Source organism: Olea europaea, chromosome 11 (assembly GCF_002742605.1).
Source record: "Olea europaea var. sylvestris chromosome 11, O_europaea_v1, whole genome shotgun sequence".
In the NCBI taxonomy this organism is placed as follows: Eukaryota; Viridiplantae; Streptophyta; class Magnoliopsida; order Lamiales; family Oleaceae; genus Olea; species Olea europaea.
Window position 1 is genome coordinate 35,524,506 of NC_036247.1, and position 72,089 is coordinate 35,596,594.

The 72,089-nt window shown below is 37.2% G+C and overlaps 1 protein-coding gene across 1 annotated transcript; it reads right to left on the reverse strand.

Annotated features, from left to right (window-relative positions):
• Positions 1 to 44,286: 44,286 nt before the first annotated feature.
• Positions 44,287 to 45,683, reverse strand: LOC111404806. Its single transcript, XM_023033559.1, has 3 exons — positions 45,020 to 45,683; positions 44,697 to 44,764; positions 44,287 to 44,361 (listed from the first exon to the last, which is right to left on the reverse strand). The coding sequence occupies exons 1-3, from the start codon at positions 45,681 to 45,683 to the stop codon at positions 44,287 to 44,289; spliced, it is 807 nt and encodes a 268-aa protein (XP_022889327.1).
• Between the last annotated feature and the right edge of the window lie 26,406 nt (positions 45,684 to 72,089).

Here is a 72,089-nt window from a genome sequence, read left to right on the forward strand (position 1 = left end):
AATTTGGGCAAAGAAATTAGACAATGCACTTTGGGCATACAGAGTAACAATTAAGACTCCAATTGGCACGTCTCCATATAGGCTCGTAGGCTTGTCATTTTTCGGCTGAGCCAAAGCATAAGGCATATTGGGCGACACACTTGCTCAATTTCAATACGAGGACAACAGGAGTAAAAAAGGGTTCTACAACTTCACGAGCTTGATGAGTTTCGATTAGGTTCATCTGAAAATGCAAAGATTTACAAGGAAAAGACCAAGAGATTGCCATGATAAGTATGTAAGGGATAAGGAGTTTGAGGTTGGCGAGCGAGTGTTGATTTTCAATTTACGCCTTAATTTTGGTAAAGCTAAAGTCTAGGTGGTTGGATCCCTTCACAATGGTATCCTTGTTTTTATATGAATGAAAGAGGTAAGAGTAAGGGAAATAAGTGAGAAAAGGGGCTCAATTGCATCAAATACAAAGTTTGGCAACTAAAATATAATAATTCAAACTTTGGGTAAGATTACAAAATGAAGATTCGAGATTGCAAGAACTTATTTGGACAAAAAAAATAAGCGAAAGAGCAAAAAACAATGAAGAAGGACGAAACGAAGATCTTGAAGAAAGTTTAAAGGCCAAGTTAAGGCAAGCCAAGGCGCACCTCAAACACAAAACGGGGTGCTCCAAGGTAGTAAGGCCAAACTGTAAACTAGGGCGTGAACCTCAGTGTAAAACAGGAAAAAAATCTCTCTTTCTTTATTCTATTTTGGTAAGCAATCTCTTTGGCATTCTATAAATAATAGAGCAAGTCCAGAACAAAGGTAGGCAAATTTTGAGAAACATCAAAGAACGAAATATTCATCGTTGGATCTTGATATGAAGGCTTTAATTGAAGAATTCTAGATTTTCTTCATAATTTAATGATTCGAGTGATGGCTTCTTCTTTTTTTGTGTAATTCTTGCATTAATATGTTAGGCTAAATTTCTTTGTATTGGATATGTTAGATTTTGTGTTGGCTATTCTGTGAACAAAAGGGTAAAATTGTAAATGTTCAAAAGTTTGGGGTCAATGTGTCAATGTTTAAAGGTTAGGGGTCAATTTGTACATGTGTAAAAGATGAGGAACTAAGTTGTAATTTTGTCAAAATATGTTAGGGTTCGAGCTATGAAGTAGGGCAATATGTGTCCTTAAACTTTTGCTAGCTGTTTGCCAAGTGGTCGCTTGAGCGACAAAAACAGAAAGGTCGTCGCTCGCTTCTCGCCCCTACTTCGCTCGAGCGAAACAGCGTCGCTCACTTTTCGCTTGAGCGACGGTGTTATCTAGAAAGCCCTAATTTTCATTTTTCGACATTTTGGCCTGACCCAAATGTCCCAATACACTTCATATAAATTAAATTGTGCCAGTTTTCATACGTCTCTCTTAAGGATTGAAATCAAAGAAAAACTCTCTACACTTGATTCATTCATTCAATCCCACATTTGATTTGCGCAATCACCTAAAAATATCAAATCTACATTCATCAAACACCACAACACAACCTTTCAGTACTTTTGTTGATTCTTGGAGATCAAGGAAGGAGATCGGAGTCCCGATCATTAGAGAATAGGCGGTTCTCTTGAATCCACAAGAGATAGATGTAATTAAGAGTCAGGAATTGGTGTAGCACGCAATCTAAAAGGGCTAGGATCCGGGAGTTGGTACAGGATCACACATTCTAGGAAGGCTTTGAGGAAATTACAGTCAGGAGGTCAGAAAAACTAGTGTAGGTTGAGTCTAACAGATTGTAAGTTGTATTTTCGTTTATAGTGGATTCCTACTGGCTTGGGCCCGGAGTTTTACCCACCTTGGGATTTCTCTGTCAACAAACAATTACGTTATTTACTTTTCTGCTATTAATTTATTAATGATATTCAAACATAGGATAGTAAAGGATGTGAACTGATCTAGACAAATTAATATTTGTGATGTGTTGCAATTATTAATTGATTGAAAAGAAAAATTTCGCATAAACACCTATTCATCCCCTCTAGATATTGATTGGGTCGAACTACGATATTTCAAGTGGTATCAGAGCTAAATCTCGAGTCCTAACCCAAGTTGTCTAGATGAGTTAATCACTGTCTGTGTCCCCGTATTTTGACGGAAGCAACTATGCCTATTGGAAGGTTAGAATGCGTGCTTTTCTTAAGTCCCTATTTGAACGTGTCTGGGTGAGTGTACAAAATGGTTGGAAACCTCCTTCCACAACTATTTCTGGCGTTGTAACCCCAACTGACATTTCCCTTTGAACTAATGATGAATTGGCTGATTGCAACTGGAATAGTAAAGGTCTCCATGCATTATTTATGTCTATGTCTCCTGAAAAGTTTAGGAGAGTGTTAATGTGCGAAACTACTAAAGAGGTACGGGACATTCTAGAGACAACGCATGAGGGAACTAAAATTGTGAAAAATTCTAAGTTGCAAATGTTGGCCTCAAGGTTTGAAAAAATTAGGATGAAGGATGATGAGTCTTTTGATGAGTTCTATGCCAAATTGAATGACATTGTTAACTCTAGTTTCAATCTAGGTGAGAGGATTCACGAGTCCAAAATTGTGAGAAAGGTTCTTAGGTCCTTGCCCGATATATTTAGACCTAAAGTTACAGCTATTGAAGAAAGTAAGGACCTTGACACAGTTAAGGTAGAAGAACTCGTATGATCCCTTCAAACCTATGAGCTCACCATTTCACAACCGAAGAAAAACAAGTCCATAGCCTTGAACACAGTTAGGGAAGAGGAGTTTGAGTCATCTGACGTGGAAACTCTTAGAGATGAGGAAATTGCCTATTTTGTAAAGAAATTTCAGGAAGCCTTAAAGGGCAAGAAATGGCCCCAAGACAAAAAGAGAGGAGCCACTAGTAAATTCCTAAGAGAGAAGAATAATAAATCAACTGCTAGGAACCCTAATAAGAAATCTCAAGTGGTTAGGTGTCATGAGTGTCAGGGATTTGGGTACTATAGGAATGAATGTTCTAGCTTTAAGAAAAATCTAAAGAAAGGAAAGAGCAAGGCATTAGCTGTGTCCTTGATTGATGATAATTCTAACTCAAGTGATCAAAGTGATTCCTCAAGCAGTGAAGAGGAAAAGGGCTATATGGCTTTTATATCTACTGTCAAGAGTGAGTCAGATAAGGAGAGTGAGAAGGTTGAGGAGGAGTAGAGAGTAACAAGTCCCGTGATGATTTTGAGGATGAGACAGATACACATGAGGCTTATCAACTTCTATTTAAGGAAAGTCTCGAGATCAAAAATGTAAATAAAGCCCTATTTAAGAAGGTAGACGAGCTTGAGAGAGAAGGGAAAAATCAGTAATAATCTTCAAGTCTCATCTAAAAATCTCAGTGAGTTGAAGTGTGTTAATGAGAAATTGGAGGACAGGGTTAAGACATTGACTTATGAGTTAAAGAAATCCAGTACTCAATTGCAGTCGTTCATGAGTGTAACAAAGAAACTAGATGATCTATTAGGAATGAACAAACCAGCTGGAAATAGGCAAGGTCTGGGATTTGTGAAGAGTAATGGCAATATGTCTAGTTTGTCCAAGACCACATTTGTCCCCGCTTCTAACGGGTCTAATGTTTCAACCAATCAAGAATTCAAAGGCAAGAATGTCACTGAACTGAAGGCCACTAGAGCCCGTAAGATTTCACCTAAATTTCAGGATCAACACTCACGTTCATCTAAACCCACTTGTCATCATTGCGGTGCTTTAGGTCATACGAGACCTAGGTGTCGAAAGCCAGCAAATAGGAATAGAAGTCAGGATATTCCTAGTCAAGTAAACTTCCTTTCAAATCAGGTTAGTCACTTAACTGAGATGGTAACAATGTTAACTAGGATCACCTCAACCTCTAGAAAAGTTTGGGTAAAGAAATATGATGTGGGTGAGTATGGTGAGAATCTAAAATGTTTTGTTGCTCATGTAGCGTATAAGGCTCAAATACATGCATGTGGTATCTTGATAGTGATTGTTCTAGACACATGTGTGGTAACAAGGTCTTATTCTCTACCTTTGATTACTGCAACGGTGGTGTAATTACCTTTGGGGACAAAGCTAGGGCACCCATCCGAGGTAAAGGCTCCATCACCATTTTTGGACTTCCTACAATATTTAATGTGCTTTATGTAGAGGGTCTTAAGTCCAACTTGTTGAGCATTAGTCAAATCTATAATGCTGACTATAAAGTGAGTTTTGTCCAAAAGAGATGCACTGTTTATGACCATTCAGGCGGTGGTGTTCTTGAAGATATTAGAACATCTGATAACTGTTATGAAGTTCTCCGAAACTTGAAATATGTGTGCATTAGTGCTAAAATTGATATGTCTGAACTTTGGCATCAAAGGCTTGGTCATTTAATTATAGAAGTCTGTCTAATTTGGTCAAAAAGAAGATTGTCGATGGTCTACCTAAAATTGATCAAAGTGAAAATGTTGTGTGCAGGCAGTGTCAACAAGGAAAGTAACTCAGGATAAATCATAAGCAAACCTCGAAAATCTTGACAAATAGATCCTTAGGCTTCTCTATATGGATATAATGGGACCATCTAGAGTGGAGAGCTTAGGAGGCAAACGGTATATTCTGATTGTGGTAGATGACTTTTCCAGATACACCTGGATTGAACTGTTAAGAGAAAAATCTGAGACGGGTGATCTGGTTAATTCCTTATGTAAAAGACTCAAAATTGAACAAAATCTTTCCATTTCTAGGATTCGAAGTGATCATGGGAAAGAATTTGAAAACTTCAATCTTGAAAACTTTTGCTTGGAGGAGGGGATTAAGCATGAGTTCTTCTCACCAATCACTCCAAAGCAAAATGGAGTTGTTGAGAGAAAGAATATAGTGCTTCAAGTTCACGACCAGGATCTAGCAATGCATTTTTGGGGTGAAGCCATTAACACTGCTTGCCACATAGTAAATAGGGCATACTGAGATCGAAAATAGACAAGATTCCCTAAGAGATCTGGAAGGGCAAGAAGCCTACTGTTAAATACTTTCGTATGTTTGGCAGCAAGTGTTACACTCTGAGGGATAGAGAAAATCTAGGCAAGTTTGATTCCAAAAGTGATGATGGGGTTTTTCTAGGATATTCTGAGAACAGTAGAGCCTACCGAGTTGACAACTTGCGTACTCAAAGTGTCATGGAATCTGTAAATGTTGTTGTTGATGATGCTTTCATTGAGGGGGAGAGTGCTGAAAATGGGCTAGATGTAGAAGATCTAAGTGATGATCAAAGAGCCACTGCCAAAAATAAAGAGCAATCAATTCCAAAATCTCCATGCTCCCCTGAAGGTGTAGACATCTCTGATCAGGGTCTACCAAATTGTGATCAATCTAAGCTTCATAGAGAACCATCTTCTAGGGTCAAATCTAATCATCATAAGGTTAACATCATTGAGGCTTATAAAGGTATGAGGTTACGAAAAAGAGTTCTAAATAACCTAACATATACTAGCTATGCATCCCAAATTGAACCCAAGAAAGTAGAGGAAGCCCTTAGAGATGAATGTTGGGTGAATGCCATGCATGATGAGCTTAATAAATTTGTTCAAAGTAATGTTTGGTATCTAGTTCCTAGGTTTGATGATTGTAATGTGATAGGTAATAAGTGGATTTTAAAGAACAAAACTGATGACCAAGGTACCATAACTAGAAATAAGGCTACACTAGTTGCCCAGGGGTACACTCAGGTTGAAAGGGTAGATTTTGATGAGACATTTGCCCCTGTTGCTCATCTTGAGTCCATTCACATTCGTCTTGCGATTGCTTGTACTTTAAGGTTCAAGTTATATCAAATGAATGTCAAGAGTGCATTCTTAAATGGAGTATTGCAAGAAGAGGCGTATGTTGAACAGCAGAAAGGATTCATTGACCCTAAGTTTCCTCATTATGTCTACAAACTCAATAAAGCATTGTATGGTCTGACAGACTCACCACTTACCTAGTTGAGCATGGGTTTCACGAGGTGGTGCTGATAGAACTTTATTCATTAGACATATTAAAGAAACTATAACTATAGCACAGATCTATGTCGATGACATCATCTTTGGCTCTCCCATTGACTCCGTTGCTCTTGAATTTGCTGAATGCATGAAATAAAAATTTGAAATGAGCATGGTTGGAGAGCTAAGTTACTTCCTTCGTCTTCAAGTGAAGCAAACTGATTGTGGGCTGTTTATCTATCAATCAAAATATGCCAAAGACCTTGTGAAGAGATTTGGCTTGGACAGTAAGAAACTAATGCGAACCCCGTAGCAACGTTGACTACGAAACCCACAACGAGATTGACGAACCCAAGAAAGCCAAATTAATCCAAGAGTTTAGGATTAACCCAAAAGAAAGTCGAACCAAAAAACTCAACAAGAACGATGCTTGAATGACCCTTTGATCACGTAATCCAAGAATTAAATCTGGTCGTTTGAACGCCAAAAGTTAACACTTGATAAGTTCGAAGTTGTTTAATGAAGAACGATGAAGAGAAGACAATACGCCTCACTTTAATTCAATATCAATAATGTCAAAAGTTTTTTTTAACAATTGAATGGAAACTCCTATTTATACTAAACCTAAAAACTAGGTAAAAATCGTGCAAAAGTCAATCATAATCCCCAAAATATGGAAAAGAATAAAAAACTAACAAAATATGGAAAATTGCCAAAATTAGGAAATTCGCCAAAAAAATGGTCTATGCGACCGCATAGTGTATTTCCATGCGGTCGCATGATTCAGTCCGGATAGCTCCTTTGAGTTTCGGTAAGTACCTATGCGGTCCCATGGTGTTTTAGCCTATGCGGTTGTATAGGCTTGTTTTCAGCCTTCGATTTCGTCACTTGATAATAAATTAATCCAAGTTGATTCGGCATTCGACCCGAACATGAAAGTTGCCCCATTTTAAGTCCTGAACATGGTTCCATCAATGGTTTCTTGAACGAGCAATTCCATCGCTTGTTTCACTTGCTTTGCCCTTGATCACGTCATTGGTCCGCCATCGACTATCAATAGATCTTGTCTCGCACTCGCCTTCGTTGGGCCCGACTCCTAGATCATATCATCCCCTCCCTCTTCAAAAGAATTCGTCCTCGAATCTGACCCTGCATCAAACAGAGAGAGATCAAATACATTGAAAGTAGCCGAAACATTATACTCACCTGGAAGGTCCAACTTGTATGCATTATGGCTTATCTTTTCGATAACTTGAAATGGACCATCGCCCATCGATTGCAACTTGGACTTCCCTTGCTCCGAAAATAGCTCCTTCCTAAAGTGCACCCAAACCCAATCTCCTGGCTCAAATGTCAAGCGTTTCCTACCTTTGTTCGCCTGCGACGCAACTAACTTACTTTTGTTTTCAATTTACGCTTTTACCTTTTCATGGAGTGACTTAACCAATTCCGCCTTCTTTTTGCCATCTAAACTACCACGTTCATTCACAAGTAAAGGAATTAAATCCAAAGTAGTTAGTGGATTAAAATCATATACAATTTCAAATGGAGAATATGACGTAGTAGAGTGTACAGCTCGATTGTACGCAAATTCAACAAATAGTAGACACTTCTCCCAACTCTTCAAATTTTTATTGATTACTATGCGTAACAATTGTGTCATAGTCCTATTCACTACCTGGGTTTGTCCATTCGTTTGTGGGTGACAAGTTGTGAAAAATAGTAACTTAGTGCCTAACTTACCCCACAAAACTCTCCAAAAGTGACTCAAACATTTGACATCCCGATCCAACACTATGCTTGTAGGAACCCCATGTAAACGCACAATCTCTTTAAAGAATAAATCAGCAATGTTCGTGGCATCATCAGTTTTGTGACATGGTATAAAATGTGCCATTTTGTTGAACCTATCTACAACCACAAAAATAGAATCCCGACCTCTCTTAGTCCTAGGTAAACCCAAAACAAAGTCCATCGAGATATCTACCCAAGGCTTACTATGTGTAGGTAAAGGTATGTACAAACCTTGAGATAAAATCTTAGACTTAGCCCTTTTACAACCTATGCATCGACTACAAATTCGCTCGACATCACTTTTCATCTTAGGCTAGTAAAAATACTCCTTCAATACATCTAAAGTCTTTCGAACCCCAAAGTGTCCCATCAATCCACAACTATGTGCTTTCCTTACTAACAACTCCCGAATAGAACAATTAGAAACACATAACCTATTTTCCCAAAATAAATACCCCTCATGCCTAAAGAACCTATCAACCGCCCCTTTTATGCATGACAAATAAATATCCAAAAATTCAACATCTTTTTCATACAATTCCTTAATATGTTCAAACCCAAATAGCTTAGAATCAAGAGTAGTTAGCAATACGTACCTTCGCGACAACGCATCCGCCACTACATTTCCTTACCTTGTTTATACTGAATGACGTATGGAAAGGTCTCAATGAATTCCATCCACCGTGCATGCCTCTTGTTCAATTTACCTTGTCCCTGTAAGTGCTTTAGTGACTCATGATCGGTGTGTATTACAAACTCCTTTGGCGTGTATTACAAACTCCTTCGGTCATAGATAATGTTGCCAAGTCTCCAAATCTCGAACAAGTGCATAAAGTTCGTTGTCATATGTAGGATAATTTAAAGCAGTTCCACTCAATTTCTCACTAAAGTATGCAATAGGCCTCCGATCCTGCATTAAAACTGCTCCAATCCCTATTCCTCATGTATCACACTCAATCTCGAATGTTTTATCAAAGTTAGGTAATGCCAAAACAGGTGTTTCACACAATCGCCAAAACAGGTGTTTCACACAATCTACCTTTAATAGTATTAAATGCAAGTTCCTATTCATCACCCCAATGAAAACCGTTTCACACAATCTACCTTTAATAGTATTAAATGCAAGTTCCTATTCATCACCCCAATGAAAACCTACACTCTTTTTAACTACTTCCGTGAGTGGTGCCGTAATAGTGCTAAAATCCTTCACAAAACGCCTATAAAAACTAGCCAAATCATGAAAACTCCTAACTTCCGTTATGCTTTTAGGTATCGGCCAATCTCTAATAGCTTTTATCTTTTCATCGTTTACTTCTACCCCATTAGCACTAACCACAAAACCAAGAAAAATAACTCTATCCATACAAAACGTGCATTTCTTAAGATTAGCATAGAGTTGTTCTTTCCTTAAAACAATTAACACACACTTTAAATGTTCCAAATGCTCTCCTAGGTCTTTACTATAGATTAAGATATCGTCAAAATAAACTACAACAAATTATCCTATAAAAGCACGTAAAACATGATTCATTAAATGCATAAAAGTGCTAGGTGCATTTGTGAGTCCAAACAGCATAACCAACCATTCATATAAACCATATTTAGTTTTAAAGGCCATTTTCCATTCATCACCCTCCCGCATACGAATTTGATGATACCCATTTTTTAAATCAATTTTAGAAAATATGCAAGTACCATGTAATTCATCAAGCATGTCATCTAATCTAGGTATAGGGCGACGATACTTTACCGTTATGTTGTTGATAGCCCTACAATCCACGCACATTCGCCATGTTCCATCTTTTTTTGGTACAAGAATAACCGATACTGGACAAGGATTCATGCTTTCCCTCACATATCCTTTGCTCATTAACTCCTCCACTTGCCTTTGAAGTTCCTTAGTCTCCTCGGGATTACTTCTATAAGCCGGTTGATTTGGAATGACAGCTCCGGGTATGAAGTCAATTTGATGTTCAATGCCTCGAATAGGCGGCAATCCACTTGGTGCATCCTCCGAAAATACATCGTCGAATTCCTGCAACAAAGACTTAGCCAAACTAGGGAGGGGTGGGATAGTTTCCTCAAAATTGAGGAGTGATTCCTTATAAATGAACAAGATCATCTCTTTTCTCTCAACTATCGCCCTCCTCAAATCACTCTCTTTTGCAAAGAATTTCGCTCGTGTTTTCTCTCTTCTCTCGAAACACTCCCTTTCTTTTCTTTCTTGTGCTTGCTCTCTCTTTTTTTTCTCTAGTGGCTATCTTAACATTTTCTCTCTTCTTCTCTAACTCACCACTTTCTCTCTTTTTTTTCTAACTCCTTGACTCTCCTCTTTTCCTCACTTCTCAATTTTAATTGGTCTGCATAGACTTGCGCCGGTGTTAATGGCACAAGAGTAATTGTCCTTCCATCCTTAATGAAACTATATCGATTTTTGTACCCATCATGCATAGCCTTCCTATCCTATTGCCATGGTCACCCCAATAAAATATGTTCCGCTTGCATTGGCACCACATCACATACTAACTCGTCCTTATAACTCCTAATTGACAAATTAAGTAACACCCTTCGATTCACCCTCACCTCGCCACTCTCATTCAACCATTGCAATTTATAAGGTCTCGGGTGTCTCAACAATGTTAAACCCAATTTTTCTACAAGAGATACACTAGCAACATTAGTGCAACTACCACCATCAATTATAACAATACATACCGTATTGTTGACGTGGCATTGAGTGTGGAAAATGTTCTCCTGTTGCAATTCCAAGTCATCCGTTTTGACGTGAGTAGCGAGAGCTCGCCTTGTGACTAGTTGATCCCCAACCGGCCCTTCAACTTTTTCTTCTTCACTAACATCCTCCAACGCCGGCATGTCATCAAACTCGCCATCACTATCGCTCACAATCTCTTCATTATCCCGCAACACCATCGCCCATTTGTTTGGGCATTGAGAAGCAATATGCCCCATTCCCAAACACCTAAAACATTTGATGTCCCAATTGCGCGACGGTTGTGCCTTCGATTTTGATATTGGTTTGCTAGCGTTTTTATCCTTGCCCTTTTGCCAATCATTTTTACCTCTGGGTGCAACCCCATTTTTTGTTGTTGTCAGCCCCAATAAAATATGTTCCGCTTGCATTGGCACCACATCACATACTAACTCGTCCTTATAACTCCCAATTGACAAATTAAGTAACACCCTTCGATTCACCCTCACCTCGCCACTCTCATTCAACCATTGCAATTTATAAGGTCTCGGGTGTCTCAACAATGTTAAACCCAATTTTTCTACAAGAGATATGCTATCAACATTAGTGCAACTACCACCATCAATTATAACAATACATACCGTATTGTTGACGTGGCATCGAGTGTGAAAATGTTCTCCTGTTGCAATTCCAAGTCATCCGCTTTGACGTGAGTAGTGAGAGCTCGCCTTGTGACTAGTTGATCCCCAACCGGCCCTTCAACTTTTTCTTCTTCACTAACATCCTCCAACTCCGGCATGTCATCAAACTCGTCATCACTATCGCTCACAATCTCTCCATTATCCCGCAACACCATCGCCCATTTGTTTGGGCATTGAGAAGCAATATGCCCCGTTCCTAAACACCTAAAACATTTGATGTCCCGATTGCGCGACGGTTGTGCCTCCGATTTTGATATTGGTTTGCTAGCGTTTTTATCCTTGCCCTTTTTGCCAATCATTTTTACCTCTAGGTGCAGCCCCATTTTTGTTGTTGTCATGCCACTTCGATTTCCATGTTGGATTAACGGTTGCCTAGACGTCCCCTTCCTCTTCAATTGTCTCTCGACCTTCATTGCCACATGTAACATGTCCTCGATTTCCACATAGTGTTGCAACTCTACAACGTTTGCAATATCTCGATTTAACCCATTCAAGAACCATGCCATGGTAGCTTCCCGATCTTCCTCCACGTTAGCCCGAATCATAAGAATTTCCATCTCCTTGTGATAATCCTCTACGCTTTTCGATCCTTGGTACAAACCTTGCAATTTTTGATGAATTTCCCTATAATAGTGACTTGGAACAAACCTCCTCCTCATCAACACCTTCAATTCATCCCAAGTGCTAATTGCTCTTTCCCGACCCCTACGCCGTGATGTAAGTACTTGATCCCACCAAGATAACGCGTAATCCACAAATTCAAGCGCAGCCAATTTTACCTTTTTCTCCTCCGAATAATTATAGCACTAAAAAATCATCTCAACCTTCTTTCTCACTCTAAATATGCTTCCGGATCGCGTCTCCCCTTAAATTGCGGAATAGTCATTTTAATACTCCCCAAATTTTCATCTACTTCATTTCCCAAGTTATTTCTATCCCGTCTTTCCATCCTATCGCCCTTATGCCTCGCTCGACCCATATCAAAGTCATTTTAATCAAAATCATCCTCATCACTACGATACTCATCTCGCCTTCCTTTCCTATATTCACGCCTACCCGGCCCCCTAGCATTAGACATCTCCACTTGTCCCCAACTAAGATCAGCAATTGTAGTACCTATTTACACCATCCATTTTCCTTGCCTATCCACCTTCTTCCTAACATCAATAAGTACTCGTTCAAACCTCTATATCATGTCCTCCGAAGCATTGTTTTCATTACCGTTTCGGTTTGAGTTGGAACCTTCTCTTTCCGACATCATAGCACACAATTTTTTTATGCCTCACAAATATTTCACTCGGAAAACACTCATTATGGCTTTTTCCCTCTATTAAACTCACCATTCAGCCTTTTACCACTCAAGTCTCTTTCCAAGCACTTCAAAGAACCAAGTGAACTAAATCAATTGTTTTATCTGGAATTCAAACAAATCGAATATTAATCAAAGACCATGAGACTCAAAGGACTTGAATAGGTGGAATAGATGAATGTTTTGATAAGAATATGTGAATAGACTCAATGGAAGATTGAAGGAATTGAACCCAATTGAATATCCCAAAGTCAAACACAATGTAGGAATTGTTGTTGGTAGAAAAACAAAATCGAACAATAATAATATCAAATTTTTTTTTTATATATACATTTTTGTTTGTGAACAGTATTTCGAGATGAACAGTACCTCGAATGTACAGTAACTTTTTTGTACTCTTTTTTTTTTTTTTTTTACTCCTTGATGAAAGAAGATGATTAAACTATCAACAACTCAACAAAACGACGAAAGAAAAACAAGAATGAAGAAGAACTAAGAAAGAACAATTAAAATTGAGGAAGAAACTAAGAAAATAAAATTAAAGACTCAAACAAATAAAGAAAAGATATAACCTTCAATTAATTTGGAGCCAAAGCTCTGATACCAGCTGATGCGAACCCGTAGCAACGTTGACTACGAAACCCACAACAAGATTGACGAACCTAAGAAAGCCAAATTAATCCAAGAGTTTAGGATTAACCCAAAAGAAAGTCGAACCAAAAAAATCCAACAAGAACGACGCTTGAAAGACCCCTTGATCACGTAATCTAAGAATTCAATCCGGTTGTTTGAACGCCACAAGTTAACACTTGATAAGTTCGAAGTTGCTCAATGAAGAACGATGAAGAGAAGACAATACGCCTCACTTTAATTCGATATCAATAATGTCAAAAGTTTTTTTAGCAATTGAATGGAAACTTCTATTTATACTAAACCTAAAAACTACGTAAAAATCGTGCAGAAGTCGATCATAATCCCCAAAATATGAAAAAGAATAAAAAACTAACAAAATACGGAAAATTGTCAAAATTAGGAAATTCGCCAAAAAATGGTCTACGCGACTGCATAGTGTATTTCCATGCGGTCGCATGGTTCAATCCGATTGGCTCCTTTGAGTTTCGATGAGCTCCTATGCGGTTGCATGGTGTTTTAGCCTATGTGACAGCTTGTTTTTAGCCTCTGATTTCGTCAGTTGATAATAAATTGATCCAAGTTGATTCGACCTTTGACCCGAACATGAAAGTTGCTCCATTTTGAGTCCCGAACATGGTTTCATCAATGGTTTCTTGAACGAGCAATCCCATCACTTGTTTCACTTTCTTTGCCCTTGATCGCGTCATTGGTCTGCCATCGACTATCAACGGGTCTCGTCTCGCACTCGCCTTCATCGTGTCCGACTCTTGGATCATATCAGAAACACACAAGGACACCCATGAGTCCAAGTGTTAAGTTAGGACTTGACCCTATAGGGAAGAGTGTTGATCAGACTGTGTATAGGAGCATGATAGGGAGTCTACTATACCTTACAGCCAGTAGACCTGACATAACATTCAGTGTTGGAGTATGTGCTAGATTTCAAGCTGATCTTAAAGAGTACCATCTAAGTGCTGCAAGGCATATTATTAGATATGTCAATGGGACAATAAATCAAGGGATTTTATATTCCAGAGAGTCCAATCTTGAACTAGCCGGCTATTCTAATGTCGATTGGGCTAGAAATGCTGACGATAGAAAGAGTACCTCGGGTGGATTTTTTATGTTGCTTCTAATCTTGTCTTATGGATAAGTAAAAAACAAAACTCAGTCTCCTTGTCTACAGTCGAGGTAGTATACATTGCAGCTGGTAGCTGTTGCACTCAACTACTTTGGATGAAGCAAATGCTGAGTAACTATGGGATAAATCAGGGTACTATGACTGTTTTCTATGACAATACCAGCATTATCAGCATATAAAAAAATCCTATTTAGCATTCTAGGACCAAACATATTGACATTCGTCGTCACTTTATTCGAGAGCTAGTTGAGTCCAATGTGGTGTCTCTTGAACATATCTCGACTGAAAATCAACTTGTTGATCTATTCACTAAACCTCTAGATGGGTTAAGGTTCGAGTCACTTAGGGAGGCTGTTGGCACCTATATTTCTCCTTGATCGTCTTCATAGATGCATGCATTTTTAGTTTATTTCAGTAATCCATTTCTGCATTCATAGCATTGCTTGTTTGTTTTCACTTGCATCTGTCTTTCTTTTTGGTTTTTAAAATAAAATATACATTTTTTTTTTTTTTGGGACTAGTCATCTCGTGTCATTTTTGCATTGTAGTTGTTCAGTCGGATTTGCAATTTGGGATCAAAAATACATTCAATACATGATTAGTTTCTAATTCCCAACACTTATATTGAGTCTATGTGGAGTACTCAATATATGTCACTTCATATTCTATCTGTACAGCACACACTAGGACTGTGTGAGTGAGTCTTGACTGCATGTGTGAGACTTGGGATGGCTATCATCTGTCATTGAGTTGACATTGGGTCTGAATTGATCTTAGACTAGATGATCTAACTTCTGGTGTACCCCCAAGTGATCCAAAAGAATATTATTTATTGTATTACATCTTATACCTATTTTCGAAGCCTAGTTGACTTGATCAATTAAGTCTGAGGGACTTCTCATAACCTGCTACCCTAAAGCCAACTGGTTTCGGAGTCACCGACCCAACTCTCGTTACACGGGTCTTCTTAGTAGCTTAATGGAGATGGGATTGCACATAAGATTTAAAAATATATATAAAAAAATTTAAAAAAAATTTAAAAATTTTGAAGGTCCATGATGACAGGGAGAGAGAACAGTTTTACACCATGTTTCAGTGAATTATAGGTCCTACTGGCATTGGATTTGACCTTCAAACATATGAAGGTTGACCCATACGTCGATGATTTGGTTGTCTCTTCTCACAAATTTAAGGTTTTGAGTCTTACTCGTATGGAATGAGTGGCACGTTTCACATGGGGTCACATATACAATTTACTCCATCTATACTTGATTCCAGTGGGTGGAGAAACATTTTCTAATCATTGAGCATGCCGTATTTGTGATCTATTGCATTTTGATTGGACTTATTACATTTGTATATTTCCTATTACATAAAAATAAAAATAAAAATTGGGGTCAAAATTCAAATTTTTGTAAATGGTGCTAATTTTGAAAGTTTCTACAGTGGTGCTACATTTCAAAGTTCCAAACTTGGTGCTGGATTTTTCAATTTTCAAAACTTGGTGCTATTTTTGACAATTTACCCATCGGTCGCTTGCCGTGGCAGCTCACTCGAGTGATAGAAGCAGATTGCTTGTCGCTGGATGTTCGCTTGAGTCTTGCTCACGCGACAGCGAGCCTTTTTATTTTCTCGCGATTGGGTTAAACTTCATTTTTTTAAAATTTCTTCCATTTCTTTCTTAAATTTCCCCTCACTAACGGCGTTCTTCGTGGTTTTCCTCCTCATTACCTACATTTGGGTTCTCATTCCATCACCTTAGTGTAGGTTTTACTTCGTGTCAATCTCGGGTAAGAGCCTCTCGTGCCCTAGTTTCAGTTCAATTGGGGATTTGAATTTTAAGTTTCCTTTTGCATCAATTACTTCATTCTTTGTGCATGGTGTAGGTTTTATTTCACGTCAATCTCGGGTAAGAGCCTCTCGTGCCCTAGTTTCAGTTCAAGAGTGAATAGCCCAAATGGTCACTAAACTTTGCATCAGGTCCGCAAAAGGTCACTAAACTTTCAAAATTGTCTAACTCATCACTGAACTTTTTGAAAAGTCCACCAAAGGTCACTGAACTTTCAAAATCGCCTCACTCATCACTGAACTTTGCATTTTGTAATCTCATTAGTCACTCAGCTAACGGTCCATCCAAAAACTAACCGAATACTCACGTGGCTGGCTAATGTGGATGCCAAGTCAAACAAAAGAAGTACACGTGAATTTTTATTTAAATTAAAACATGTTTTATTAAAAAAATAATAATAATAAAAATAAAAATAAATAAAACATGTTTACGGTGGTGACTGTTGCTACAACAGTTTATGGAATTTTCAATTTTCTTATTTTTATAAAATATGTTTTAATTCAAATAAAAATCCACCTGTACTTCTTTTGTTTGACCTGGCATCCACATCAGCCAGTCACGTGAGTATTCAGTTAGTTTTTGGATGGACCGTTAGCTGAGTGACTAATGAGATTACAAAATGCAAAGTTCAGTGATGAGTGAGGCGATTTTGAAAGTTCAGTGACCTTTGGTGGACTTTTCGCAAAGTTCAGTGATGAGTTAGAGAATTTTGAAAGTTCAGTGACCTTTTGCGGACCTGGTGCAAAGTTTAGTGACCATTTGGGCTATTCACTCTTCAGTTCAATTGGGGATTTTAAATTTTAAGTTTCGTTTTGCATCAATTACTTCATTCTTTGTGCATGTTGGAGTGTGAATTGAGACTTCCTTGCTTTAAGCTTGATTTTGTGCATTTGAATTTCTTTGTTTGTACTCATTGACTGCCTTATTTGTGCACCATTCATTTTGGTTATTGCTGTACGTGGTTGGGAGTTTTTCTAGATGTTGGGTCATTAGGTTGGTTGGGGATGCTCGTTGTGTTTTTTAATTGACTTGAATTGAGCAAAAATTATATGCATTCTTCATGCCCATCATGTGTTCGATGTTTGGCTTCAACCACATTATGCGTGACTATGTGGTACTGGTTACACATGTAAGTGATGTTTTGGCCATTTTGGTGTTCTCATGTCACTGCTATATTGTTTTTGTTCTTGGTCTCATGCCCTGTAGTGTGTCTCCCTTCATCCTGCGGTCATTATCCCTTATGTCTAGGTTACGTCACCTATATTTATATATTGTCTTACGGCTGCTGTGTCATGATATTAGCTGGTCTTATATGCTTTCTACTATTGCACTTCCTTTGCATCATTCTACGTGCCTGCATATGTTTGAGCATTGGATCACGAACGTTCATGCATTCCCATTTCTTGGCAACTATGGGTCTTGATGTCCATTCCACATATCCTTTTTCAGATGGCACCTAAGAGGGCTCGCACTACAGCTCCGCCAGCTAGTGGTTCAACATCGTTTAGTCAATCAAAGTTTATTTCTTCTACTATATAGAAAGCGTTTGGGAGTCAGTTTTCACTGCGACCTGTCTTAATTGAGCATGAGGTCACCCTATCTGACTTAGCACCTAATTTAGCTGCCATTTTCACCTCACGGGATTGGGAATCTTTACTGATAGGTTTAAATTCCCCACCTAGTCTCCTTGTTCAGGAGTTCTATGCGAACATTCATGACATTAATGGGTCGTCCTTTAGGGTGTTCCTTTTGGGTCAGGCACTTAGGATTTCACCAGATGTTATTTCCAATTCCATACGTGTTCCCTAGGTCATTCACCCCGTTTATCCATATCTCTCAACTGATTATATTCCTGTCGACTCTCTTGTTCGGTCTTTTTGTCCCATAGGGCACACTACCATATCTCAGAGTAGGTCACATGTCACCTCTTCTACTTCTGCATCTGCTCTAGCTGAGCCTGTCGACCCGATAGTGCCTACTGATCCTTTAACTGATTTACTCGCTGATCTCTTCGCTATTCTTCCACCTTCTTCAGATGTTACTCCGTCTACTTCCGATATTCCCTCTACTTCCACTTGTGTTCCACCACCCGCCCCTCCTGCTTCGGCTACTGCTCCTATTGACCCCACTGTCGTGCTTATGGGTCAGATTTCGATTCTCATTGAGCAGCAAGCCCGCATGATGGTCGACATTACTCAGTTATGAGCTACTTCTGAGCGTCATACTGTGGAGTTTGCTACATTGCAGGGGGCTATTGCTCTTGTTCAGCGCGGTATTCGGTAGATGCACAAGCACTGGGATTTTGACTCTGAGGTTGACGATTCTGAGGACATGGATGACGGAGATGATGGTCATGCTTAGTTGCTTATGGTTCCCTTTGCCATTTGTGATAAAAAAAAGGAGTAGCATTGGGAATTGTAATGATTGATACTGCAATTTTGCTATTGTAATGATCAATACTGCAATTTTGCTATTTTTGCTAGATTAAGTTTTGATGTTTTTGCAATATGATGTATGTTTTTGGCAATTTGACTTACATTGATATTGTATCTTAATCTAGCATATTGGTATAATATTATGGCTATTCATGACTGTTTGTCTTTATTATGATAACTTATATTATTATTTTCCGTGCTTTTACACTGGGTATGTGAGTTGTGATTTCAAGAAACAGGTTGAAAAAAGACAAGGCAATAGTTAGTTGAGTCAGTGTGTTGGGCTGTCATTGTAGTTCATGCTATTGTAATTTAGTTTTGTCACAGAATGTCAAAAGGGGAGTTTGTTAGATTTTGTGTTGGCTATTCTGTGAACAAAAGAGTAAAATTGTAAATGTTCAAAAGTTTTGGGTCAATTTGTCAATGTTTAAAGGTTAGGGGTCAATTTTTAAATGTGTAAAAGATGAGGGACAAAGTTACAATTTTGTCATTGTATGTTAGGGTTCGAGCTATGAAGTAGGGCAAGAAGTGTCGTTGAAGTTTCGCTAGCTGCTCGCCAAGTGGTTGCTCAAGCGACAAAAACAGAAAGGTTGTCGCTCCCTTCTCGCCCCCACTTCGCTCAACCAAAACAGCATCGCTCGCTTTTCACTCAAGCAATGATGTTACCTAGAAAACCCTATTTCCCTTTTTTCGACATTTTGACCCTACCCAAATGTCCCAATACACTTCATATAAATTAAATTACGTCGGTTTTCATACGTCTCTCTTTAGGATTGAAATAAAAGAAAAACTCTCTACACTTGATTCATTCATTCAATCCCACATTTGATTTGTGCACCTAAAAACATCAAATTTGCATTCATCAAACACCATAACACAACCTTTCAGTGCTTTTGTTGATTCTTGGAGATCAAGGACGGTGATCAGAGTCCGGATCGTTAGAGAACAAGAGGTTCTCTTGAATCCACAGGAGATAGAAAAATCAAGAGTTGGGAATTGGTGTAGCATGCAATCTAGGAGGGCTAGGAGCCGGGAGTTGGTGCAGGATCACGCATTCCAGAAAGGTTTTGAGGAAATTACAGTCAGGAAGTCATAAAAACCAATGTGGGTTGAGTCTGGCAGATTGTAAGTTGTATTATCGTTTATAGTGGATTTCTACTGGCTTGAGCCCGGAGTTTTACCCACCTTGGGGTTTCTCCGTCAACAAATAATTGCGTTATTTACTTTTCTGCTATTAATTTATTATCTGTATTCAAACATATGATAATAAAGCGTGTGAACTAATCTGAACAAATTAATATTTGTGACGTGTTGCAATTATTAATTGATTGAAAAAGAAAATTCTGCATAAACACCTATTCACCCCCCTCTAGGTATTGATTAGGTCGAACTACGGTATTTCAGGATAGATGACAAAACTCCTCGATTCTTAATTTTTAATTCGGGACTTTGTATTTGTAGCTTAATTCTTACATTGTGATTCTATAATTACGCATAATTACATTGTATTAATGTTTGCGCATAATTAGGACAATAACCTACTTATTCATAATGTAAAAAACTCACATTAGGTAAAAATATGTTTATGGAAAACACGAATAATAAGTACCAGAAATAATATTGATGGCGTGTGCAATTATATGTGATAATCCTAAACATCAATGCATATTTGTCATATGAATTCGGGTTGGGAATATGATCGTCTCGCGGTAATCATAAGGTTATTATATCTTCGAAAAAATAGTAAATAAAAGAAAAAATTATCGATCGTCACAATTGCATGAATTGAGTTAACAATCACTGGTTGAGATTTGATCAATGGAGTCGAAAATCCAATACATCTACCTATAATTTATTTTTAAAACCAAATTTTATTGCTTTCATAGTTATATAGTTAGATACCAATCAATCGTCTTTAGTTAAAATTAAAAGTTTAAATATATCAAATGCATTAGAATTGAACCTTACTACCTGTAGGATGATAACTTTTTCATCACGATTATTATTTGTACAACAAACTCGTAAGCTTACGGGAATTTAACGAACCTTATGCTAAAAGCAACCTCGTAAACAAGGGAATATTCAAGGGTGGTTACTAGGATGAAGTTTACTTGGGCTAGACACCTTTAACATAGATGATCGAGTTTGTAAAAGTTAATCGATTGAAACCAGTGGTAGCATAAGAGATGAGTGCACTTGGGTGGAAATATCAAAGCCTCAAGTTAGGGCTAAAAATATGGGGAAATGGATCTTTGTAATTGTGTTTGAACAGGGTAGGATCTTGAACTTTAATCGTGTAAACTATAAAAATATTGTGTATTTTGAATAGAGGCGGTATGTAAGAGAAAGACGTCATGGCGTCCAATTCAATTCAAGGTTTTTATCTGGATCAAAATTTGTAGACGTTCCTCTTATTTTGCTTCTCAAGTATAGTTAGAATATATAGCCTTTGCCTAAAAGATGAATTCATGAATTAGATGGTCATGTACGTAGGTTCAAATATTTGTTTTTTTGTCTTTAAATTTCATTTTAACATTCAGAATTCAGATAACTTCTGAAAATACGAGAAATGAAATGGCAATCATATTCCAAACTCAAATGAAAATTCATTTTGGTCCTCAAGTATGCTTCTTTTTCATTTTTTTTAATTTAAAAAGAGTATAGATAATATACTAGAAATGAAATGGCAATTGTTGTTTCTAAATGGAAAATATCTCTCCTTTTTCCATCTTAGAAAGAAGTTATATCACTACTAAAAAATAGCTTTTTACCTACGAAGATGCAATCCATTGTTAATTAGAAACAAATTATCCATTGGTAAAAGTTATTCGCTCTCAGTTACGATAATCAGCAACGGATTTTTCGTTGGTAGCGATGATATCTCTTTACCAATGGATATTCCGTGCCTCATGTAACCGTTTAACATTTAGATCTTTGACCTATGGAATATCCGTAGATGACGTACCGAATATTACCAATGGGTACAATCTGCTGGTAATTAGAAACGAATTATCCGTTCGTAAAAATAATTCACTTTCTACTACGATAATCAGCAATGGATTTTCCATTGGTAACGATGATATCTCTTTACTAAAGGATATTCCGTACCTCATGTAATCGTTCAACATTTCGATCTTTCACCTATGTATATTCAGTTGGTAATTAGAAACAGATTGTCCGTTTGTAAAAGTAATTCACTTATCCCACATCGAAAGTTCACAACAAAGTCTTTCGAGTTGCCCTCGATAAATTAATTTGTGGTCCAATAAGTGGTTAAACAATATTTTGGTCTTTCAATTCAAATGGCTAAAAGTTAAAAAAATTATAATTATTAAATAAATAATAATAACAATAATAAATAAATAAATAATTTTTTTTACCATGTTTTACACCTATGCGGCTATTTACAACATTGATTTTTACCAATTGTAATGATAGACATTTACCAACAGAAAGTCGGTTGGTATTGGTTAAGATTTTCATCAACGAAAATTTCGTTGGTAAAAGATTCTCCCTTTACCAACGAAAAATTTGTTGGTAAAATTTTTACTCTTTATCTACGGCAGAATCCGTTGGTAACTATCAGCGACTCTCAAATTAGCAACGAATTTGCGGTTGCAAATATTCCGCTAGTAAAGAATAATAGAAACAGATATCGAGGTTTCAAGAACGAAAAATCTGTGCCTAAAACCATGTTTTTTAGTAGTGATATGCTCATACAATCTTATAATTTTTATTTCTCTGATTATTCAAATATGTTGTATCGTGCTTATATTCTATTTCAGAGAGTAGAATGATGGTACTAGATTAGTAATGTAAGATGCATAAAAAGAAACAAATTACTGGATGCTAAATGTGGCAACGGGAGTGTTCTATTTATCAAATAGAACCATATTTGACCAATACTAAATAGCATACCAATTTTGACAAATTACACTTAAAAATGTTGTAATAAGTTAATTTGCAATGTTCAGAAAATGTTGTAAAAATGTTATTAGCAATGTTTAAAAAACGTTGTTGTGTCCTACTCTACGACAACATCTAATTTTGTAGTGTATGTCCGAATGTTGCAAAAGGCCTTCGGCAATGTTTTTTGAACGTTGTAAAAGGTTATTTTTGTTATAATGAGCATTTCCCTTCAGAGCAGTACCCTGGAGTTTAGGCCAAATTTTCTATTGCATAAAAAATCATTAGCTCTCAACATATAAACTTTAAAAAAACTGAAGGCAAGTACAACTAACGCATGAAGTAGAAATATATATACATTTGAATACAAAAAATCTAAGATAAACACATCGTTTAGATATCTAAAGGATTTTACCTAATTAAACAACATAAAAAAGATCTGTGAACTCTTGAACAACGTAGATTATCGATGTTAACAATCTATTCCATTTAGAAATAGTAAAATAAAAAATACCCATTCTGAATGCTGGACTGATCATTTTTTGAATAAACCACTGTGGTTTCTTTTCCATCTAGTGCAAAACATGTGTTTTTGTCGAACTTAGCTCATCTTGCCATTTGTCAAAACACCTACCAATTTGCTTATATAGGATCAGCAACATACTAAACCTGCATTGATTGTGATGCCATTGCTCTCAAGATTCTCTATGTACGTACAATGATTAAATTTCGCCAATGTGAAACCATAATCATCATATTTTAGTCACATCTGAACAACATAAATTTTATTCTGTGGTATCGCTAAACACTCCATAGTTTATGACATGTCATCCCAAGCAATAGGGTTTTTGGCTTTTGCAATAGAATAACTCATAGTTTCAACTCACTGGTTTTAGTACATCTCGAACTCTTATAGCTCTGCTTGTGAATCGAAAACCATTAACAATATATCCATTAAATCTCCATGCCTCAAAATCAAGACAATGAGCTAGTGCTTTGATTTCTTCTGAAAAATATTAGTACAACGAATCCAAGAACCCCTATCCAACATGACATAAAGTAAAAAATGTTTACTTACTCGAAAAAAGGCTTAAAAGCATAATTATTTAATAGTACATAATGATGAGCATGGAGCTTATTCCCATGAAATTTTATCAAGATTTTGTAGGATAATTTATTATCTTCAATCATCGGATCTTTCATGTCAAATCATCAAAAAATACATAAATTATAGTGGAAGCGTACCTAAATCAGACATGGTTATGAATCCTGCAGTACAGTCTTCCAAATTTACACGCAGCCCGTAATTCTCTCTGGCGATGAGAGACTGAATAGAATGAGCAAAGATCGTGTGATTTAGGGACCATAACCTATTTATATAGCGATACCCTTTGACCTAATTTGGCCCATCATTGGATTAGGACTTGGGTTCGATCTCTACACATATAGAATCCACACTTTAATTGGATACATTAAAGCCAAAAAATTGAAACTTTATTAGATCAAAGTGATTGAGCTCAACCAAATTCGATAGCCTTTAATTTAATACACAATTATTCACACATATCAGCCAACATGATCGATCAAAAAATTCCTTACAATCTGCTACTTGGGCTATATGTGTCATCTTATTATTACGAATTAAATATAACCTTATGAGTACTCAGAATTTTGCTATCATTACCGAATGCATCCCCAAATAATCCCGTCCATCAATCATATCAACATAGGATCAAAGCGGCTTTCGCTACTTTCATGTAGCTAAACCTATCAATAGTCACGTATATCGATATAACCGAATGACATGAATCAAGCATGGATGTGTAGCATGAAAATTACATGTGTTGTAATCTGTAACATGCCTATTTCCAATGGGTCCACCTTAATACTTTAGTGAGATCATTTTAAACAAGTTTAGAGATAATAAACCAAATAAACTTTAAAGCCGAAAATAACTTTTACCTTAAACCGTATCCAAAATGACAGTATATGTGTCTAGCACAAAAATGCAAACTCCCACTGAAATTAAATATCCTCAAGAGACATTACACCCATATGAGCAGTGTGCTCATGAAAGATCTTGGGTATCAATTCGTTTGTAAGCGGATCCGCAACCATGGAGTTTGTCCCAATATGCTCTATTGACACTGGTCCACTCTAAACTCTTTCTTTAATAGCCAGGAGCTTGACTTTATATGTTTTGACTTTGTCGAGCTTCTATTGCTATTGGAATACAGACTGTCGATTTAATATCACAAAATATCTTAAGCGGTCTTTCTATACTGTCCACAATGCACAGCCCAGTAACAAAATTACGCAGCCATATTTCACCATGATTTAAAGCCTCATAACATGCTATAAACTCCGCTGCTATGGTGGAAGTAGCTATGATGTTTGCTTAGCACTCTTTCAGGAAATAGCACCTCCAGCAAGCAAGCAAGCAAATATAGCCTGAAGTTGATCTCCTACTATCTTGACATCTCGCGAAATTGAAATCAGAATAACAAACGATCTCCAACTGATCTGATCTCAGTATGTGAACATGTAGTCTTTTATTTTCTGTAAATACCACATGATCCATTTGGCTGCATTCTGATGATCCATTCCCGGGTTACTTAAATATCTCCCTAGCATTCCAACAATGTTCTATATCCGAACGCGTACAAACCAGAGCATACATTAGACTCCCTATAACTCAGGAATAAGGAATTTTCTGCATTTCTTTAATTTCCAAGTCACTTTTAGAGCATTGACTTAAACGGAACTTGTCTTCTTTAGCCACAAAGGTGTCACCTAGTTTACAATTTTGCATGCCATATCGTTTAAGTACCTTTTCGATATAGCTCTTTTGTGATAATCTGAGAATACTCCAAGAACGATCTCGGTGTATGTAAATTCCCAATATAAAAGAGGCATCACCAAGATCTTTCATCTCAAAATTCTTTGCAAGAAATCTTTTGATTTCATGCAATAAGCCTATATCGTTGCTGGCAAGCAATATGTCATCGACATATAAAACTAGGAAAATATACTTGCTCACACTGAACTTGTGGTAAATACAATCATCGACCAAATTCATCTCAAAACCAAATGAGATGATCACTTGAAGAAACTTGTAATACCATTGATGAGACACCTATTTGAGTCCATAGATGGATTTCTTTAATTTACAAATCATTTGCTTTGCATCATCTGATACAAAGTTTTCTGGTTGTACCATATAAATTGTTTCATCAATGTCACCATTGAGAAATGTTGTCTTAACATCCATCTGATGTAACTCAATATCGAAATGCACTACCGATGCCATTATTGTTCTGAAAAAGTTTTTCAAAGAAATCGAAAGTCTCTTTATAATCAACGCATTCTTTCTGTATAAAGCCCTTTGCGACAAGATAAGCCTTATACCTCTCTGCATCACCTTTAGAATCCCTCTTGGTCTCAAATATCCAGTTGCAACCAATGAGTTTCTCACCTTCAGGTAATGGAACGAAGCCTCATACGTCATTGTCCTTCATGGACTTTATCTCTTCATTCATAGCATCGAGTTAGAACTTTTCATGGCTTGACAGAAGTTAATCGGATCATCTTCCACCATTCCAATGTCAACTTCATGTTCTTGGAAAAATATGATGTAATCGTCCAAAACCGCACTTATTTTCTCTCTAGTGGATCTTCTTAATGGCATTAGTTTTTGAGGCTGTAGAGTTTGTTCTTCTGGAATAATTTGTTGATTTTGTGGCAGAGATATAACATTGTCTTGATCCAAAGTTGCTTCTTGAACAATGTCAGGGATAGAAACCTGATCATTGTCAATGGCAATGGGAGGAATTTCAACATATTCCTCCTCAAAGACAAAGCCTGTAACCCTTTCTCCCCCCGCAAACTCAACATCCTCAAAGATCCGAGCATTTCCTGTCTCGAAAATTCCCTTAGTTGTGGGTTCATAAAACTTGTAACCGTTGGACCTTTCAGAATATCCAATAAAATAGTATCTGATGGTCCTTACATCTAGTTTCTTCTCATTTGGCTTATAGGGTCTTGCCTCAGCTAGACACCCCCCAAATATGTATATGCTTCAAACTAGGCTTCTTTCCCATCTAAAGATCATTTGGGGTTTTGTTAGTGTCCTTAGTTGGAACTTTGTTGAGTATATGCTGCGGTCTCTAATGCTTCATCCCAAAGAGATTCTGGTAAGGTAGAATGACTAATCATACTCTTCACCATGTCCTTAAGTGTTCTGTTTCGTCTCTCAGCAACACCATTCGCAGTGGACGAACCTGGTATAGTGTGTTGTGGGACGATACCACATTCCTCTAGGAATTTAGCAAATGGTCCTAGACGTTGTTCAATTGAACCATCATATCTGTTATAGTATTCACCCCCACGGTCAGATTTGAAGTTTTTTATCCTTTTACCAAGTTAGTTCTTAATTTCGGCTTTATAGTTTTTTGAACATATCCAGTGACTGTGATTTTCATGAATTAGATATATGTAGCAATATCTAGAAAAGTCGTCTATGAATGTTATAAAATATTGTTGACCATCCCAAGAACTCGTAAGGAATGGTCCATAAATATTCGTATGTATAAGTTCTAAAATGTCTGAAGTCCTATTGGCTTGAAATCTCCTTTTATTAGTTTGTTTTCCCTTTATACAGTTGACACACAAATCATAATCTGTGAAATCAAGAGAGTCCAGAATCCCGTCAGACACAAGTCTCTCAATTCTCATTTTGGAGATGTGACCTAATCTCTTGTGCCACAACGAGGCAGAATTTGCGTCGATTAAGTTTTGCTTTACACCTCGAGTACTTACATACAAGGATTCATTATAAGAAGCAATCGTATGAAATGAATAAAGATTATCGTAACCTAATAAAGAACCGAGACCAACCAATTTTGAATCATGAAACAACCTAAATTTTTCATTTGCAAATGAACAAGAATAACCAAATTCGTCCAAAACAGAAACAGAAATCAAATTCTATCTAAAAGACGGTACAATAAATGTCTCAACAAGATCCAAATAAAATCCAATTTTTAACAATAATCTAAATTTTCCTATTACCTCTACTTCCACCTTCTTATCGTCTCCAGCATAGATGTATCTTTCACCATCACTTGATTTTCGGCAACCCTGCATGGACATACTGATGTAAGTTGTTGCACCAGAATCTATCCACCATGTATGTCGAGATACTGAACTTAAATTAACCTCATAACAACCCAAATGAAGAAGAATACCTATCTTTACACGCCATGCATGGTAATTAGTGTAATTCTTCTTTTTATGACCGGCAGCTCCACAGAAGAAACAATCACCTTATGTTAGTTCCTTATGTTATTTCTTTTGTGGTGCTGTACCCACAGCTTCCTTATTAATCTTCTTTTTCTTATTCTTTTTGTCCTTAGAGGTGGTGGCCAAATGAGCACTTTTTGTCTTCTCATGCTTCAATTTTCCTCTTCCTAGACATAGTATGAGATGAGCTCCTTTTGACAGTTGTAGCTCACCTTAAATTGATAGAAATGTGCCAGAAGGGATATCAGAACCAAGTGCACTAACAAGTTTTCTGATAAATCCAACTTGAGTGCTTTTAGTTGTGAAGCAACGTGAGACATTTCCATAATGTACTCCTGAATGTTTTCTTTCCCTTTATACCTCATTGAGACAAGGTTTGCCAAAAGTGTACTTGTTTCAGCATTTTCATTCTTGGCAAACCTCTTCTCAAGATCCTTAAGAAAACCCTTAGTCGTAGTCACTTTATCGGATATAGTCCCTCAGAATGCTTCTGGAATAGCACGCGTCAAGATCATTAAGCTTATGCAATTCAATTGTTCCCACTTTTCCATCTCTCTCCTGTCATCAGAAGTACTCTTATCAGTAAGTGCAGTAGGTTGATCGACCCGTAAAGCAAAGTCCAGGTCCATGACTTCGAGAACAATCATCACGTTCTCTTGCCATACCCAGAAGTTTGTGCCATTTAGCATTGAAATTGAATTGATACTAGCAAAGATATTAGCAGCAAAACCTGAAACTGAATTAGAGAACAATTATCACTAATAGCTCTCATGGATATCTTTAATATGCAAATAATAATATTCTCAAATGGTGGTAGGGCCCATCACAAGATACCTAGCACAACATCAACATCTAGTCTTTAGACAGAAATATTGAATTGTAAGTGATACTCTTGGCGTAGTGATCAAACATTGATAATAAAATAATGTATCAATCAATAAACCTTTCTTTGGACCGATTTATTGATCACACATTAAACCAAATAATTGTCACATGTTTATCACCACAGATGCACGTGTATTCGGTAAAATATTGATCTTCCTTTGGGCCGACCAATATTCCAATAAATAACAGGTGCACAAAATACATTTTAATATTCTAAGTTAATTAATTTCCACAAAAGAGGTTTGTTTGGCAACATGTTGCTTCAATTAACTAACTTTCGAACATTATATCTTTTAAAAGAGTCCTTAGTACCAAAATTTGAGAAAGAGAATCATCAATTTTGCATATTTGATTTAGTTTTAAACTTTAGAGGCCTTAGGACTAATAATTCAAAAAATCAGGGGCGGACCCAAACACTTCGACTTGTGGGGTCAAAAATAAATTTTTTTTCGAATAACGTATTATGAACAAAAACGAGAAATTGGTGGTTTGCTATTCATGTCCGGTGTTTGCACTTTGGAAAGAAATTGGTGGATTATAAGCAAATAATACCTGTAGAAAAAAGAAGCTATAGAAGCAATGCAGACTATATGTAACTCGAGTATGGTTCTTATCACTGATCACTCAGGCATGACCACTGTCAATTTAGAGTATATCATTAGAAAGTGCAAAACTAAAAGGCTGACTAACTGACTGACTTTCAACAAGAAAACAAATTCCGAAAAACTGTGAGGTCATTTGACCTCATGTGGATCCACCCTTGGGCAAAATTAATTAATTCCAAACTTTAGGTGTTGAAATTAATAAACTTGAAACTTTAGGGACCACAATAAATTAATTCAAAACTTTAAAGGATCAATTAGAACAATTTAAAATTTTATGGGCCAAAAATTGACCAATTCAAAACTTTAAGGATCAAAATTTGAAAATTTGAAACTTTGGGGGTCAATTTGAATTAATTATAAACTTTGGGGGCCAATTAGAATTAATAATTAAAGTTTGAGGGTTTTAATTACAAAATTCAAAACTTTAATGGCCTGAATTAATTAATTTTTAAACCTTAGGGACTGAATTATTAAATCCAAAACTTAAAGGCCCAAATTGAATGTAGTTTAAAATGTTAGGGACTAAAACCTTAATTTTATAGCCCTAACCCTAATTGCAGCAAGGAGCCTCAAATTATCTAATTTACAGAGGAAGCCCCCATTCTCAAATCTTGAAAAAAAAAATTGAAAACCCTAGAAAAATTTTCTTCTTCTCTTCCCCTTGGCTCCCTCCGTTGCAATGGCGTCGGCCACACGAAGTAGCTCCCTGCTTCACGCGCTGTTGCGATGCGATAGTGCTGTAGCCGGGGTTGCCCCCCAGGCAGCTAACTTAATTTTATTTTATTTTTAAATCCCAAAAAATTTGTAATTTTTCAACAAATTCATATAATCTGAAAATTCCTTAACCATAAATCCAAATTATGAAAGACAATAAGGAACAATATACAGCAAAAGTTTTCAAATTCAACAAAATAAAGATCTAACATTGTTAAATCGGAAAACATCAAAAGAATATTGCAAGAACCAAATTTTAAAGCTTTGATTCTCAATGATTCAACATGAAAATAACTCTAAAAACACTTTTAGGATAATTTATTATCTTAAACCACTGGATCTTTCATGTCAAATCATCAAAAAATACATAAATTATAGCGGAATCGTACTTGAATCAGACATGGTTATTTGTAATAATTGAATCTTGTGGTAGAGTCTTCCAAATCTACATCAAGCCCATAATTCTCTCTGGCGATGGGAGACAGAATAGAATGAGCAAAGACGTGTCATTTGAGGACCATAACCGTATTTATATAGAGATGTCCTTTGACCTAATTTGGCCCATCATAGAATTAGGATTTGGGCCCAATCTTTACACATATAGAATCAACACTTTAATTGGATACATTAAAGGCCAAAAACCAAAGCCTTATTAAATCACTTTAATTGGGCTCAACCAAATTCAATAGCCTTTAATTTAATGCACAATTATTCACACATATCAGCCCACATGATCGATCTAAAAATTCTTTACAGATTTCAGAAAACCCTTTACCTAATGCACAACCAGAATTCTCGAAACTGCCAACCAATTGGGTCGATTACACTTACTCTCCACGTCATCGAGATATCTAGCGCAAAAATTTATGCACTCTTCCATTAAGCCTTTGTTTGAGCTCCATTCTTGTCAAATAAATATTTTTGAATAGATATTAATAGGAAATATGTGGTTAAAAAATTTTAAAAAATCATGAATTTGCATGTAATATTATTTTATTGAAGAATGTGTGGTTGAAGTAGGGTTAAATCACTGTAGAAGAATGTATTTTATGGAATTATGGAAAAATAGGGCTCAGACAAGGGCTAAGTATCCTTTTGGAGTGGAGCCTTCAGGATAAACTGCATTAAGCACATAATTCTTTTCCGCAGATGGATACCTAAATGTAATCCTTAAGAATTAGTAATATTAAACAATAACAATTATTTATATTATTAAGACAAAATATTGAAATAATCAATGTATCTCTCAATTGGATACTCGATTGAAACTGCACAAGAACACTAAGCAAAGCTGCCTCAGCCAAATGTAAAGGAAAATGATCTATTAATTCAAATGTAAGAGGAAATATCTTCTCAAGATGGTAAAGTGCGAGAGAAACTATATCCCTTTTCATGATTCCCATTTTGAGTTCAACAACCTAAAAAAATTAGTTCAATCAAAGCTTTGACCTCATTTTTTGGCTATGACTTACCGATAGCTAAAGGAAGCGATTATTTCTTTAAACTATGATTGTCATGACTTTTAAGTCCCTATATGAGCTTCTTATCCGAATTGACACGCTTAGAGGGATTGGATGCATATCCTTCCTCCTAGGATTTGAAGTTGTTCGCAGTCTGTGAACAAAATTATAATTGTGAAAATGTTTTCAAAAGTCAAGGGGTCGAGTGTTAGGTTATTTAAGTAAGTCAAAAGTCATTAGAAACGTCTTTGGAACAATAGAAAAGTTTTCAAATTTTCGTTGGCCTGCCGCCAAGTTGTTGCTCGAGGGTCAAAAACCAAATGGATTTCGTTAGCCTGTTGCCAGTCCTTCGCTCGAGCAAAACATCATCACTCACTTGTTGCTGAAATTTTGTTCGAGTGACAAAGCGTATCGAGAAACCCTAACTTACGATTTTCGAGAATTTTAACAGGACCATACTATCCAAAACATCCACCAAATAAATATCTGTGCCTCTTCATGAAATTCTTTGTATTCAACATTGTGAGAAACTTCATATATTTCATCTACATCATTCAATCCTTTCACGCTTGAGTGTTGCAATTGAAAAATATCAAAAATCCACAATTCGAACACCAAAACCTATACTTCCAAAGCATTTGTCAAAGGTTGAAGATCAAGAAAGGTAGCCGAAGTTTCGATTATTGGAGAACGAGGAGTTCTAGGGAATCCACAGGAGATGGATGAAATCAGAAAGCAGGGAGTTGGAATGGGAGCACGCAATCCAGAAGGACTTTGGTAAATTACACTTAGGAGGTCAGAATGTATTTGTGTTGATCGAGTCTGGCAATAATTAAGGATGTCAAAAAGGCTGAGTCGCTCGGCTGCTCGGCTTGTAGAAATAGGGTTCGTGGACGACTCGGGCTCGTAAAATCTCCACGAGCCCGAGCGCGAGCCTAACGGGCCTCGCCAAGAGGCAAGCTGAACTTGCTCGCCCATAAGCGGCTCATTGAAACGAGCCATGAGCCTTGCAAAACATAGTGACCAAAATGGTTACTTTTTAAAAAAGTGACCGTTTGGGTCACTTTTTCAATGATCGTTTGGTCACAACTCTCTCAAGTCTCAACTCTCTCAACTATTTCTTATATTATATCAATTACCAAGTTTTTACTCTCTTGTGCTATAAAATATACAATATCAATTCAATTTTTACGATTTATTAGTTACAATTTCAATTCATCCAATTTTCAATTCTCTCAATCTCACTACATTTATATTTTTCGAGTTATTATATTTGGATTTCATCATAAACAATCAAACAAATGGACCAATGCTCATTTCTTGAGAGCTTATTTGATACGGGATGTGGGTCACATTATGGCTAATCGCCTAGGATGCCGCAAAGTCAATTTTTAAATGAATTTGCCGATCTAAATGACGTACTCATACTTGAAGATGATCACATTTACAGTCAGAGAAGCCATAATCCAATTGAGTTGGATGATATTAATGTTCCCAAAGCGAAACATAAGGACGAAGATGTCGAATTAAACATTCCAAATGCGAGGAAAAAGCGAAAGGGCAAAAAATCAGCAAAATGTTGGGATCACTTTAAATTGAATTCAGGAAAAAAGTCGTCGATGGCCTTGCAGAATCTAAAGCAGTATGTAAATACTGCCAATAATGATTGGCATGGCAAAAATGAATTGGTACCACCCATCTCAACCGCCACTACAAAGCATGTGTGGCTAGACATGGACTTCTTCCAGCTGATCAAACACAATTGTAATTTGACAGTCCAGGCGTCTGTTCTACTACTTCACCCCGATCCACGTAGGTGTATTTGGAGTACACTACTCGAACTAGAATGGTGAAATTTGTTTCCACCACTAAGTTGCCTCTGGCTATTACAGACAATCAACAATTCATCTCGTTTGTGAAAGAACATTTGCAACCAAGGTACGTTGGGGTAAGTCGAAACACTCTTCATGCCAATACAATACAATATTTCAACAATTCAAAATAATAATTAATTATGAATTTGCAACAATATGGGGTTTTATATCTTTAACTTCTGATATATGGGAAGGGGTTAATAAAAGAGCATATATAGCTGCAACCGCACACTATATAGACCCACTTTGGCGCATGCATAAAAAAACTATTGCTTTTAGAATTATTGAGTTTCCTCACAATGCTAATAATATATATAATGCTATTATTACTGTTAGAGAATATAATTGCGAGACTAAAATTCGGTCTTTTACTTTTGATAATGCTAGTGTCAATAAGGTAGTAGTCGATAAATTGTGTAAGACACTTCAACCTGATTTTGGTGGGTATTTGTTTTATATTCATTGTATGTGTCATATCTTAAATTTAATTGTATAAGATGGCTTAAAATATATAAAGAATGAACTTCAAAGGATTAGAAATGCATTAGTATATATTACGATCTCTCCTAGTAGAAAACAAGTATTTGAAAATTTTTGTGCTGAACTAGGGGTGACGACTGCTAAAACATTTCTTAGTGACGTAGGCCATAGATGAAACTATACTTACTTGCTATTAAAGTCATTTGAAGGTTTCGAAAATTTAATAACTGACTTTTATAAAAATAGACACATTAGAAATGATGACGATGGTATGTTAAATGAATCTGATTGGGTTTTAGCTTTGAAAGTTAAACGATTTTTGACATCTTTCTATGAGACCATAAAGATTCTATCCGGCGTTTATTATCCCACAAACTGTATAGTGCTTGAACGCCTTTATATAATTGCAAGAACGTTTCATAAATATAAAATGATCCTACTTTTAGTGAAATTATAATTGCTATGGAATTAAAGTTTAGAAAATATTGGGAAGAACTGCCTATATTATTTCTTTTAACATGCGCAGTGGACTCCCGATATAATATTTCGGGAACTAAATACGTAATTAATCAAATCAATAAAGCATTAATACTTGATACTTCTATAATAACTTAGAGCAAACATTATGTGGAATATATGATTGATATGCTGAAAGAATCGGTGTGAATGTTAATCAGGTACTCTTTGCACCTGTTCTTTCAGTTGGAATTGAAGAAGATGATGCCTAAATAATGAATTTATTTCAAGGCATTAATACATTGAGATATAATGCAACTACAATGTGTTTATCTAGTGCCATGTCGTCTACATTTGCATATAATCAAACATCGATCGAAAATCAAAATGCGATACCAGCCGAGTTAATTGATTACTTCTATCATAATATGCCAACAGACAGAACAATTAAAAAAAGTTTTGAAGAAGTAATTGAATTTTGGCGAAAGTATGAAAGATGTTGGCCAATTATTTCTGCAATTGCAAAAGATCTGCTGACACGTCCGGTTAGCACTGCTACTTCAGAGTCTGCTTTTAGTGCAAGTAAAAGGATTTTAACGGATATCAGAAGCCTACTGAAAGAAGATATTTTGAAAGCGTTAATGTGCATAAAGGATTGGCAGGATGCTCATTTTCGACTACAAGATAAATACGCTGAAATTACATGTCATCAGGTAAGTGATATTTGATTTAATTATATTAATCAAAATTTCTTTATTTTTTAATCATCAAATTTAATTTTCTTTAAAAAACTATACATGTTACAACAAGTTATTCGTGTATAATTTTTAACTTTACCTACTTAAAATTGATGTAACCGGTCCCAACCCGGATAAAGGAGGAGGATTTATGTTTTATCTACTTTAAAAAGAAATCAAAAAATATATTTTTTTATAAATGTATTTAAAAAAAATATTTCGTCTTCATTATGTAAATATTTTATACCTTATAAAAAATATTACAATATGATATAAATGAAAAAATAAAAAAGTGTCTTCATTAAATTATTTATATTTTTAAACACTTTTTTTAAAAAGTGTTTTCATTACATTATTTGTGTTTTTCTCTATTAAAAAAAAGACGAGCCCACGAGCGCCGAGCTGAGCTCGCCCAAAATCAACTAGCCGAACTCGTGAGGTTAATGGTTGAGCCGAGCCCACCACTAGCAATAATGTAAGTTGATTCATTTATAGTGAATTCATACTAGCTTGGAATCGGAATTTTTTATCCCACAAGAGATTTTCTCCGTCAACAATTATCTTGTGTTATTTACTTTTCTGCAATTTATTATACTATGTCAATTCAATGTAAGAGAGCACATAAATTCATCTGGACAAATTAATAACAGTGACTTGTTGCAGTTATTAATTAAATAATTTAAATTCTGCATAATCACCTATTCACTCCCTTTATGTGTTAGTTGGGTCAAACCGTATTATTTTCACTCCCGGAACTTTGATATCCTTTAGCACCATACAGAATGCACCTTTAATCATGAAAGTAAAACTTACCATTAACCTTCAAAATAGGATGCAAAGGCTTCCATATTCCTATTTCTTTCATGTCACGGCTGGCATTTAAATTATCATTGACTTTCCACCTACACCTAATAATGTGAAAATGATACTACCAAACACTTTTTTAAATAAACATGACATCAAGATTATGTTGCATTAAGTTTTGTTAATACGGAAGCTCCGAAAATAAATAAATAAATTCCCTTCTTCCTCCAGTTGCTACAAGATTTTTACCTCTCCTCTTTTCCTCTTTTCCGGATCATCTCTTGTTTGAGCCCAATTATTTCAAAACTCATTTTTCAAACTTATTTTCAACTATAAATTCCCTCAATAAAATAATTTTACACGTAAATCCAATAATTTTCTTACTTTCCAGAAAATCACTATTACAAAATCTATTTTTTCAACAAAAATGGGCTCATATAATGGTAATTCAGTCACCACACTTCACATAATTTGTGCAACATTTATGTTCCAGACAATATTTTTATGCAAGCCCAAATTCTCGTCTTCCATCAAAAGATGGTTTATCCCACGAAATTTATGTGTCAAACGCAAGAATCGATGATGACCCATGTAGCATGTTTTCTTTCCATTACTCAACCTAAGAAACTTCATTTTATTTCCATAGTAATGAGCAAGTGAGGAATCCTTTTGCACTATACCCTGATAAATTAGTATATCCTAAAAGATCATTGAAAATCCATAACAATGATGCATATAACTTGAAAATTTGATTAGTTGATGCATCGATATTCAATACACAATCGCTCCATGTTCCAATAGCTCCTCAACAAACAACTCCAAGTACATATCAATATTATTACCTGACCCATTCGGTCCATCAATCAACACAGACAAATGAAAAAAGGTTGTTTCATACCCAAACAAGGAGGCATGTTACATGGTATCAAGACATTGTTATTAAAGGATTAAAACCTTCAGCGGCTAACCCAAGCAGAACATGACGATTGTCGCTTGCAAATTTTTTGCTTTGCTCGTAGAAAGTTTTCCAAGCTTGAGAATCTCCTGGATGTCTCCAAACGCCTCCATTAGACCTTTCTTGATCATGCTAGCTCATAACAGGTGTAGTTTTAGATGACATAAATAACTTTGGTAATATTGGCTTCAGAGGAAATTTATCTCACCCTTTTGAAGATCTCGGCCACAACTATTTTTTCATAGCCAAAAGTCTGTCTAACTAATATAGTGAATGTAGTCACTGTTTTCTTATCAACTATCAATTAGTAGACTTCGAATGAATACAAACAAGATCTGGGTAGCAACTTTGTAACTTGATAAAGCTATGGAACATTCCTTGAAAGTTCAGGGATCGTTCTACAACCACTTGAAAATTCACGAAGAACGTTATGTTACGTCAAATTCAAGTTTTAGATATTGCCAAGTTTACGTTCCAAACAATTTATTATTCAACCTCACTGCGGAATTGATTGATCAAAGCAACACATCACTTTAATTAATTGTCTAGGTGATTAAACATACAGTCCAGTTAATTTCTATGTTGAATTGCCGATTTGCGTAAAGTAAATAACATAATACAAAACACAACTCACTATATGATGACGAAGAAACCTCAATGTGGGTAAAACTCTGGGACCAAGCCAGTAAGTTCCACTATACCAATTCAGTCAGTACAAGTTCCGTCAAAACTCAGTACCCAGTCAGACCCGTTGTTCCAGTTTCACGATCTACTACCGTAGACACTACTAGTCTCCTACTAGCTTCCCGATCTACCACCTGCAGCCCAATCTGTTATCCAATACAGCCTCCTGGTCTTTAGCTGATTGTATCACCAAATGGAATTTCAAGAACCTCCTGTTCTTGTCCAGTTTTTGCGTTTGTTGTCCACCTCCCTCAATCCTCCTTTGAGAGAGTCCCTTCCTCAACAGATAAAGAAGTAACGATGTTTTGTCTTCACAAACTTGATGTTTTTTCCAAAATATTGGTTGCCGGATCATAAGAATAAGATTGATGAATTCTCCAATTGGTTGTGTTCCTGGATCTCTTCACAATGATATGAAAGTGTTCGAATATGAAAGCACAATGAAGCAATGTTTATTTTCGTTCACAGCCTTTGTATTTATAGTTGGGGGCAATTTTGAGTTCTAGGCCGTGTCAAACTTTTCAAAAATTGAAAATACGATTTTCCATATAACACTGTCGCTCGAGTGAAAAGCGAGCGGAGAGCGAGCGACAGTACTTCGCTCGAGCGAAGTCCGGGCGAAGAGCGAGCGACGTCCATTCTGCTTCTTCTCGCTCGAGTGGTGGCAGGGCGAACAGCTAGCGAACCTCCGACACCGTGTTCTTGATTTTGACCTAACACTCAAACCCTAACCCCTACCACACAAATTTCTAAATTGCACCCTAAGTCCTTGCCTTTTATAACATTGTACAATTGAGTCCCTGACTTTTACAAATTTACAATTTAGTCCTTTTGTCCATAGAATCGCCAATTACACCTTTAGACCTAACAAACGCTCCCTTTGGCATTCTATGAAAAAACTCTACAAATGAAGTCAGGACAATAGAAAATAAGTCAGGACTTGACAACCAAAAACTAAACTACCCAATAAACTCAATCACTGAGTCTTGCATTCCTTCGTGTACCTGCTTCCTGAAATTCACAAACTAATATACCCCGTGTAAAAGCACGTGATACAAGAAATATAAAGATTACATAAAGCTTTTAATCACAAATCAATATAACAGTTTGAGACATGATATTGATGCCAATCAAAACACCAACCAAGACACCAACACCACTAAACATCAAAACTCAAACAGATGGATGTGATATGGAATGCAATGCAACGTTCCCCCATACTGCAAGCTTTCACGTTTTTATGCAGTAGGTAAATGTATCTGTCTCTCCCCAACGACCCCTAAACATAGCAATGCAATGCAAGTGATGACAATCAATGACGTCATGTGCATGCATATGCAGTTGCTCTCCTATGTGTATGCTCAATCATTACTATTATTATTATTATTATTATTATTATTATTATTATTATTATTATTATTATTATTATTATTATTATTTCTTTCCTCAGTTACACATTTCTCTCCCCCTTTTTGTCACAAATGCTGAAGGGACATGCATTAAGGCCAAGTCGAGCAATATCACATAATTATCAAAAATACAATTGATAGCATATAAAAGCAAAATCAACAAGTAGTATAACTCTCCACATACTTAGTTCAGTCCAGAATTGAGTAATAAAAATATAAGTGACTCATGTGTGTAAAGTGTCACTAATCCAATGCAAGCAAGACTCCAAACCTTAATTTTGTGAGAAAGGACATGCCAATCACTGCTGATAAGTATGTTCTCCTACTAATGAGAGTCAAATCATGTAACGCATAGTAGGACCTATATTTATTATTTTTACGTATCTCCCCCTTACTATGAGTTTATTTATTTATCAATTTTTCAAAGAATTTCAACTCATCATATTTTTCTCATTTTTCTAGCTCATTAATTTTTCGTCTTAAGTGCAGGTTCTTCTCCATTAGGCGACTAAGATGACCACTATAGCGAACTTTAGACCGGTTAACCCAAGTCAGTCAACCATAGGCACCAGGTTTTAAAAGACCCCTCAGGCTTAATTGCTCGGGTCAAATAGGCCCCGAAAAAGAATATTAAGATATGAGCATTTAAATTGGGGGAAATTTTTGGGTTAAGGTCTACAAAAATATGGTCAAGTCAGGTTCAAAGTCACCCCATCAACATGTGACAGCCATCCCAAATCTCATACACGCGGTAGAGTCCCACAACAAGTTCATAGTGTGTGCAGTGCAAATGGTACATAAAGACACTTATACAGATTAATCCAACTAGACCTAACCAACCAATGGAAATTATTCTACAGTTTATCAATTTTAGCTCCTACATGATACAACGTGCAAACTCAAAGTCATGTGTCATGCTGTAGAAATCTCCATAACGAACTATTTTTGCCTTTTTCAATTTTTCAATGTTTTTGTGTTTTTCATTTCTCCTAAAATGAATACTACACACATAAAATAAAATAACGTCAAGCACACAAAGACAAAAAATAATTATGCATGCGCCAAAACTCGTAGGTGAAAATGCACATGCATGAAAAACAACAAAACAAAAAAAATATACACATGATACATGCAATAATTATATATCAATCAAGAACCAAGCATGCATCAAAAATACCTAATCAAGTAGGTATATAAATACTCTTTCCTTTAAGAGCGCGGCGATTTCTAACCAAATTTGGGATATCGCTTTTTTTCACCCAAATCTGTCCAGAACGGTGATTGTTTCCAGACAGCTGTGTCACCAATTGAGTCAAATGATGCACTTGATTAGCAAGGAATCCAATTTGACTAACAGACACCTGGTATTTCTTCCTTTTCAGGCTCAAGTCTTTCCTATTGTTCAGGTACTGATGATATCTAGGGCGGATGTGACTTAACTCCCTATAGTGAAAACATGTAGGGGCAAACCTAGGACCTATGATATGTTTACACTGATTTCTATTCCTAGGCCGATCGGTCCTACGACGTCTGGAAGACCTAGATCCTGGAGTTCCCACAATATTTGGTATGGGGTTAGTCACAATGTTTGGCTGGTCAATAGTATGAACAAAGGTGATCTGTGATGTACTAGCAACATTCAGATCAAAACCTAGACCTCCCCTATCACCAGTCGGCTTGCCTATACCTAGAATATTATCTAGCTTTTCAGAACTGCTAGAAAAGGCAAGTAACTGAGACGTAGACAACTCTAGTTCACTCTCAAGGTATTTAACCTGAATAGCTAAGGTCTCATTGACAATAGTCAGCTCACTTACTCTCCTAGAGGACATCTCATTATTACTGGTGAGATCACTAACCCGAGCCTCTAACTATTCCTTCTCTAATCTAAGCTCCTTCAATTTCTTGTTCATTGCCTGGTTAGTGGCTAAGATCTTGAGGCTTTCCTCATACATCCTATCATAGGTTGTTTCTAGATCTTGCTCACTTCCACTCTCATCACCAGATTCTTCACTACTATCTAGGTCCTCTTCCCTATCACTCCCCTGTTCGGATCCACTTTTACCCCTTGCAACGAAAGCCACATATTTTCCACTCTCCTCACGGGTGGATTTCTCACTCTAATTGTCCAAACTAGACTCGTCATCAATGAGAGTAGTATTCATAGCCTTCTCTTTGAATCTCTTAGCACCAGGGCACTCATTCCTCACATGACCGAAGCCGCGACAGTTATGGCATCTCACAGATTTGGATTTCTTCCTAGATTTATTCGGGCCACCTCTTTGTTTCTCTTGAGGTTTCTTTTTATTCCTAAACATTTTTCAAAATTTTTTAGTTAGATAGGCCATCTCCTCATCATTGGGTGAATTAGAATCAGAAGATTCCATCCGGATATTCCTATCGGTTTTCAAGGCTATGGATTTTTCTTTAGTGGGATTGTCTAAGGTCAATTCGTAGGTCTGGAGTTATCCAACTAACTCCTCTACCTTGATAGTGTCTATATCCTTACTCTCCTCAATTGCCGTGACTTTAGGCCTAAAATGCTCAAGTAAGGATCTAAGAATCTTTCTCACTATCTTAAGTTCAGGAATTTTCTCACCTAGATTGAAGGACGAATTTACTATGTCATTTAAGCTCGTATAAAAGACATCAAACATCTCATCGTCTCTCATTCTTAACTCTTCAAACCTAGTGGCCAACATCTGCAGCTTAGAACTCTTAATTGCCTGAGTTCCCTTATGTGTGGTTTCTAAAATATCCCAAACTTCCTTTGCTACCTCACACATGGACACTCTCCTAAACTCCTCGGGGGAAACTGCCATAAATAGGGCATGGAGGGCTTTGTCATTTAAATTACTGCTATCCAATTGAGCTCTAGACCAGTTCTCGATAGGGGTGGGAATGACTACACCATCTATTGTGGTACTAGGGGCAGACCAACCATTTACCACAATTTGCTAAACACGCTCTTCTAAGGATTTCAAAAACGCCCTCATTCTCACCTTCCAATACGCATAATTGTTCCCATCAAAGTGGGGTGGCACATTCAACGATATACTCATCTAAACTAATGTGAGGTCAGGATTCGCACTAAGGCTCTGATACCACTTGAAAGTTCGAACGTTCTACAACCACTTGAAGATTCACGAAGAACGTTATGTTACGTCAAATTCAAGTTTTAGATATTGCCAAGTTTAGGTTCCAAACAATTTATTATTCGACCTCACTGCGGAATTGATTGATCAAAGCAACACATCACTTTAATTAATTGTCTAGGTGATTAAACATACAGTCCAGTTAATTCCTATGTTGAACTGTCGATTTGCGTAAAGTAAATAACATAATACAAAACACAACTCACGATATGATGACGGAGAAACCCCAACGTGGGTAAAACTCCGGGACCAAGCCAGTAAGTTCCACTATACCAATTCAGTCAGTACAAGTTCCGTCAAAACTCCGTACGCAGTCAGACCCGCTGTTCCAGTTTCACGATCTACTGTCGTAGACACTACTAGTCTCCTGCTAGCTTCCCGATCTACCACCTGTAGCCCAATCTGCTATCCAATACAGCCTCCTGGTCTTTAGCTGATTGTATCACCAAGTGGAATTCCAAGAACCTCCTGTTCTTGTCCAGTTTTTGCACTTGTCGTCCATCTCCCTCAATCCCCCTTTGAGAGAGTCCCTTCCTCAACGGATGAAGAAGTACCGGTGTTTTGTCTTCACAAACTTGATGTTTTTCCCAAAATATTGGTTGCCAGATCACAAGAATAAGATTGATGAATTCTCTAGTTGGTTGTGTTCTTGGATCTCTTCACAATGATATGAAAGTGTTCTAATATGAAAGCACAATGAAGCAACGTTTATTTTCGTTCATGACCTTTGTATTTATAGTTGGGGGCAATTTCGAGTTCTAGGCCGTTTCAAACTTTTCAAAAATCGAAAATACGATTTTCTATATAATACTGTCACTCGAGCGGAGAGCGAGCAAAGTCCGGGCGAAGAGCAAGCAAGGTCCATTCTGCTTCTTCTCGCTCGAGCGGTGGCAGGGCGAACAGCTAGTGAACCTTTGGCGCCATGTTCTTGATTTTGACCTAACACTCAAATCCTAGTCCCTACCACACAACTTTCTAAATTGCACCCTAAGTCCTTGCCTTTTATAACATTGTACAATTGAGTCCCTAACTTTTACAAATTTACAATTTAGTACTTTTGTCCACAGAATCGCCAATTACACCTTTAGACCTAACATTCCTCATAATAGTCACCAAGATAAAGAGTTCAACAATCCTTCAAATATTCCAAGAGAAATACCAATTTCACCACTTGTTAAATATATTGATGGTCCACCATAAAACCTCACTAGTAACTCCATAAATAAAGTTCATGGTGAACCCATTCGTATATCTTCCCATGAATTGTCTAGTATGGTCAGCCTCATACCATGTTACAAAATATGTCTCCTCTCAATCTTTTTATGGGAAATTAATGGAAGAAAAAAAAAATTCAACTTTTTCTCCGTATTCTTTATAAATCCTATCCTTTGAATTGATCCAATTCCTGTCCATATCTAAATGAAGATTGAAAAATTATATATTCATGAAGAATATAACAACAAATTTCCCATTTTTCAGATTATATTGCTATAACTTACAGAAGCAATTAATATATTAATCACACACTGATGTAATACAGAACCAGTAAGATGGTAATTCAGTACCGACCATGATTTCTTTAAAAAATCAATCAGATTTCCTAATTCTGTTGTTGAGAACAAGAAGTTTATTGAGGCACTCTCTCTTATTTCACTAAATATTTCAACTATTCAAATATATTCATGTGCTACTTTGAGTGTATAAATTCGAAAGCCCTTGGTCGAAAGAGAGACAAAAAAAAAAAGCGCTTTATTGATACAAGATAGTTGCTCCTCACTTGAACACGATCACAGGACCAAGCTGATAGTGGTCACCCACAAGAAGAGCCTAACGGCAAACTAATAGGTTCAAAATTATGCAAATGACTGATTAGATCGACTTGTCAATAAGCACCGATAAATGCATTCAAAACCACAAAATTAGGGCAAGTAATGCATATTAATCGCTGTAAGAACCCTAAACCCCACCTCAGTTTATTTTTGTCCATTTCAGCTGGCGGAACCTAGAATTGTCCTAATATATTGATAGATAAATGCTTCATAACAATTCTACTTATACCAACAAACAAGGAATTAAATGGTTAAACCATTAAATATCACAGTCATATATATGAGACCAACTATAAAATTTCTGAAATGGAGACAATCATAAATACATAGTAGTTAAAACATAATAGCTTAAATTCGAACTCTTAAAAACATAAAATATAAGAACTTAAGCTCAAACTCTAAGCATAGTACAACAAATGAAATTTTCAAAAAGTGGGTGATGTGTTAGCCTTCATGTTAGTTGTATTCTTGAATACAATGTTGAATCACGTCTAAAAGATTAAACTCTTTGTGATGTTATGGACTTATTTATTTTAATATCTTCAACAATTTCAGCTTCAGTTATTCCTGCTTCCTGTGAAGGATATGGATAAGTTTAGTCCGTCACAAAGATGAAACAGACAAAAAATAATGGATGTTGACCAATTTGACAGAGAAATTAAATTCATAACTTTACAACGTGATTAATACCACAATGCTTTAGGAATTCGGAGACTTACAAATAACTAAAAATTATATTTTCTTAGTTTTTTACCGTGCATTGGGATTTCCCGGGTTTTTGTTTAAAACTCAGAACTTGCCGCCCTTGTTTTCCTCATTGAATTTTTAACCAAGAAAATTTAGGAGTTGCTCCAATTTTTTGTGCCAATTAACCGCATTACAATAACCAAGAAATTATATTCATGTGACATTCCCTTCTTTCTCAATAGTCTCAAAACACATATCTGAATTTACGTTATACATTACTGATTCTTTACCTACATAAAAAAACACTTCGTTGACCTATTCTAAAACATTTTCTTGAGATTTGCTTAGTGAATTCATTAAAATGAAAGTAAAGTATGAATAGAAGATAAATAAGTTGCTAATTAGTTATAGAATTTAATTACCAAAAGACAGACATTTTTAGCTATAGAATAAAAGGAAGGAAAGCAAAAATCATGTGATAAGGCCCCTCCTGATTATTTTCTGTTATATATAGCTAGGGATGACAAATATAGTTGGTGACTAACTCTCGGAAGAATCACAATTGATTTGGCTCTCAAACATGGTTTCGATGAACCATGCATCTGTCTTCAAATTCTCTATCAGTGTCGGATGGACAGTTTCTGCTATCTCCCCAGTGACTTGAGTTTGAATAGCCTGATCAATTGCTACTGGGGGAAGAGGAGGAGCCAGACTCGAAATTGGTCCGTGACCATCTTTCTTATTAAGTTCTTCCCTAGTCTGGAGCTCTTTAACCTTTTCTGCTGCTATTGAGCAGAACACATTTATTTGATTCAAGTCAAGCTCGTCAATGCTTTTTTTACCTTCAATAAGACCATTCATCAAAGTTTCATAAGCTCTGCGATCATTCCTTATTTGTATATTTCTTAATTTTTCTGACTCTTCTTCAACCTTCTTTACCAAGTATTTGTCATGCATGACCATTTTTTTCTCTCTTTCCATTTCTGAAAATTCGAAAAATGTGTTAAGCCTTGCTCTAAAATCATCTGGAGATGGCCATACGGTTGTATTGTTTTGTCCTGGCTTATGAATAACTATTCCTATATCAGAACCAGACAAGATAGAAAGTTGGCTCGCTTTATTGACTAAACCTTCTGTCCTATTTTTTAGGACATTGTTTCTTGTACTCTCTTTGGCTATTTTGACGCGTTTAACCTTTTTTCTTGCCATGGTTAAAAAATTATGACAGTGTATTTACATTCTTCAGGCGGAAGATATATATACAAGAGAAATTCGACTAATTTTAGTAACAGGTTTATTAGAATTTAATATTGTCAACATTCACTCAAATTACAATAATTTGAAACGGTTTGCATTTTGACTTACATATTTTGCGTATATGATAAAACAACTACATGTGACATATTAAAATTCATGACTTGAGGATCAATAATTCTGTCATTTGATATTGAAATTGCCAACTTTTCGTGTGTTTTCAAATTTCCACATTTATAATCGAGATTTTAGTTGTTTTCAGTGACATTGTTTCACGATTTTTGAGGTTGTATGAATAAATAAAAACATAAAACTTTTGAAAATTTCTGCTAATGCATTTGTCGATAATTTAGTTTAACCAAATGACCAATGTGTACATTAATTATTAACTATTGATATATTTTTACTATATAGCTTTTTACTGAATCTGGTCAAAGATTGATTGCAAAGATCAAGAATTTGTTTGAATTAGCACATATGGAAAAATTTTAATAGATTTGGTGTATTGGCGCATGAAATAAATTTTGTGTGTGTGTACATAATGTTAGTATAAGATTTTAGTGATAGCAAAAATCATCGAGGGTTAAATTGTTAAAATCGCAAAAAAGGTTTTGGGGGATTCTATGCAATAACTTGAAATACAAGCTCTTGCTTTCAAGGCAAATTACTACGTCGTTTTATTTAAAATAGTTTTTGTTCCTCATTGATAAAGAGTGCACGAGAAAAATTACATATGCCTAAAGGAATAGAAGTACTTTGAAATATTGGTTTTTGTTCATAGATGATTATGCTGGCAGTAACATGATTCGATTGCAAGTGTACGATATCTTGGACAAGTAATATAAAGTGTATATAGGGTCGATCACACGATGATAATCCAATTTGTAATCAAGTTAATAATAAACATATTTAAATTATCGACAAAATAAATTTTATATAACTATTTATATTGAATTATTTGAAGTTATTGATTATGTAGTAGAGATAACTATAGACAACACAATTACGGTTAGTATTGACCTCGCAAATTGGACCCTTCACGTGGTCAACATATAGCTATTCCACTTATTCTTCCCTACGCACGGTCAAATGCACACGGCCAGAACCAACCAAGATGGTGGCGACCGCATACACTCCAACGGTCAAGTTAGCCTCGGGTGGTTGGAACAATACCAAGGTTATGCAAAATAGTGGGAAGGAGAATATATATTTGCTTGTTATGAAAATTTATGTTATAAGAGTTTCATTACCTTTGCCTCTTGTTAAACCTTGGGTATTTATAGGTGAGGAGAATCGTTGGATGTAGTACACGTGTGTGCATCTGACGGTGCGAGGCATTTGCTCATAGGCGTCAATCAGCCGCGTCTATAGAGTGGGCGGGTAATTACTTCTCCCAATTAAGTTGACATAAAATTGATACGTCACATCAACTAGGCTTAAGGAGACGTCAAATCAATTAAACCTTGGGGGCAGAAAGGATCTTGACATAGATCTCTTTCTGAGATTGACAGTGGCGCATCGTACTGCACCTCGACTTCAGGGGCGAGGACGCTTCGGTTGACTCAGTAGATTGTCTATGCCTTGCAGTACGTTAGCAAATCGACAATATTGGTGGTGGCGTCACTTCGGAATCACTTCGAATGGGTGTTAAACACCTTGTATAACGCAGTGGTAGACTTTCCGAAGTGGTTCAGATAGGGGCATAACAGTGGTCCCCCCAAGTTCAGGCATGAATATTTATATCATGGGTGGACTTGCTTTCCCGATCGGGTATGTCCGCCTCAGGATAGGGACCGTAATTTGTGAGAACTTATGGGTCGATTTTGTGTGTTCACCGAAGCGTTGACCTTAGGCAGATGCCCAAAAAATTCATTACTGCACAAGGAAAGAACTTATCCGAGACCGATGTGCTGCAAACTGGACGATGCATTGGGAGACTGCCGAAGTTTTGTAAAGCTTAGGAAGAAATGCAGCTACCGAGACGATGACCCACAAGGGACTCTGTATCAGGTGCGTCTAAGTTTTGTAAAGCTGAGTGAGGAGCTCATCTACCACCAGTGCACTGACCCACAGGGGACGATGCGTTGGGAGATGGCTAAAGCTTTGTAAAGCTTAGGAAGGGACGCAGCTACCGAGGCGATGACTCACAGGGGACTCCGCTTCAGGTGCGTCTAAGCTTTATAAAGTTGAGTGAGGAGCTCATCTGCCACCGGTGCGCTGACCGACATGGGACGAAGCGTTGGGAGATGGCTAAAGCTTTATAAAGTTTAGGAGGGGACGTAGCTACCGAGGCGATGACCCACAGGGGACTCCGCGTCAGGTGTGCCTAAACTTTGCAAAGCTGAGTACGGAGCTCATCTGCCACCAGTGCACTGACCCACAGGGGACGATGCATTGGGAGATGACTAAAGCTTTATAAAGCTTAGGAGGGGAGGCAGCTACCGAGGCGATGATCCACAGGGGACTCCACGTCAAGTGCGCCTAAGCTTTATAAAGCTGAATGAGGAGCTCAATCTGAGGTGGGCATCTCTGATGTTAAATAATTTGACAGCTGTCGCGTATTTTTAAGGGGACAAATGGGTGTGATGCCCATTCCTAGAAAAGGTTGCTACAGCTACTTATTGTAGACGACTGATGGTGATCGAGGTAACGCATTTCGCGTGAGCGTGAAGGTCACATCTAGATCTTAGGCGAAGATGAAATCTGGCGTTTCATCTCAACGGCCTAGATTGATGATGCAACGGATGGCCTAAATTGATTGCATTTGAATTAAACGGTGGAGATCAGCTGGGACGCTCTATAAAAGGTAGACTTGAGCATTTTTGGAGCTTTTCACTTTTGCGAAATCAAAAACCCCATTTGCTCTCAAAATCTTTGCATTTTTTAGCATTTTTCAAGCACTTTCCGACGAGAAATCCCAGTTTTCAGCGACTTACGTTGTTTCTTGACCATTTTCGACTGCGGACACTCCATTTCGAAAGTTTCAGTAAGTATTTGAAACTTTAATTCTAAAAATGGCTTCTTAGGGTAGTGGTAGCTCGAGGAGGGGGTTGGAACTAGTGAGGATGGACGAACCCATTTTGGCAACCTCCTCTGAAGTAGCCAAAGCGATTACTGGGGGGAGAACATATAGAAGAGACCAGATAGCCCAGTAGACACATCTGTGCATTGGGGGTGTCGGATTACCCCTCTAAGCTAAAGGGTGCCGACCTGGAAAGACTTAGGGCTAAATATAGGATCCCAGATAGTATAGATCTGATCCTACCAGAACCTGACGAGCGGGCCTACTATCCTAGGCCAGGGTGCGTGGCAATCAGTCAGGCGATCTTTAAGGCTAGCCTTAGGCTCCCAATCCACCCTTTCTTCCATATGGCGCTTAGGTCATATGGCTTAGCTCCTACCCAATAGAACCCGAACTCTTGGAGCTAAATGGTGGGCTCCTGTATGTTGTGGAAGGAGACGTCGCTTGGGATAGAGATGACTTTTTCTATATTCTGGACCCTCTTCATCCCTAAGGTAGCTGCTGGGGGGGATAAGACTAGGGGCTGGTACTACTTGACCTCATGGGGTTCCCACACTCAATTCATGCTTAATCTGCTGAGCTCCATTAAGGAGTGAAAGAGCTCGTGGTGCTGGGCTATCGGGAGATGGGAAATGATGGAGGGGGACACCCTGGCACCTCTTACAGTCCCCACAAAGTATTCAACACTTAGTGAGTACTGTGGCTTTGCGTTTCTTGTTTATTCTTCTTCGGTTCGGTTCTTAACTATTCTGTTTATTTTTTAAGGCACTCTTCCTCAGTGTAAGCTTTCCACTGACGAGTTTGACATTATCTGTATTATCTATTAGCTGCCTCCGAAGAAGAGGTCATACCACCAGTTGATCAGGAAAAACATCCACTTCGTGACGCACAACTTGATGGCCTCTCAAGGTAAATACCTCGAAATGAATATCTTTCAGCAATTTTTGAACTGTTTGGACTTGTACTAATTTGCTTGTTCTCTTGCAGATAACTTTAACAAGAAGCTACCTTTGAGGCCAGACTTCAAAACCATCCAAAGGATGATGGCAAAGGCGAGAGCCCTGAAGACCTTCTCATCTACGTACAAAAAGTAGATGGAAGATCTGGTGGAGGCCTCCGACCGAGGAGGAGGTGGTGGAGGATCCGGACGCAAATCTGCTGCGAAAGGACAAGAAGCCTGATACCTCCTCGAAGCGCCCAACTGTGGCGAGGCCACCTCCGACACTGAGGCAGACTACAATTCCTATCGGGGTGGTCATCCTGGAGAAGATGCATGCACCATAAGAGGCTTCTCCTACCCGGCCACATCGCCAGTAGCTGCTGTGCCCATTGCCCAAGTGCCAGGGCAGCCAAAGAAGAAAAGGGTCCGTCCCTCGAAGGAGGTGGACCCTTTGAGCACCAATTCAGAGGAGCCAGTGAAGGAAGTGTTGGAGGCTCTTCCTCCAGAGACGGCTGTGGTGGCGGTGGTCCACAATAAGTATTGGACCGAGAAATGGAGAGACCACACCGCCTCCTACACTGTCGAGGACTCGATTGTGGCCAATAGTGCCTGTGTGGCTCTAGCCTTAAGCACAAGCATCCAACTTGAGGGCTTGGTGAAAGATCTCAACGCTAAGAGGGAGGACCTTGTCAAGCGCCTTGAGGAGATGATACAATATGGTGACGTAGTAAGGGAGGCCCGGGCCAAGGTCGAGAGGAAGAGAGAGGAAGGAAGGAGGTTGAGGACCAGCTGGCAACTGCCAAGGAGGACATAGAGCAGCTAAAGAAGGAGCTCTATGAAGTAGAGTGTCAGGTGGCTGCTATTGCTTGAAGAGCTGATCATACAAACGAGCACCATCGGCTCACCACGAAGGCTCTGAAGGCCTCCAATAGAGAAAAGGTGGAGCTGAGGCAGAGGGCGAATGCCTAGGCTGAGGAGATCACCTCTCTGAAGGAGGAACTGAAGTCGGCAGGGGAGGTGGCTGTACAGAACTTCATCGACCACTTCAAAGAGCACCACCTGTACGACGACTTTGCCAACTTCTGGGCTTCCTGGAGAGCCCAAGGAATATTGGGTCGGTTGAAAGAAGTTCATTCTACTTTGGAAATATCCTCATTAGAGGCAAAGTTCAATGGGCCTACTAGAGGTCGACCTGAGAGGTTGGCCGAAGACTCTCTAGAGGCCCTTGGGGCAAGCGAGGCGGAGGTCGGGGAGAAAGATGCCCCAGTAGGATAAAGTTAATCAATTTTTGTAATGGCTTCGGCCTCTTTTGTAATCCAATTCTAAATGAATGAAATGAAATTTTTTTGCTAAGTATTGTTGCTTCTGCTTTTCTATTGTGTTGAACCGTTTACATTTGAGTAAATGAATGACAACCACTTAAGTAAACATGAAGCGCCATTTACCAATAACCGGTTAATTACAGAAGATTAGACTAATTAACATATTGAAGAGCTGATGTAACAATTTACTAATCGATGTGACAAAGAACTGAAGTATGATTACTTAGAGAAGTTACATCGCCCTTCACCAAGGCATTTTCAGCACTTAGTAAGATAGGGAAGTTACAAATGAGATCAGATCACATGACACATTTATTAAACATTGAGATCGGATCAGAACAGAACAGAAGTTCATCACAGATAGTACTTCCTCAAGTGTTCGATGTTCCATTGATGAGGGAGTGCTTTCCCTGCCATGTTTTCAACTTCAAAAGTGCCAGGCCAGGATTTCCTGCGAATACGGTAAGGACCCTCCCAGTTCAGTCCCAACACTCCGGATCCGGTTGGCTTTGATGATTGTAAGACCCTTCTAAGGACGAGGTCCCCCAGGCGAAGAGTCCGATTTCTGACCTTGGAGTTATAATAGCGGGTCATCTTTCTATGATATTTTGCCAAGTTCACCTAAGAGGCATCCCTCCTTTCTTCAAGGAGATGGAGTTCTCTCATTCAAGCCTCGTTGTTACTGAACTCATTGAAGTGTATTCGGTGGTACGATGGGACTCCTACATCAATCGGGCTCATGGCCTTGCCTCGCCTCCGTAGGTCATTGAGAAAGGTGTCTCCCCTGTTGCAGTTCGGCTAGTTGTTCTGATGGCCCAGAGGACGTGGGGAAGCTTATCAACCCAAGCCCCATTCGAGGTGTCCAGCTTCCTTTTCAAGGTATGCTTGATTGTTTTGTTTACTGCCTCAACATGCCCATTTTCTTGTGGGTGATGAGGAGTTGAGAAATCCTTCTTTATGCCCAGTTCGTCGCATAAGTCTCGCATTTTCTTGTGGTCGACCTGTCTCCCGTTGTCAGATACTATGGAGTGGAGAATGTCGAACCTGCGAATGATGTTCATCCAGGCGAATTTTGTAGTATTCGCCTCGATGATCTTGGCAAGAGGTTCAGCTTCGACCCACTTGGTAAAATAGTCGATGGCGATAATGGCAAAAGTCACGCTTCCTCTTCCTTTTGGGATTGGACCAATGAAGTCGATGCCCTATTTGGCGAACGGCCAAGTGTTGGTCACTACGAACAGGCTCGGAGAAGGTTACCTTTGAATATTTGAGAAACTCTGGCACTTGTCACATTTCTGGACAAACTGGCAAGCATCCCTTTTCATGGTTGGCCAAAAGTAGCCTTGCCGGAGTACTTTGTGTGCCAGAGCCGTTCCTCCAAAGTGATTCCCGCAGATTCCCTCATGAATTTCCCTGGGTATATACATGGCCTCTTCGCCTCCTATACATCGGAGAAGTGGTAAAGCGAAGCCTCTTTTGTAAAGGACATCTCTTGTAGGACGAAGTGTGCAGCCCTTCTTCTTAACTTCCTTCCCTCGCTTCTAGAAGCTGGTAATGATTGGTCCTTAAGATAGGCGATGATGGGTTGCATCCATAACGAGGTGCTTTCTATCCACAGTACCTCTTCACCTCCAGAAATGGAGGGCTTTGATAAGTGTTCAATGGGGACAACCTTTAGTAGCTCTGAATCCTTGCTGCTGGCCAATTTTGATAGGGCGTCTGCATGAGTATTCTATAGGCATGGGACTTGAATCAGCTTGAACCTTTCAAAATGAGGAACTAGGTCCAAAACCAATTTCAAGTATGCAACCATGCTACTATCTCTAGCCACGAAGTTTCCATTAACCTAACTCACTACAAGCTGAGAATCGCCGATGCTATGAGCCTTCTGACCTGCATTTCCTTCATCAGTCTAAGGCCTGCTAGAAGGGCCTCATATTCAGCAGTATTGTTCGATGCTTTAAAGTCGAACCTTACTGCGCAATTTAGCTTGTAGCCTTCTGGGCTTTCTAAGACGATCCCTGCCTCAGAGCCAGCCTCTCCTGAGGATCTATCTATGAACAGTTTCCATGTAGGGGGTTTGGCTAGTTCCATTGTCACCTCCATTTCTGGGGCTTTGGCAAACTCAGCCACAAAATCTGCAAGGGCTTAGCCCTTGATGGCATGTCGAGGTCGCAACGGTATGTCGAACTCACTAAGCTCGATCTCCCATTTTAGTAGGCGTCCTGATGCGTCTGCTCTTTACAGCACTTTCTTTAATGGGAAGTTGCTGAGAACTTCAATTAAGTGGGCCTGGAAGTATGGCCTCAGTTTCCTTGAGTCTGTGATGAAAGCGAGTGCCAATTTCTCCATGTCTAGGTAGCGTGTTTCAACTGAGATGAGTGCTTTGCTAACATAGTATACCGATAACTGGTACTCATTTTCTTCTCTAACTAGGACAGCACTGACCGCCTCGTCCGAAATCGCCAAGTACAGTAGTAGTGTCTCTTCTGGTTGAGGTTTTGACAACAGGGGTGCCTTTCCCAAGTACTTCTTCAGCATTTGGAAGGCTTCTTCACACTCAGAAGTCCATTGGAACTTCTTTCCTTACTTCAGCACATTGAAGAAGGGTAAGCTCTTATCTATAGCTCTGGAGATGAAGCGACAGAGTGCTGCGATCCGACCATTGAGGCTTTGGACCTCCTTTGGTTTCTGAGATGACCTCATTTCAAGCAAGGCCATTATCTTCACAAAGTTCGCTTCGATTCCTCTTTGGTTTACAATATATCCCAAAAACTGACCCGAAGCCACTCCAAAGGTACACTTGAGGGGATTCAACTTCATTTTATATTTTCTAAGTATCTGAAAGGTTTGGTCGAGGTGACTTACGTGTTCGTTGGCCTGAAGGCTTTTGACTAGCATGTCGTCCACGTAGACCTCCATGGTTTTGTCAATGAGTTCAACAAACATCATGTTGACCAGCCTCTGGTATGTAGCTCCAGCATTTTTCAATCCAAAGGGCATGACTTTGTAGCAGTACAGTCATTTATTTGTGATGAATGATGTAGCCTCCTCGTCAAACCGGAACATGGGTATCTAGTTATACCCTGAGTATGCATCCATGAAGCTCAAGAGTTCATGTCCAGCGGTCGAATTCACAAGTTAGTCTATCCTTGAAAGTGGGAAGCTGTCTTTAGGGCATGCTTTATTCAAGTTTGTGAAGTCTGCGCACACCCTCCACTTTTCGCTGGGCTTCTTCACCAGGACCGGGTTGGATATCCACTTCAGATAAATGGCTTCTCTGATGAAGCCACTGAGGCTAAGTTTGTCTACTTTGTCTTTGAGTGCCTCGTATCGCTTCGGGTTTAGTGCACGTCTTTTCTGTCGATGTGGGGCACAGGAGGAGTTGATGTTAAGATGATGGCAACTGATCCTTCGATCTATTCCCACCATGTCTTCATGCTTCCAAGCGAAGACATCCGAGTTCCTTTTCAGGAAGCTCACTATTTCTTCTTTTGTTTCGGGGGACAGTGCCTTCCCTATTCGCAAGACCTGACTGGAGTCCTCTGAGTTGGCGGAGAAAGTTTCAAGTTCTTCCTTTGGGATTGCATTGGCTCAGAGTCGATTATCCGGGGATCTAACTCATCAAGAGGGTGCCCTTCTTCAGGGCCCTCTTCTATGTCGACGTTTTTCTCTTGTTCGGAGATATGCTTTTGTTCAGGGGCGTCGAGTATTTCTACATCCAATTGGTCTTACCGGCAACTTTAGTTATGATCACATTGACAATTCGAGGCTCCGATTTTCACAGAAAGTTTAAGTAACATGCCCTGGAGCCCATCTGGTCACCTCGGACCGTAACAATCCCATGTTCAATTGGGAATTTCATATACAAATAATGGATGGAGGTGATAGCCCAAAGATCTTTTAAGGCGGGTCTGCCCAATACTCCATGGTAGGCTGATCTGTGGTCTACCACCAAAAATTCCATGGAGTGTTGGGCCACTAGGGGAGCTAAACCCATCTCGACGGGTAGAGTAATCCGCCCTCGTGGGATGATGCTATCTCCAGTAAATTCGAATAGTGAATCGGTCATGGGGATCAACCCATGTTCAATTTGAATCTTGTCGAAGGTGGAGCCGAACGGTATGTTCACCAAACTGCCATTGTCGAGGAGCATGCTTTGAGTCCGTTTCTTGCCACTACGGCTCTCACAACCAGTGCGTCACAATGGGGGTAGTGAATTCCTTGTGCATTTTCTTGGGAGAAGGTGATTGGGGCCATCCTATTGGCCTCTTTGGATTCGCTGACAATGTAAGTGAGCATTGATGGGTCTTTTGCTTCCCTTGTGTAATTCCTTTGGGCGTTCCTGGTGTTGCCATCGACGTGAGGTCCCCCAATAATCGTGTCGATCTCCCTGATGGTTTGGCCTCTAGAAAATGGGGCCTGATCTCTCTGTCTGGACTCTCCTCGATCCCTTGATTCTCTTCCAGGGTGACGACTCTCTATGCCTTTTCCCTCCCCTGTTTGGGGAGGCGGATCTGCGAGGATATTCGTTCCTCTTGGAGGGATGTGGGTTGTTTTGATCTGGGCGTCGATGAGTATCTCTGCATTCGCTGGTGTCATGTACATAGAGTTGGTAGAAAGTGCAAAACCTTGTCCCTTTCAAAGGCCTGTTTGACCGCTTTTTCTTCTTCTTTTTACTACTATCAGTTCCTCCAAATGGCCCTGCTCCACCAGGGAAATTCTCGTATGCCAACACCGGCACTGCATTTAGCATGGCAGAAGCTAGTGCCTATCCAGAGGTAGGAGCTATTGTATGACCTGCTTGAATCCATTGCTGAGTGACAAGGTGCGCTATGGGTCCTCAACCTCCCTACCTTTAAGGCGGAGGGAGTCCCTGCGCTGCACGATTTCTGTGATCAATCATCTCTTCACTGACAATCTCAACTCTCTTCATTTCTACCAGCTTGTCATAAGTGGAGGGATTCTTGCTGCGCATATCCCTCTAGAACAAAGTGTTCATATTGAGGCCACCTTTCAGAGCTGAAAGGGCTTCCCTGTCAGTGACCTGCTCACAGTACGTAATTTCGTCTGTAAATCTGGCGAGATAGCTTTTCATCGTCTCTCCAAGGGCCTGTCTCATATCTTGCAGACGTTGTATTGGGCCTTGTCTCATTTCTTACTTGTAAAGTAAGTAGCTGATCTCACAAGTTAAAGTGTGGTGACACTTAAATGACACGTGGATGTTTGGTTATAGAACAAAACATTGGAGACCCGTCGAGAAATTCTACATGGATAACTATCTGAGTATCAGTGGTTAATCTCTAACGTTCGGCAGTGAAATTAGTCCTTAGACTTGAGGTTGTCATGGTACCTTATATGAGGACAGTCATACTTTGGCGGTGTTGGATGTTGCTCTGCAAAGGGCCACTAATACGACATCATTCGAGTACGTCTAGAATCGTATGAAGGTTGTGATTAATCAATAAATGATTCGTCACTCTTAGATAGTAAGAGATTATGATATGCGTTTCATTCAATTAAATCGATGATGAAATCCTTGGCCAAGGTGTACTCATAAGTCGAAAAGGAGTTTTCGACTTATATTGACTTAATAGTGGAGTGAAAGATATGATCGAAATTCGGGATTGACACAATTCCATATCTTGTAATTGATCAGATCATATTGACGAAGGGATTATAGTTTCACGGTAAACGAACGAATTTGATTTTGTCATACCACATGACATTTTTCGTCACATGTATTGCCATGATACATTGTTAGATGTCAATCAGGGACGGCGAGTGTGAATTGACGATAAATTAAAAGAGTGTTTTAATTTATCAATTTTGATTAGATCAAAATAATATTTCACGTTGTTAGGTATCGTGGTCGAGAACCTAATGGGTCGCACACAAAAGAGAATTGGAAGATTGCAAATTTTCAATTGGTTAATTTAACAATCGTTGGATAAATTAATTAATTGAATTTGTTATTTATATTCCCGAATTAATTAATTCGATTAATTTATTCACGAACCGAGTTTAACTAAATTAATTAATTAAATATTGGACCGAACCGGATCGATCCGTTTGGGTTTATATAAATACATGGCTAGGGTTTGAGGTCCATATGATTTTCATTATTCTTGTTGGCACAAGAGGAAAAACCCTGGTAGCTGCAATCTTATTCTCTGTGTGGATCACCGTTGGAGGCTGGACAATTGGACAGCTGTGGGTGGCAAAACAAGATTTCTGGAACCAAAAAAAAAAGCAAAAAGTTTATAGAATTCGTTAAAGGTACAATCTTTATCACGATTTCTATCTAAACACAAAGGGATCCTCGGTGGGAATCGAAATAATTTTAATTTTCCTCTGTGCATGTATAAATAGATTCCCAACAGTGGTATCAGAGTCTATTTTGTGTTTGTTAGAGATTTTTTATTGCATTGTATATGTAAATAATCAAAAGTTGATTGTTGATTTCTTGTTTCTAGCAATTAAAAATTTATATTAACAAAATGGTTTTGAATATAAAATAAACTTTGGATTGGAATCTGAAAAAAAAAGGCGTGGATTGAATCGGCAGCCGACGGCGTTACCCGCCGATGATGTGGGTGGCCTGCAGCGGCGAGCACACCGCTGTAGCATTGCAGCAGCATGCTCACGCAGCTGCGATGGCTGGAAGCGCCACTTTGACAGCGACGACTTCTAGCTGGGGCGACGCCGGTCGCCACCCCCGAAACTTGAAGAAGGAAAGGCGCCGCCAGAGAGGGGAAAAAATCAGATTAGGGTTTACAGACTGTTTTTGAGCGTTTGGAGGCGGGGGCCTCGTTTGCAATTTCTCAAATTGCAGGCCACCGCCTGCAAATATGGTATTTGAGGGTCAAAATTGTTAATTTTTAATTGGAGGACTTGTCACGCAATTAAATTAATTGAAGGACCACATTTTAATTTTAAACTTGAGTCAATTTGCAAATTTCAAAATGGGTTTTGAATTTAAATTTTAAATGGGTTTTAAGATTATGTTTTTAATTGGGTTTGACCTATGTTTTTATTTTGACCCAAATTAAAATTTTATTTAAAATTGACGACAATTTATATTTTCGTTAAAATTGGATTTTGACTTAAATATTAAATGTTGACCTCAATTGAATTTTATTTTATTTAGGAGTGTTATCCTAATTTAAAATATTGATTCAATTTAAATTAGAGTTGGACTCCAATTTAGGACTAAATTAAAATTCGATTTTAATTAATTTTTCATCCGAAGATATTTTAGAAATTAGAATTGGATTCTAATTTGACATTTAATTAAAATTTGATTTTAATTAAATTGTTTCGCCCTAAATTTTTCTTTAAATTGGAGTTAGACTCTAATTTGATTTAATTAAAATTTGATTTGATTAAACAAGTTCGCCCTAAAATCTTAGATTTAGAGTTGGACTCTAATTTTACCATTTAATTAAAATTAGATTTTAATTAAATTCATTCGCCCTTAAATATTGGAATTAGAGTTATACTCTAGTTTTGTTATTTAATTAAAATTTGATTTTAATTAAATTCCACCGCCTTAAATTTTGAAATTAGAGTTTGACTCTAATTTGATGTTTAATTAAAATTTGATTTTAATTAAATAATCCCGCCATATAATTGTTGAATTAGAGTTGGACTCTAATTTGGTATTTAATTGAAATTTGATTTTAATTAAATAATCCCGCCATATAATTGTTGAATTAGAGTTGGACTCTAATTTGGTATTTAATTGAAATTTGATTTTAATTAAATATGCCCACTAATTAAATAATTTATTAATATGATTAATTAATTATTTAATTGTTCCGATCCATTTGTCTAAAGGGTTTTAGACGACTTAATTGCTAGAAATTTGAAATTTATTTGCATATAATATTAGATATTATATAGGTATACATTTGTGCAATGAATATATTATTAGTGGACGATTATGGACTCGACCATATGGTTGTGTTGAATGGTTAATTTTTATTCTTGTTGTTTTCTGGGCCTGCGAGCTCTTGATCATTTTGGACCTGCGAGTCCGTTATTATTATTATTGCTATGGGCCTGCAAGTCTAATTCATTTAGGTCTATGTGCCAACTAGTGTAGGATACATGTAGCAGTTGAAGTAATTAAAAAAACAAGAAGAGGATGAGACCATCGAGATGGTGCATTGACACTAATCAATGTAATACCCCCTAGGAATTGACCAACTAGTCTTCCTTATGGCTCGGGAAGACTAGATAATAAAAATTCATTATCGTCCACACTATTATATGTTATATATATTTATTTACATGGTAGATGTATAATAATATATATTATTATTATTGCGATGAGACATATAAATGCAAAATCCCTCCATAAAATATTAAGCCACATTTATAATCCTTCCATCATTATAGTGAAAAACTAGAGTCCCAAATCATCTCATCTTGTTGAGTACACTTAAGGCTGGTTCATTAGGGATATGTTTGATACTATGAAATATTTGATATTTCTGAATGACGGGTTTGACTTAACTAAAATTTATCTTTTGTTGAGTACACTCAGGGAGATAAATTTTAGAGGCATATTAAGATAATACATAAGATGTGTGAAAACAAAGAGTTGTTAGCTTAATGATTTGAGAGTTGTATGGAGATACAATTGATGATAGTATCTACCCAAATGTTATATTAAGGCTTGTTGAGTACACTCAAGGTCTTAATATAATAGATGGGATCCCAGCCCACTGGGAGTCGAGTATGGACTCCATAAATTTATGTGAGAGAGTCATAAATTTGAATTAAACAGTGGGAACATAATTAATTTAATAAAAGTCCATGTTAAATTAACTGAAGCATTTTTATATATTATTCTTTTTCTTTTCGTCATTTATACTTATTGAATCATGAGTAACCATATGTATTTAAATGGCATACTAGATGTCAACCACCAAACTAGATTTTCTTAATTGACACAGCAATTTGAGAATTGTTCTCATGCATGAGAAAATGGGTCACGTCCTTGAGTAGCCCTTTCCAGAGACACCTGCTGATGACTCGATTAAAGAAGAGGTGGCTACCGAAATAAACAGAGTGATGACAATAGTACTGCAACGTATGTGATGCTTGCAACTATGTCACTGAGTTACAAAAGCAACTTGAAAGTATAGATGTTAACACATAATTCTTTATTACAAAGAGTTGTATGATAATAATCATGTATGGAAGGATATGAGACTTCCAAACAACTATACCTGTGCAAAATGACAGAGTAATCTTCAATCGATGCTTAGACACTGAAGATGATTGACGTTGAGAAATGTCTCAACTGAGTTCAATCATTAACTATGAACTAAGTATTGACTTAACTCTGCAATCTCTGTCATAGAGTTATTCATACTAATTATGAATTATAATATGAATAAGCTCAAATGCATACTCATTAAGTTACTTGACATGCTTAGGACTGTTAAGCCCTTTATCAAAGTAGGTAGTAAGCAAGCCATTGATTCCTCTAAGGGTATTAAGAGAAAGTCTAAATGACTTTGGGAAAACACCCAATATGGTTAAGACAGTCTAAGCGAAGGACAATACCAAATTTAATGACCCTTGATTTCATTATAGAATGAAAGGTCATTGGAAGGAATATTGCGTGGCTTACGTCTACTTCACGAGTTTTTTAGGTATTTGATACCAGATGTAGATCTTATATTTATACAAATATGGAGAAACTAAATAGAAGTAGACCACTGTGAAAGGGAGAAGTTAACTTACACGTTGGAGATGAGCAAAGATTATTGCATTACTTGTAAGAATATACTTCTTGCCACTGTCGAACTGATATTCGCATTGAGCGGACCCTATTACTAGGGTCCTCTTATTCGATCGAAGACGTTGACTAACCTTTGTGCTTCATATTCTTGAGGGAAATTATCCCTCAATTGTCGTTCTGCTGGCTGGCTCCCTTGCACATAGGATGTGGCTTCCACACCCACTTTTCTTTCGAGTGGGCATTCTTTGTGCTGGCTCACATGGCCTCAGGAATGGGACGCATGGGCTTCCTGAACTGGGTGAGATCATTGGGGCATTTGAGAGCCCTGGTGACCTCGGACTTGCATGAGAAGTTCATGCATCGCCATATTCTGGGCTTCGATGTCTCTCATGCCCGCAGCTATTTGAGCCATTCCTTCGGTGAGCATGACTGTTCTTTCACCTCAGTGACACCGGTGATGGGGTCTCTGGTGAGTGACATTGTTACGGAGTACCTCTTCTTCAGATGCCTCTCTCATAGGGTTCTCGTCTTCATGGCTGTAACTCATCTTATCTCATTTTTCAAGTGTGATAAGAACTTGGATTATAACTCGACTTTGCTCTTTTTCAAGAACGTGCCCTTTTCATTGTAAGTTACTAGTTTTCTGGTGGTTTCTCCAGTGGAGAATGCAGAACTTTGGACAGGAAGTTTTCTACAGATGGTGCCAATCTGTTGATCCACGTGGCCAACCGATAGCTACTCCATGTATTCTTCCCTGCGCACAGTCAACGCACGATCAGATGCATACAGCCAAAACCAGCAGGGGTAGTGGCAGTCGCATACACTCCAATGGTCAAGTTAGCCTCAGGTGGTCGGAATAATACCAAAGTTGTGCAAAATAGTGGGGAGGAGAATATATATTTGCTTATTATGGAAAGCTATGTTATAAGCGTTTCATTACCTTTGCCTCTTGTCAAACCTTGACTAAATAGAAGTAGACCACTGTGAAAGGGAGAAGTTAACCTACACGTTGGAGATGAGCAAAGATTATTGCATTACTTGTAAGAATATACTTCTTGCCACTGTCGAACTGATATTCGCATTGAGCGGACCCTATTACTAGGGTCCTCTTATTCGATCGAAGACGTTGACTAACCTTTGTGCTTCATATTCTTGAGGGAAATTATCCCTCAATTGTCGTTCTGCTGGCTGGCTCCCTTGCACATAGGATGTGGCTTCCACACCCACTTTTCTTTCGAGTGGGCGTTCTTTGTGCTGGCTCACATGGCCTCAGGAATGGGACGCAGGGGCTTCCTGAACTGGGTGAGATCATTGGGGCATTTGAGAGCCCTGGTGACCTCGGACTTGCATGAGAAGTTCATGCATCGCCATATTCTGGGCTTCGATGTCTCTCATGCCCACAGCTATTTGAGCCATTCCTTCGGTGAGCATGACTGTTCTTTCACCTCAGTGACGCCGGTGATGGGGTCTCTGGTGAGTGACATTGTTACGGAGTACCTCTTCTTCAGATGCCTCTCTCATAGGGTTCTCGTCTTCATGGTTGTAACTCATCTTATCTCATTTTTCAAGTGTGATAAGAACTTGGATTATAACTCGACTTTGCTCTTTTTCAAGAACGTGCCCTTTTCATTGTAAGTTACTAGTTTTCTGGTGGTTTCTCCAGTGGAGAATGCAGAACTTTGGACAGGAAGTTTTCTACAGATGGTGCCAATCTGTTGATCCACGTGGCCAACCGATAGCTACTCCATGTATTCTTCCCTGCGCACAGTCAACGCACGATCAGATGCATACAGCCAAAACCAGCAGGTGTAGTGGCAGTCGCATACACTCCAATGGTCAAGTTAGCCTCAGGTGGTCGGAATAATACCAAAGTTGTGCAAAATAGTGGGGAGGAGAATATATATTTGCTTATTATGGAAAGCTATGTTATAAGCGTTTCATTACCTTTGCCTCTTGTCAAACCTTGGGTATTTATAAGTGAGAAGAACCGTTGGATGTAGGACACGTGTGTGCATCTGACGGTGTGAGGGGTCTGCTCATAGGCGTCAATCAGTCGTGTCTATAGAGTGGGTGGGTAATTACTTCACCCTTCACCCGAGTTGAGTTGACATAAAGTTGATACGTCACATCAATTAGGCTCATGGAGACGTCAAATCAATTAAACTTTGGGGGCAGAAAGGATTTTGACATAGATTTCTTTATGAGATTGGTGGCGGCGGATCATACTGCGCCTCAACTTCAAGGGCGAAGACGCTTCGGTCAACTCAATAGATTGTCTGTGCCTCGCAGTGCGTTAGCAGATCGACAATATTGGTGGTGGCGTCACTTCGGAATCACTTCGAATGAGTGTTAAACACCTCTTATAACGCGGTGGTAGACTTTTCGAAGTGATTCAGATAGAGGCGTAACAGTTAGATCACTATTTTTGAGCTATTAATTATCGTATAACTTTAAATAATTAACGTACATGATTTATGGTATTAATTAAAACCGATTAATATAAATTATATAACATAATTTGATCAAATATAGATTAATCATTGTGCGTATGACGCAATGTTTACCTAGCCCTATCTGATAGGAGCAACCTATCAACGTCCCTATAAATCATAGTAAATTTACAAAAATTTATCGAAATTTGGTCAATGTTTCACATCGTATATAGAACTTCACCAAAAAAATAAAAAATGAAAAATCGCAAAATCAAAAATTGAATTGAACTTGTTGGTTCGTGTCCGTCCCTCAAACCGAGTCGGATCATTTCAAAATGATTTTTTTTCGATTTTGATTTTTAAAAATCGCACAAAATCAAACCGAATGGAACTTTTAAAAAATAATAATAATAATAATTTTATTAAATTATAAATATTCAGATACAAACTTTATTAAAAGTACAAATATATCAAGAGTTTTCAGAATTTACTATGTATACAAACAGGGACGGAGCCCTAATTGAAACCCAAGGATTTCTCAATTCCCCAATTCTCCAATTCAAACCTAACGTCCATCCTCTCAATTGCGGCTATCTGCGTGCGACTCTCGGCCGATTGTTTTACTCCGCAAAGAAGTTCTCAAAGGATTCGCTTCTTATATTTCTTCCCCCAATAAATTTCGCCGTTGAGTACTTTGTTTCTGCATAAGGTGCAGAACAGAACAATACTTGCGGTCTATAAGCATTTATTTGTCTTAAATAGTCCATTAATTTTGTAACTGCCTATTCAATCTCAATCATTGTGTATGATTGATAATCACAAACATTGAATTTAAATATGAGCTATTGCCTATTGTTGTTATTGTTTCGTGGTTTTATTTTTTCGAACCGAATTCTTCAAGTTCTTCTTTTCATTCTGATTGTAACGTGTGAAGACATAATAATCATATGTTAAATTATTTTAAATATATTGATATAATGTCGATAGGTAAATCGAGGATTAAAATCGAATCAATCTTCAAATAACGGTTTGATTTGGTTTGGAAAAGAAAAACGGTTTGGCTTGATTTTTTGGAAAAATTACGAAATGTTTTGATTTGAAAATATGGTACAAACTGATCGAATCAAACCGGGTTCATTCCTACTACATATAACATCTTAGTTATGCATGATACATCAACTAAATCCAATTGCTTGGGACAACGGATCATATCATTATAATCTCAATTTACGAATCATATGATAAGACAAGATTGTTACGCTTGTATTATTCAAAGTGTCCACAGAAAAAGCCATTAGGCTAAAGCCCCTTGGACAACCCCTGGATGTCCAGGGGGAATGGAGGGCGCCACACAAGCCCTTGGACATTCAGTCTCTACCCTCTCGAATAGCTCATTGAATTACACAGGTCTCTACCCTCTCGAATAGGTCATGGTCCAACATGTTCGGGCTAATTATCAAACTTACCAGATGACAGAAGGTAAGGTCCAATTATGGTAAATACGTAAGAAAAATCGATCAAATGCCTTAACAAGTTAATCGAATGTAGTTTTTTTTTTTTTTTTTCATTCCTGTTTTTTATTATCTTTCTCATTTCATAATTTTCTTTCTATAGAATGAAATTTATTTATGTCTCATCAATTTTTACGATATATATTTAAAGTTTATTAATATTTTTTGTTTATGTTCAAAATAATTTATGAATTTACACGAATTAATATGCTTTAGTAATAATCAACTTTTTTATTGCAGTTCATTTCATAAATATTAACTTAAAAAATAGTTTACAGATTAGACAACAAAAATCAATTATATAATTTTCTGTGGTGTAGAAATTTATTTTCAATCGTAAAATGTATGGTGTCCAAGACAATCTACATGTTTCTACAATTTATGTATCATTTTTGCTATTTTCCCATTCTTCATAATCTTTGTTGACATATAAATAGTGTTTTTTTTTTTTTTTTTTTGGGGGATTGTTGAAAAGTTTATAGATTTTTAAATTAATTTTTACTTATAATAAGTTACCGAACGGATTAATATGCAGGTAAATTCGGGGAAAATTATTAATTAAAGTTGGATTTAATTTTAGCAACGGATTGCTACATAATACTTTCAACAAAATAAATTTGTCACTAAATCTGTAGGTAATTAATGTCTTGCTTAAAAGTAAATAAATATTGTTAAAGTATATTGTCAATTGATAATTTAATAATGTCACGGGTAAACTGTCGATATCGATATTAGCAACGAAAATTGGCCATCGGTAAATTTCATCTCTAATAATACACATTCTTGGGGTGCATAAGATACAACTTGATTAAGATTCTAATTTAATATGCAATAATAAGTACAAGTATGTGAAAGTTTAAAATCTGTGTAACTATCGGTTAATTAGATTATATTAAACTCCACTTAGCTGATGGTTCTAAATGTGTGACGAACTATAAACTAATCGACCACAATATCAAAATTTCGCATTAACATATACAACACATAAAACACATGAAAAATCCTTAAGAAAATGTCCACAATGCTACTTGTAAATAATTCACAATAGAAGAATGACACAATCATCTTGCATTTTTTGGTATTACAATTATTTCTTTATCAAGTCAAAATACTATCATCTTTAAATCAAAAACAAAAGTTAGATTCAACTAATAACTTCTCTTGATTTGTTGGGGAAAATAGAACCAAGCACAATCTCTTGATCTACGGAAACTCGTATGGTTGGACTCGGCTTTCTCCATAAAATTGGAATAAGAACCCTGTTCTTCTTTTCACGTCAAGAAACAACTTTTAGGGTCTGTTTGATTACAAAGATGGAATTTGGGTGGAAAGAAAATGAATTTCAGGGAATTGAATTGTCGAAAAATTGTTTTCCTGAAAATTGTCAATTTATTGTGTATAATTAGTATAATTTTTCACGTGAAAAATGTTAAAATAAAAGTGTTTTTTGGTGTTCGTTTGATTTTGTTTTACATGAAAATTGTCAATTAAAAAGATAAAATTTACTGATATTGAGAATAGAATTTGTTTTAATTGCCAAAAAAAAGACAAAAAATAAAAAACCCAAGAACGTCATCTATCTTTTGGTATTCGTTTGACTTTGTTTTACATGGAAATTGTCAATTAAAGGGAAAAAATTTTTACAATAATTTTTAGAATTTGTTTCCATTACCAACCACAAAAAATAAATAAATAAATAAAAATTAAAAATTGCTACAGTAACCAATTAGATGGAAAATATCTATGTAGCAACGAAAGCAAGAAAACCAATTCCATGGAAAATAAATGGTATCAAATACCATTAATTGAGTAAAAGATGTCCATTTTCCATGAAAAATGATCCAATCAAACACTATCTTATATTTAAATTCTCAATCAAGCACCAGCTCTTCAGAATGTTTTTACTGATAATTTTTGTGCTCCACATTCAATACTGTCCTTGACTCCCTTCTCTTACAATCCAAGTCCTTAGAAATCTAGGACCATTGAGACTTCACTTATTTTTATCCTATTTTGTACAATATACTCAATAAAATATGTATTCTTACCATAAGAACAATGATAAAATGTAAATATAAATCTTGGACTAGCAAGAAATATCTTACCAAATCTTTATTACGAGGACGTAAGGACATTAAAGTTTACTTACTCTTCAAGTATAAAAGGATTATTCTTCTTGAGCGGGTCGACGTGGCTGTGTTCAAGTAGCATGACCCAATTTAGAAACATTTGACAATTAAAGAATAGTCCACATTCCAAAAGTAACTTTTTAGATATAGGTATTAACAAGAACAATTTATGAAACAGAAATTTATGTATTTGATATGGTAAGTTCGTAACATGAGGTTAAACTAATGCCATAAACACGTGACTCAACATGAACCCGTGGACTTAACTAAAGTTCAAACCAGCAAATTTTATTTATTATATTTCCGAGTTATGGCACAAGATTCTTAAAAAAATCGTCAATCCTTACTGTAATAATAGTAAACACGTCACCAAATCACTATTGTACTGAAAGTTTTAATGTAGATGAGAAGCACTTAAAGGTAACTAACACGATTCGTTCCGAATCAACCTAATTGACTTGCCACGTCTCGTGCACCGACGGTAAATATCAGCTAAATGATGGACCCACCACCAAGACAATCTTGACTTACTTTGAATGTGACATAATTTTATAAAATTTTGACAAAATTTCTTCTGAAATATGGACTAAAACCAATCCTAAAAATCAACAAAACCTCATATAGACATTTAAACCAAAGATTTTGGGAACCACCAGTTCCACTAATACCACCACAACTAAAACAAAATACAACTAAATTCGACTGAGAACTTCTACTACAAAACATCATGTCTACATGCAAGTATTACATCAATTATAAACCCTTCTACGAAATGCACATCAAACAAAATATTAGACAAAGTGTTTAGTAAACATGAGTCCCCAACTAGACATTACATACTATGAAATGATCTCTCAGTTGTTTAATAATAGGGAAAACAGAACAAAATATATGAGCTTGTAATTTAATGAGTTGAAAGTTTGTAAATAAGTATACTTTTCCCAGTTATGCATATTTTCTAAAAATTCTAACTTTATTATATCTTTGAAAATTTCTAAATCTAGTAATACTTTTAAAACTAAGCCTGATTATATTATAAAATTCTTTGTTCTTAATCTTAGATAAGTAACTGTAAAGTATAGCGAATATAAATAATCAAATACTAATGAAAATCTATAAAATATTGTTATTGCTCAATATTGTAAGTTGGAATTTTTATTCTAAGAACTAAAGAAACTGAACTCTACAATCTGAAATCTGATAAGCTGTAAAAATACTGAAAAGTCACACCAAATAGGTACCCAATGACTAGTCTTACTAATGTATAGAGTAATCTCTATGTCTAAGGCAAAGTCATTCACATTTGATAATCTGGTCATATGTACGCAGAGCTGCCCCAAAGGCTAATCAACCTAGTACACGACTCAAAGCATATATGTGTATGAGAGTGGGTCTCAAAGACCTCTGATAATCTGATTATACACTATGGAAATACATTCACAATAGTGCAAAGCGGGTAAAATCATCATAACTGATCATACAATGTAAAAACACATTCACACCAGTGTAGAGTGGATAAAATAATCGTAATTAGTCATACATCATGGAAACATATTCGCACCAATGCAAATTAGAGTAAAATCACCTGGGTATTTTCTGCTGATTTTTAAAAATAATTTTAGCTATACTGAAACATGTAATGCGAATAAAACATACTAATGAAATAATTTAACTGAACTGAATCAAACTTTAAAAACATCTTATTATAGATTAACTTTATTCTGAAAATCATGATATCAAATCAACTATATGAAATAATAAATATTCTGATTTAATATAAATTTAATAAATATTAATTTCTGAAAAATAAGTTTTATATCCACTCTCAAAATAAGAGCTACAAGCTAGACTGCCCGATAAACGTTTCTAATCTCCTCGTCAACACCTGAAATATGATATTAATAACCAATTTATTCACTATCAAATCAAGAAACCTTAATATCTAATAATAGTACTTAAATTAAATTTCTTGATACTTGAATAAATTTCCAAGTTTTCCTTTATTAATTAGAGCTAATTACACTTTATGGTCTATTGACTAATAACTAATTCATCAACATAACATTCATTCCAAGCATTAATGTAACTACCCACTTCATTCTAGTGACAACTTGTCACTATGCTTCGACCAATTAAATTTTCCTCTTGTTCCATAAATTCATACTTTCAAATAATTATTTTCCCATCACCATCATTTCCACAAACACTATTTAATCCAAAAATCCCAAATAAAATTTCTAGGTTTGCTAAAAATAATATTTCTTACCTTGCTGAAATTGGAAATTAAGGAATCCCCAAGCTTGAGCTCCAATTCATACTTATCTCACCTAAATTGAAATTTTTTACTACAAGTTAAAACCCTAGAAATTTAACATAAATCATACCTTTATCATTTGAAACAAATGGATAAATTAAATTCAAACTTGAAGAGATTAACCATTACCTCTCTTCTTCTTCCCTTTTTCTTCCTTTGTTTCTTCTTCTTTTCTTTTTTCTTTTCCTTTTCTCCTTTCTCTTTCTCGGCCTTACTGCTTCTCTGTGTTCTCTAGTGTGTGTGGAGTTTTTGAGAGAAAAATAATGGTCGGTATATAAAGGCCCCTAACTCCAATTTGCAAGAAAAGTCCCTCTTCTATAATAGAATATAACATTTAAATCCTCAACTTCCAAAAATATATAAGTAAATTCCCAAATTTAAATTGTATCCAATTTAACCCTCATAAATTGCCAATTATAAAATAAACCCCAATAAAATATTTAATTTCATTTTAGTACTTAATTGACTTTGATCTTGACTAGTCAATTTTTGATTTTTGACTGAGAAAAATTGAGTTGTAATAGTAACAACGATTTATCCCAATTTGTTTCATAAATATAAACTACCTTCATTGTGATACTAATGAAGCAAAGCCTAGAAATCAGAAACTTCAATTCTGGTAAGTCTGGCCCAAAAATAGAATGGACGTGCTGACTTGGAGTTGATCGATATTGATCACATTACCAACGAAGAATAAATTAGGATTTATTGAGGGATCCATTTTGCGACCTGAGAATGGACAGGAAATACTCAATTCATGGATCCGGAACTATAACATTGTTATCCCTTGGATACCCAAATTTATATCCAAGGGAATTTTTGCAAGTGTTATATTCTGAATTTGCATATGAGATTTGGATAGATGTAAATGAGCGTTATCAACAGAGGAACGGTCCATGTATATTTTAACTGAGGTGAGAATTGATGAATCATACACAAGGCCAATCAACTGTCAGTACCTACTTCGCTAAGCTGAAAACTATTTAGAAAGAGTTTAGTAACTATAGACCTATATGTTCTTGTGGAAAATGTGTATGTACGGGCAACAAGAAGCTAATTGAACATCATCAAATGGAGTATGTTATGTCCTTTCTAATGGGGCTGCATGAATCATTTACTCAAGTTTGGGTCAATTGTTACTAATAGAATACATTTCTCCTATTACTAAAGTCTTTGCACTTGTTTCTCAATAAGAACATCAAAGGAAGGTCAACATGATCACTGATACATCTGGAAACACTGACTCCATGGCCTCCCTTGTTGTTAGGAATATATGTAATTGGCAAATCTGTGACCAAGGACCAAAATGTCAAAATTATAAAGTCAATGATCAAATTGTCAAAATTGTAAGGTCAAGGACCAAATTGTCAACGTCCAATAGTTCAGGGACTAGAGTTGCAATTAACCAAAGTTTGTAGGCTTGGTCTAGGGTTGTGTGGGATGCCTCGAAGATGCAAACGACACGGTGATTTCACTAGAGTCACGCCATGACCTCGCTCGAGCCACAATTGCATAAACAACTTCGCTGGACAGACGCTGGACCGTCGCTCGAGGCTCGCTAAGACCTCGCTCGAGCGACCATGTTATCTAGCCAAACCTAATTTTAAACGCTCGCGAATATTTGACGCTCCACATTACCATGTGTCGACCTCTATAAATACCAAACGTCCAATTCGTGTTCATTAACCCGAATATACACATTGAAATCACTTTGACTATTTTCTTTCAAATCCTTGGCAACCTAAAATCAAAATCCTTCTTCTCCAAGGATCACAAGCCAAAAACCTTTCATAGTGTTCATCCAAATCCATGGCTTGTTGAGTAAAAACATCGAATACACAAACACCAAAACACCTGTTTCTCAACTCCAATTAAACTTCCAGAAGATCATCAGCTTGAAGATCCGGGAAGGACTTGCTTGAAGAGCTGGAGTGCGTGGCGATTCACGGGAGGTAGAAATTGTACAAGGCTGGGATTTAGCACGGAGCTGCAAATCCATGAGGGTCTTGATTTCATACAGCAAGGAGGTCAGAAAAATTGAGAGGGTCAATTGAGTCTGGCGTGCTGTAAGTTAGTTTCTACATAGTGGATCTCTACTGGCTTGTGCCTGGAGTTTTCCCATATTGGGTTTCTCCGTCAACATGTTTGGTGTGTTTTTACCGCTTTAATTTATTTACTTGTCAACGGTAATTCAACATAAGTAGATAAAGCACGTGAATTAATCTAGACTAATTATAATTTGTGTGACTTGTTGCATGAATTGTTGAAAAAGTTTTTAATTCCGCAAGAACACCTATTCACCCCCCCTCTAGGTGTTAGTTGGGTCAAACGATAAGTTTTTCAAGTGGTATCTGAGCCTAATCTCGAATCCTGACCCATAGTTGTCTAGATAAGTCAATCGCTGTCTATACCTCCGTTTTTCGACGGAAGTAATTATGCATATTGGAAGGTTAGGATGCGTGCATTCCTTAAGTCCTTAGATGAGCATGTTTGGATTAGTGTTCAAAATGGATGGAAACCTCCCTCTACTATCGTATCAGGAAACATTCACCTTACTGACATATCTGTGTGGACTAAAGATGAATTAGCTGCTTGTAATTGGAATAGTAAGGAAATTCATGCATTATTCATGGCTCTATCTCCAGAAGAGTTTAGGAGAGTCTCTATGTGCGAAACTGCTAAAGAGGTTTGGGACATTCTCGAAACTACACATGAGGGAAATAAGATAGTAAAGAACTCAAAATTGCAAATGCTAGCCTCTAGGTTTGAAGAAGTAAGGATGAAAGATGATGAAACCTTTGATGAGTTTTATGCTAAACTAAATGATATAGTTAACTCTAGTTTCAACCTAGGTCAGAGAATTCCCGAGACTAAAATTGTGAGAAAAGTACTTAGATCCCTACCTGAGAGATTTAGACCTAAAGTCACTGCCAT

What these genes read in the sequence shown, in the direction of transcription:
- LOC111404806 (XM_023033559.1), bottom strand. Translation starts at nt 45,683, where the DNA reads ATGGCAAGAAAAAAGGTTAAACGCGTCAAAATAGCCAAAGAGAGTACA. An exon ending in CAATTGTGATTCTTCCGAGA is followed by an intron (nt 44,765 to 45,019) that starts GTTAGTCACCAA and finishes TTTTTTATGTAG; the next exon opens with GTAAAGAATCAGTAATGTAT. An exon ending in CTATTGAGAAAGAAGGGAAT is followed by an intron (nt 44,362 to 44,696) that starts GTCACATGAATA and finishes TATCCTTCACAG; the next exon opens with GAAGCAGGAATAACTGAAGC.